Source organism: Chenopodium quinoa, unplaced genomic scaffold (genome assembly GCF_001683475.1).
Source record: "Chenopodium quinoa cultivar QQ74 unplaced genomic scaffold, ASM168347v1, whole genome shotgun sequence".
NCBI classification, from domain to species: Eukaryota; Viridiplantae; Streptophyta; class Magnoliopsida; order Caryophyllales; family Amaranthaceae; genus Chenopodium; species Chenopodium quinoa.
The window spans coordinates 932,734-993,681 of NW_018743074.1; the positions used below are offsets into that span (position 1 = coordinate 932,734).

The 60,948-nt window shown below is 35.9% G+C and overlaps 6 protein-coding genes and 1 long non-coding RNA gene across 7 annotated transcripts; 5 read left to right on the top strand and 2 right to left on the bottom strand.

The window, feature by feature from the left end:
- Positions 1–13,190: 13,190 nt before the first annotated feature.
- Positions 13,191–15,171, top strand: LOC110731597 (delta(8)-fatty-acid desaturase-like). Its single transcript, XM_021911467.1, has one exon. It carries the CDS (start codon positions 13,531–13,533, stop codon positions 14,875–14,877), a length of 1,347 nt encoding a protein of 448 aa, XP_021767159.1. The 5' UTR covers positions 13,191–13,530; the 3' UTR covers positions 14,878–15,171.
- Positions 15,172–19,665: 4,494 nt separating this feature from the next.
- On the top strand, positions 19,666–20,520 carry LOC110731598 (nuclear transcription factor Y subunit B-10-like). The gene has a single exon (XM_021911468.1). It carries the CDS (start codon positions 19,666–19,668, stop codon positions 20,413–20,415), a length of 750 nt encoding a protein of 249 aa, XP_021767160.1. The 3' UTR covers positions 20,416–20,520.
- Positions 20,521–20,619: 99 nt separating this feature from the next.
- On the bottom strand, positions 20,620–24,310 carry LOC110731599 (nicotinamide/nicotinic acid mononucleotide adenylyltransferase). Its single transcript, XM_021911469.1, has 9 exons — positions 23,973–24,310; positions 23,726–23,799; positions 23,549–23,634; positions 22,871–22,954; positions 21,830–21,914; positions 21,621–21,700; positions 21,320–21,421; positions 21,098–21,156; positions 20,620–21,011 (listed from the first exon to the last, which is right to left on the bottom strand). The coding sequence occupies exons 1-9, from the start codon at positions 24,020–24,022 to the stop codon at positions 20,921–20,923; spliced, it is 711 nt and encodes a 236-aa protein (XP_021767161.1). The 5' UTR covers positions 24,023–24,310; the 3' UTR covers positions 20,620–20,920.
- Positions 24,311–27,500: 3,190 nt separating this feature from the next.
- Positions 27,501–29,890, top strand: LOC110731600. The gene is made up of 2 exons (XM_021911470.1): positions 27,501–28,069; positions 29,110–29,890. Exons 1-2 carry the CDS (start codon positions 27,729–27,731, stop codon positions 29,603–29,605), a joined length of 837 nt encoding a protein of 278 aa, XP_021767162.1. The 5' UTR covers positions 27,501–27,728; the 3' UTR covers positions 29,606–29,890.
- A 2,868-nt stretch (positions 29,891–32,758) lies between these two features.
- LOC110731602 (protein ABIL1-like) lies at positions 32,759–37,622 on the top strand. Its single transcript, XM_021911471.1, has 9 exons — positions 32,759–33,148; positions 35,086–35,168; positions 35,522–35,672; positions 35,824–35,923; positions 36,036–36,128; positions 36,223–36,304; positions 36,444–36,499; positions 36,591–36,694; positions 37,020–37,622. Exons 1-9 carry the CDS (start codon positions 33,056–33,058, stop codon positions 37,179–37,181), a joined length of 924 nt encoding a protein of 307 aa, XP_021767163.1. The 5' UTR covers positions 32,759–33,055; the 3' UTR covers positions 37,182–37,622.
- A 12,621-nt stretch (positions 37,623–50,243) lies between these two features.
- LOC110731603 (UDP-D-xylose:L-fucose alpha-1,3-D-xylosyltransferase MGP4-like) lies at positions 50,244–54,514 on the top strand. Its single transcript, XM_021911472.1, has 4 exons — positions 50,244–50,900; positions 52,612–52,773; positions 53,158–53,373; positions 53,883–54,514. The coding sequence occupies exons 1-4, from the start codon at positions 50,466–50,468 to the stop codon at positions 54,090–54,092; spliced, it is 1,023 nt and encodes a 340-aa protein (XP_021767164.1). The 5' UTR covers positions 50,244–50,465; the 3' UTR covers positions 54,093–54,514.
- Positions 54,515–59,268: 4,754 nt separating this feature from the next.
- LOC110731457 lies at positions 59,269–60,444 on the bottom strand. The gene is made up of 3 exons (XR_002513311.1): positions 60,410–60,444; positions 60,024–60,191; positions 59,269–59,925 (listed from the first exon to the last, which is right to left on the bottom strand). It is a non-coding gene; the product is annotated as an uncharacterized LOC110731457 (long non-coding RNA).
- Between the last annotated feature and the right edge of the window lie 504 nt (positions 60,445–60,948).

Sequence of the window (60,948 nt, forward strand, 5' to 3'; positions counted from 1 at the left end):
TTTTCCAAACTGTAACCATTTAATAATTTAATAATGGTGATGCACCCCGCTCCATATATATGGAAAGAGTTGCGAAGAAGTACAAGTACCAATGATATTGCATACTATTTGCTAGCCTATAATCTTCATCTTAACCATCTCAAATTTAATAAATAGATTATGACAGATTAGAATACATCAAATAAACAGCAATGAAGTAAGATTACGACCTGATCGAAGAACTTTATAACAGCCAACCACTTTGTACGACCATAAACACACTCAACCCAATTATTCAATGCTTTAGTGCATGTATAATTTATTTATTGGCAATTAAATGATACGAGTATTACCGTAAGAATATTCTATAGTAGTTGTGCATATAATACTTAACTTAAGTCTTAAGGTACAATATTTGAATTTTTTGTACTTGCCGCCCAAGTGGTACTCAAAATAATTAACGTAAGACTAATAGACTATTGATAAGTTTAAGCCTTAGGTTACTTAGCTCTTTAGGTTTTGTTTTCTTTCACCAAATCAATCAATACGGAGTAGATCTTATCATGTGATCAACTATTATTAAGTTAAGCACAGTTAAGCAAAAATTAAGCTTACTAAAGAAAAATAAGAGTCCAACAAATTCTATTTAACAAAATTGCAGGAATATATTACCCATAATTACGTACTGTAGTATTATAAGTTAACTCATGCATGACAGCATGAGCTAGGCTTCTTCCCCACAATAGTATTACATTTTTTTTTTGTGTTTTTGAAGAAACAATAGTATTTACGTATTTACATATTACAAGAATTTGATACTTGCAAATATATATACAAACAAGTAAAAAAACAATAATTTTATACTTGTATTATATACGGATCAGAGTAATACAAAAGGAATGCATGGCTTGTGCAACCACATCCATCCAAAGCCATGCATGACCTGGTACGGTTCTCAACTTCGAATTTGAGTGTTGACTTACATTTTGAATATGACAATTTTCAAGTTTTTTTTTTTTAAAAGGGAATAGCCAACTACATGCCAAGTTTAATTAGCAATAGCAAATAAAATTCCAGCAGTTTACCAATAAAGTTTTACCCCTGTTCTTTCCCCCACATATAATATTACACTTCAAGCAAAATCAGCAAGTCTTTTAAAGTAAGCTAAATCATCGTGAAGCTATAGTGAAAAGTTGAAAACGATCAATCACTTGAATTAAATCAATAGCGAACAAATAAATAAAAACATCTTGAATTTCTCATACAATGTTAAAATGATATTCTGAAATCAACAATTAAAATATTAGCTACAAAATTTAAAACAATCTAGAATATACCCAAGTGTATATAAAAATAATTGATGTGCTAACCAAAATTTTTTAAAAATCTATGCAAGTAATTTCAAATGAATAAGCTAAGGCAAGAAAATAAAACCTTAAAATCATTGTTTTAAACCATCAATTGATATGACCTTAACGTTTAAATGACAACAATGAGTTAATTGGAAAAAAAACATGTAAACCATTGGTGTTTTAAAAAATATTGATCAGTTGATATGATCTTAACCTTCAAATGATAACAACGAGTTAATGAAGAAAAAACATTTAATTCATTGGTGTTTTAAACTATCAATTAATATATTGTGATTATCTGATATTATGATATTAACCTTCAAATGATAACAATGAGTTGATGGAAAAAAAAAAAAAAAACAAACATTTAATTCATTGGTATTTTAAAACTATAGATTGATACAGTATGATATTAACCTTTGAAGTATTGGTCGTATCAAACAAATAAACTACTGTATTAAATTGATACCAGTATGAATTTACAATTAATTAAAGGTCAGGTGATTACTATTGAACAACGCGCTAATGAAGGAGCGTCCGCAATTGATAGAGTCAAGCCTTTAACATTTTCACGAAAATATCTAAATTAGTCGACAGGTGAGAGGCAGTGACGTTGTAGAATGTGGGAATATATTACTCTCTTTGCACGACACGCACGTTCTCGCTTTTTGTCCTTGTTTACTTTTTTTTTTAATATGCTTCTTTTTCTTGCTGTCATTTCATTATTTCATTTCTCCGATCTTTTCTTTTCTTCTTTTTTTTTTTTTTTTTTTATTTTTTTAACCTTAATTAATTATGTTAAATTGAGTATCATTGTCAAACTATCGGATCATATTATTCAGTCATTTAGCAAGAAAAATAACTTTTGAAACCATATTAGAATTCAACAACGAATCTTGATCTTAATTATAGTCTAATTATAATTGTTTGGGTCCAATTTAGTCCAATTGGGCTTAGACATTAAATGATCCAATTAAAAGCCCAAGGTCAAGGTTCATCTCTCCAATTGTGCTAAAGTCAAAGATCAGCCCTCAAGTCAAGCCAATTGGGCTAAGGCCCAACTTCTCCATGTATGAAGAGGTATAAAAGCCATCAATATTACATTTGTACATTCATTCAAGTAAAGCCTCAAGCAACTAATTCTCTTGCATAGTGTTCTCTTTCTACACACTGTACTGACTTTAGTATCGGAGGGGCCTTCCTCGGCAACACCCCCGAGGCTAGTTTACGTGTGTTTACTGTGCAGGAAACCTTCGGCCCAACATTTCTTGGATCGAATCTAGTCTTCACCACTTCATCGGACCTTCGGCAAGGTCCCATTGTTTTCACCCGAAACAATTTGGCGCCGTCTGTGGGGAAGACTTTCAAAAATCTTTAAGCCAAATTTCTAACCAAGATCATCTTGCAATTATCTTAGTAGCAATGGCTAAGAACCGCAAGAGCAAAGGCCTCCGTCAAGGAGCGGGCGAAAAGCCTAAAACCCCTACACCATCACCCTCGCCGGACCGGAACTCTCCCAAGGGTGCCAGCTCGGGGGGAGGATCATACAGGGAGGATTCCCTTCTCCCGTAATTTATGACTCTCATCATAGGCCGAGTCACTCTCGGTCTAGCAGGGGTGAGTCCGATCATAGGACACATGCAGTGCCCCAAAGCCAACCATCGAATGTGCCCCCTCATTCCCATACTCGGACGAGGACCCCTTTGACGGGGCCCAGCTCGGAGGAGGTGGCAAGAGCGCTGGCAGTGCTCATGGAGGCAATGAGGGCACAAAATATGCCACCACCTCGTGATCGAACTCCTCCGTATACCCGGCATCAACGGAGGAAGCTAGACCATGATGGTGGGAAGCTTCCTTCCTTCCGGGAACTGGAAGAGTGGGAAGAGGATACCTGGAAAAATGAAAAAGAGAGGAAAAGGAGCCCTCAATTTTTCAAAGGATCCTCATCCTCCCGACCAGAAACGCATAAGAGCAGCAGCTCAGCTTCTCGGCCAGAATATACTCACCGAGAACAACCTGAGACTGTTCGCCGAAGCGTCCTCGACCGACTCGGCGGCAAGGAACCGAGCGTGCGCAGTCACCTCTCGTTCCCTGCGGCCGAGGCCCAGACTTCCCAGCCAGATTCTGAAGAGTCCAGTCCATCGGCAATGGACATGGACCAACAGACTGAAACAGTTGAGTTGGCCGAAGGAGACGTTGAGAAATGTGTAACAATCGGGATGGACCTTGATCCGAACACCCGTTGTGAACTTATTCAGCTCCTTCGGGACAACAGAGATGTGTTTGCTTTCTCGGCAGCTGATATGCCCGGGATAAGTTCAGACCTCATCTCCCATAAGCTTAATGTTGACCCAACGTGTCGACCAGTTAAGCAAAAGAAGCGGAATTACTCCGCTAATAAGAACCGAGACATCGCAGCCGAGGTCAAAAAATTGCTGGAGGCAGGCTTCATCGAACCTTGCCAATATCCAGAATGGCTGGCAAATGTGGTGATGGTTCAGAAGGCCAATGGTACCTGAAGGATGTGCGTTGACTTCACGGACCTAAATAAGGCTTGTCCGAAGGATTTCTATCCCTTGCCGAGGATCGATCAGCTAGTCGATTCGACAAGTGGCCATGCCTTGCTTAGTTTCATGGACGCATTCTCGGGGTATCATCAGATCTTCATGCACCCCGACGATCGAGCAAAGACAACATTCGTCACGAACGCTGGGGTGTACAATTACAAAATGATGCCCTTCGGATTGAAAAATGCGGGGGCACCTATCAAAGGCTGGTGGATCAAGTTTTTGCCGATCAAAAGGGTCGAAACATGGAAGTCTACGTCGACGATTCGATCGTCAAAAGCAAAAAACCTGAGGACCATGTTAAGGACCTGGCTGAAACTTTCGCCACCTTAAGAAAGCATCAAATGAAGCTGAATCCGAAGAAGTGTGTCTTCGGCGTGAAATCAGGGAAATTCCTTGGGTTCATAGTCAGAAAAGGGGGGATTGATGCCAATCCCTCCAAAGTCAAAGCGGCGCTCGACCTTCCTGAGCCGAAAACAAAGCGGGATGTTCAGCGGCTCACCGGAAGAATGGCAGCCCTCTCGAGGTTCATTTCCAAAGCTTCGGATAAGGGGTTACCTTTCTTCAAAGCCCTGAAACTCCCGAAAACAAAAGAGCTCGTTTGGGAGAGAGAGCAAAAAGACGCCTTTAAACAGCTTCAGGAGCATCTGGCTCAACTCCCAACGCTGGCTAGCCCAGCTGAAGGAGAAACTTTGTACCTGTATGTGGCCGTTAGCCCAGCCACCATCAGCGCAGTACTGCTGAAGGAAGAAAGTAAAAGTCAGCAACCGATCTACTTTGTCAGTCATACACTGACGGATGCCGAGACTCGCTACCCTCTACTCGAGAAAGTCGCTTTCGCGGTAGTAGTAGCTGCTCGGAAGCTGAGGCCCTATTTTGATTGCCATCAGATAGTGGTCTTAACTGATCAGCCGTTGGAAAAAGTTCTCGGCAAGGTTGAAAAATCTGGTAGGCTAGCCAAGTGGGCTTTTGAGCTCACCGAATTCAGCATCAGCTACCGTCCGAGGGCTGCCATTAAGGCTCAAGCTCTAGAGGATTTCTTGGCCGAATGCTCATACCAAGAAGCGCTAGACAATGAAAAGAAAGTCTGAACCGTGTTTACGGATGGATCTTCCACCGAAAACGGTTCGGGGGCAGGAGTAGTGATAACTTATCCCGAAGGCAAATCCTTTGAGTATGCACTAAAATTTTCTTTTAAGGCCTCGAACAACGAAGCCGAATATGAGGCAGCAATCGCCGGCCTAGAATTGTGCATCTCCCTGGAAGCCGATCATGTCTGCCTGAAAACAGACTCTCAGCTAGTTGCATATCAGATTAGCGGCAGCTACGAGGCCAAAGAGCCCTCCATGATAGCTTATCTTGCCAAGACCAAGTCAGTCATTGCAGAGCTGAAAACTTTTGAGGTTCAGCTGATCCCAAGGGGTCAGAATACTCAAGCCGATGCACTCTCCAAACTTGCTAGTTCATCTCTTACCGAGCTGAACAGATCTGTATATGTAGAAGTGCGTCGAGAGAGAAGTGTCGACGAAGCACCTGAAGATAAAGCTTTGGCCTCCAAGATGAAGAGAACCAGCTCAAGGTTCATTGTCTTCAGGGGGGAACTTCTGAAAAAGTCCTTCTCAGCCCCATTGCTGAAATGCGTGGGACCAACAGATGCAGATTATATCCTACGGGAGATTCACCTCGGCATCTGTGGGAACCACATTGGGGGAAGGACCTTAGCCCACAAGGCATTGAGGGCTGGATATTACTGGCCCACCATGATCGCAGATGCTAAGGAGCCGGTCCGGAAATGCGAAAAATGCCAAAAATACGCTCCAGTAATCCACCAGCCAGCAAAGGATCTTCAGCCGATCCTTAATCCACTCCCATTTGCCCAATGGGGACTGGATATACTAGGACCATTTCCAGAGGCTGTGTATTAGAAAAAATGGCTAATAGTTGGTGTTGACTACTTCAGTAAATGGATCGAGGCCGAAGCAGCTTCGAACATTACAGAGCAAACTGTCAGAAAATTTATCTGGCAGAATATCATCACTCATTTCGGCATCCCGAGAGTATTTGTCTTCGATCATGGGAGGCAATTTGATAACTTACCGTTGAAGCGGTATACAGATCAGTTCGACATCAAACTGGCATATTCAGCGGTATGCCACCCGCAAAGTAACGGACAAGCCGAAGCTGCAAATAAACAGATCCTAAATGCCCTCAAGAAGAGGGTGGAAGATCAAAAGTCCAAGTGGCTGGAGGAGCTCCCTGGAAACCTTTGGTCCCTTCGGACAACTGAAAAAGAGGCAACGGGCTATTCACCTTTTGAACTGGTGTATGGTGCCGAAGCCGTTCTTCCAGTGGAAATTGGCTCTGAGAGCCTACGAGTGCACCACTTCTTGGCTGAGAACTGATGAGGGAATCTCTCGATTTCCTCAACGAAGTAAGAGACTCAGCCCGAGACAGAATGGCCGCTTATAAGCAGAGAATCAGCAAATTTTATAACCGAAGGGTCCATGCAAGGCCTCTTAAAATTGGAGACCTTGTCCTTCGAAATGCTGTTGCAGTTCAGAAAGGCCGAATCCATGGGAAACTCTCAGCTGCATGGGAAGGGCCTTATGAAATCTGTGATGAGCTTCAGCCAGGGACATACCGACTTCGGCAGTTGGATGGAACTGAGTTGAAAAATCACTGGAACGCTGATGTACTGAAAAATATCATGTGTAAACCCTTCGGGGCAGAACAATCTTTGTAAGTACATTTTGAACTAATGAAAGGCCTTGGAGCCGCCATTTATATAAGTGTTTACAACTTTTTATCCTTTCAAAGTTTTCTCGGTTCTATATACTCTTTAAGGGTTTTTTATTCAGCCTCGTCTGAAACCTTCGCCTTCGGGTAACTGGGTTTCAGATTGCTGACAAAACTCGTCTTTTTAAAGAACACTGGTCTTTCAGCTGAAATCAAACTTTAGTAAGACTTGTTCTCCAAAGACATGAGTCCATGGACAATTCTGGGATATTGCCTTAACTGAGCCTTGTATCCCAGAAAGCTATTATCCGAAACATTGCCTTCAGTTGGCCCTGTGTTTCGGATATCCATTTTTCAATGATAGACAGAAAATAAAGGATAACAGCAACAGTTGGAAATTGTTTATTCAGCCTCGTCTGAAACCTTCGCCTTCGGGTAACTGGGTTTCAGATTGCTGACAAAACTCGTCTTTTTAAAGAACACTGGTCTTTCAGCTGAAGTCAAACTTCAGTAAGACTTGTTCTCCAAAGACATGAGTCCATGGACAATTCTGGGATATTGCCTTAACTGAGCCTTGTATCCTAGAAAGCCATTATCCGAAACATTGCCTTCAGTCGACCCTGTGTTTTGGATATCCATTTTTTAAAGAACTCTAGTCTTTCAGCTGAAGTCAAGCTTCAGTAAGATTTGTTCTCCAAAGGCGTGAGTCCATGGACAATTCTGGGATATTGCCTATCCCAGAAAGCCATTATCCGAAGCATTGCCTTCAGTTGGCCCTGTGTTTCGAATACCCATTTTTAAGAAATAAAGAAATTGTTTATTCAGCTGAAGCCATACTTCAATTTCTGGGGGGGCAAGAAGCACTACCAGTGCAAGTTTATGTTCAGCAGAATTGAAGAAACAGTAAAGCGCTAAAAAACAAAGCAGCTGAAGAAAAGAACATCAAATTAATAATTTATGCTCAGAAATTGAGCTACAAGTTCAAATAAACTGTATCGGCAGCCGCCCACAAGCGGAAAATAAAAGCTGCCGAAATACGTACAGAAGCAAAAAACTAAACTGTTTTGTACGACAAGGCAAGCTGAAGCAAAAAACAAACAAGGCAAAAAATTCAGAAAGCGGCAAGTCTAAAGTTGAGCGCATGATGAACCGCAAGATTCTGAAGACGATTGCCCGAGTTCCTATGCTTCAGCCCGAGGATCAGACTGGTCAGCATTGTTGAGCCCCATGGTGGTCTCAGCCCCAGCAGCAGAAGAAGCAGGCTTTGCACTCTGCCGAGCCTCCCTTTCCCTTTGTTCAGCCTCCAACTCCATTCTCTCAGCTTCTTCTTCGGCTTCCTCAGCCTTAAGGATTTCAGCTTCGACTGGAGTTGCATACTTCATATGAGGGTCTTCGGGATTCTGGACCCATTCAGCACATTTGGACCAGTCCAGCTTCGGCTCAGCATGAAGGCAGACTCTTCGGCACACTCTGAACCCGTTTCTGAAACCCATTTCATATTCTTCCTGGGTATAGACACGGACTTTGAGTAGAGCCTCAGCATCAGCCAACTTCTTCTGGGTCTCCTCCAAGTCTTCCTTGGATTTCTTCAGCTCATCGGCGAGCTTGGAGGAGGAACCTTTCAGCTCATTCAGCTCCTGCTGAACTTGGGAAGCCTCTGTCTGAGCCTGGGCCACTTCTTCCTTTTTGGCCATCAGCTGATCCTCAACTTCTTGGAGCTTAGCTCTCTGAGCTTCAGCAGCAGCAGCAGCCTCTGAGAGTTGGACATCCCTGGCTTGGAGCATATCTTCAGCAGTCATTCTGCTGGCTTCAAGAGCTTCTAGCCGTTGCTGCACTTCAGCTTGTGCAGCAGCTCCCTCCTAGATTCGGCTCTCAATGGTAGCCTTGAATTTGGAGATGTCCACTCCCATGTGCTCTTGGAGGAATTTTTCCCCTTCCATCAGTGGGGGAAAAACTTCCTTCTCCATAGCGTCGCAGAAGGTTTTGAAGGCTTTAGCAGCTTTTTTCTCGTATTCCTCACCCTTCTGCTGCTTCTCTTCAGCTGCTGCTTGCTTCAGCTTAGCAAGCTTTAACTCCTCTTCGGCTACCTTTTTGTCGTGCTCGGCAGCGTCTACCCTATCTTGTAGGGTATCTATCAGCTCTACAGTGAGAGTCTGATTGTGCACGAATTGAAAACAGGAGCACAAGTTAAAATAAAAAAAATAAAAAATGGAGCTGAATTTTAGAGGAGATAAAGGAAAGGAAAATCACCTACATCATCAGCAGTTGGTTAGACCTGGCTGGGTCAAGAACTGATCTGCTGGATTGGCCCATCCCAGCAGTGGCCTTCAGCGACCAGATTCTTGCCCTATCTACTTCGGACGTGCCAGCAAAATTGCCGAAGTAGGCTGCAACACCTTCTCGGTTCTGACCCCATATGAGGTCCCAGATGTGATCTGGGATTGGAATTCGGGGGGCCGAGAAACCCATTTCTCCAGATTGAAGAGTCTGGAAGGAAGGAAAGGATGACGACGGAGCTTCTTTAACTTTGGATGGCTCAGCATCCTCCTTCTCAGAAGAGTCAATTATTATGACCTCTTCTTCTTCAGGGGTGAGGACGAAAGCCTCAACCTCTCTTGCAATGTCTGCCGTGAAACCCTCAGCACTGGGCATCACGGCATCCTCATTCTTGTGCTCAGCAGCACTCTCCTGAACTTCTTCTTGGACCCCTCCCTTAGATTCGGGAGTTTTCTGATCCACCTCCATCTCAGGAGGTGGCGGAGGGGTCTTTGGAGGTGATTGAGGTGGTGGCCGGGGAACCCTCGGCGATCCATTGCCTTCCTCGGGTTCCCTTATTTCAACGCCGATGGTCATCGCCCGCTGAAAGTCATGCGGGCCGATGATGGCCATTCTTCGGCGCCTTTTCTGAAGCGGCTGCTCGTCCATGTCTGAGTCTGAAGACTCTTCTTGTATCTGGTCTTCGGGACGAACATGGGCTTTCCCTTCTCTGTGTCTGTTACTCTCTTCAGACTGTAAAAGACAGGGGGGAGGAAGAATGTGAGTACAAAAAAAAAAAAAAAAAAAAAACAGAAACAGACAAAGTTAAGTCTGAAAGCTCACCGAGGTCTTCAGCAAAGCCTCGTCTTCTTCAGCTGCCCTAGCTGCAGCTTTTTCTTCAGCAGCCCTGGAGGACCCTTCTCCTCCTTCACAAGCTTCAATAACCCGTGCAACCTCTTCGGCCGTACGGGCAGCTTCAGCTTCTTCGTCCAGCAGCTGAAACCAGGGATCTCTCTTCTTCCACCAAGGCTTCTGCCTCTGATACAGAGCAACAACCTCAATTTGGAAGTGGAAAGAGTCTAGATGAACTTCCCTATGCCTCGGTTCAGTGATAGAGGGGGCCCGATCAGTTACAACTCGTTCTCGGTTGACGCCAAGACGAGCGTAGTTAATGCCGACGTTGGTCTCGTCCCGCTCTGAAAAAGAAAAGGGGAAAAGTCAGTTCAGTTAGGTTGGCACAACATAAAAAAGCGAAGTGAGAGGAGAAAAAGAGATAATTAAAAAGCCTCGGCCCCAGCCGAAGAAGCTTACCATCCTTAAACTTTCGGCTGAGGCCGACAGCTGCTAGCATGTTCTCTTGGAAAACATAATGCGTATCGGGGAGCCAAGTCTCCGGGATATGCTGCATTCGGCCGCTGCCCCCCCCCCCCGGTTTGGCAGCTTGCCGAAGATATTTTGTTGATTAAGGTTTGGATCTGAGCCGTTATCTGCGGGGGGACCTAAACTTCCCATGTCGAGATCAGGCTCAGCAAGGTATCGGGGAGCGCTGAAGACGCAAGGGTGGCCCGGGTCCGTGGGTGCCCTAACCCAAATCCATTGACCTCTCCAGTCCTTGTCTGAAGAGTCGTTCGGCCACATGGTTAGGTACTGGGGCCGAGACTCAATCCGGTACCACCCAGAACCATGACTTCCGTGCCCACTTTGAATATTTGGCACTAGCCGATGGAGCTTTTTGAAGCAGTGCAGGTTCGGCACATACCTAAAGAACTTGCAGACCCATAAGTATGTCATCACCCTTCGGATGCTAGTGGGAGTTAGCTGACATAGGGAAATATTGTAATGGATCAGCAATTCTCGGACGAATACGTCCAAAGGGAACCTCAGCCCATACTGAAGTTGTCTTGTGTACACCCCCACATACCCCGGGGGTGGACGGTGGATTCTATCGGATGCCACGGGCATTCGGCACCAATACCCATCAGCTTCAAGGATGCCGTAATGCAACTCAATTTGTTCGGCAAACCGATACTGTTCGACATTTTCCACCCACCATGAGTAGGGGCGGTTCTTTATCATGGCCGAAGCTACTTCGGCATCCTCCCACTCTGAAAACCCGGGGAGGATATCCCAAAGGACAGCGGGAACTTCATCGTCCCGCCCAGAAGCGCTCGGCCCCTCCGTTCTCTGAGGAGGATCCGAGGAAATCGGAGTCGCCCTAATCCCTTCAGCAGGGTCGGACTCTCCTCTTTGTCCGTTCCAGGTCCCAATCCTGTTCCGAGGATCGGGAATTGGCCTTGCTCTTCTTGGAGCACGGGCTCTACCCCTAACTCCTCTCGCCATTGATAATTTCGAAGAAAAAAGTCGAAAAAAAGGGAAGGAGTTCGAATTCGAAGAAAAATAAACTAAAATCAAAGGAATTTACCTTAATCTGAAGCGAAAGTTGCCGATTTACGAATTCGTAGTGGCAAGTCTCAGTTTCTAAGCTTAATGCTCGGGGAATTTGCGAAGTTTTGATGCGGGTTCTTGGGTTCTCTCGAGAATTCTGGGTTTGTGTTGGTGAATAAGTGAGGAGAGATGACGCGCCTCTTATTATATCTCCAGAAATGGGAATACGGGGAGTCCGCGTTTCAATTTCTCTTAAATACCCCACTAAGTAACCGTTAAACACACGACCTTGCGATTAAACTGCCCATTATCCGTCCAACTTCCATAATCATCCGCCTTAACCGTTGTTATCTCATTAATTACGGTTTAAATTCAAATTTTTGGGTTAATTAAATCATTCACTTCCCTCCTTTTCTGATTAAATCAAACCCGACCCGTCATCCTTCCAAATCGGGTCTGGGGGGCAAGTTGTTTGGGTCCAATTTAGTCCAATTGGGCTTAGGCATTAAATGATCCAATTAAAAGCCCAAGGTCAAGGTTCATCTCTCCAATTGTGCTAAAGTCAAAAATCAGCCCTCAAGGCAAGCCAATTGGGCTAAGGCCCAACTTCTCCATGTATGAAGAGGTATAAAAGCCATCAATATTACATTTGTACATTCATTCAAGTAAAGCCTCAAGCAACTAATTCTCTTGCATAGTGTTCTCTTTCTACACACTGTACTGACTTTAGCATCAGAGGGGCCTTCCTCGGCAACACCCCCGAGGCTAGTTTACGTGTGTTTACTGTGCAGGAAACCTTCGGCCCAACATTTCTTGGATCGAATCTAGTCTTCACCACTTCATCGGACCTTCGGCAAGGTCCCATTATTTTCACCCGAAACAATAATCACATTGACTATACTTGGCTATTGATTTAATTACACATCATACATGCAATTAAGAGCGAAATTTCACCAGATGACTTTTAGTATAGATTGAAATACATATTATATTAGATGAATTGAGATAAGATAAGTTTAAATTAACAATTAAATTAAATCCTATTAGTCGTAATAAGATATGAAAAAAAAAAGTTTAGATATGATATGATATAGTGAAAAATAATTATAATTAGATATAATAAGTTCATATTAGATCACAGGAATGAAAATCAAATAAATAAAACACACTTTAGACATGAAACGAATTATATTAATACACCTTCAACAATTCAATGTACTCCGTAAGATGATGGGATGAACACGAACTTTATATTTTTTTTTCCATTCCAAAAAAGGACGAACTTCTTATATTTACTGCCTTTACAGAATTGCTCTTTAAATTTTACCACACAAATTACTCCATTGGTTGTAATTTCGTAAGGCTGGCTTCTTTCATACAAAGTACTTTAAAGATATTTGTTTTCTCCGTGATAAGGCAAGGCAGTTAAGACTCGTTAAGCTTAGTTAGGTATGTAGGTTCCTCGAATGTTAGAAGAAGACAACCCGAAATCAATCTTAGTAGGCCAAGAATATATCAACAAAAACGTTATACTGAGTCCGCACCTTTTCAAAATCCTTAGAAACCAACCATCCAATTTTTGCATTATTCTTGTCCTTTTTCTGAGGTCATTACTTCGTGACTCATAAGTCATAATCTCTTCTTTTGGCTTTTGCCAACTCCTTTCACATTCATACCAATTTTATTTTATTTTATTTTTTATATATTATTTTTACTAATTGACTGTTGGTATAGTGGTAATTGGAACTGCACTCGGTAAGGAGAACAACTGATTTCCGAATATAGATTAGCTCAAAGGGTGAGCAGGGTGGAATACCAAAAAAAAAAAATAAAATAATTTTACAATTTTTTATTTACAGCTCATTACTGTTTTTTTTTTTTTTTTTTAATATTGTTGATATATTTGCACCACAAATAAATAGATATATCCCTTTTAAAAACGGTATATACTCCTACTCACAGGCTAACTCCAAGTCTCCAACCCTTTCCCTTCCTCCTGCCTCGCTGCTCTGCTCACATCCTCATCTTCTTCCTCTCTCATTGTAAACCCAGAAATTATATCTCTAATCCAAAAAAAATTGAAATAAATTCAAATTTAATTTAAAGAAAACCAACCCATTTAACGGGGTTGCTTTATTTTGGTTAATTTGATTAATTTGTGCAATACCCACATCCTCAAATTCGTGAAAACCTGTAATTTTTCTGGGTAGGGTGAAAAACTGGTAAAGATTTGATCTTGCATTGTTTGTTTAACAATGGCGGAAGCAAAGAAATACATCACATCTGATGAACTGAAGAATCACAACAAAGCAGGAGATCTATGGATTTCAATTCAAGGGAAAGTTTATGATGTTACAAATTGGGCAAAAGATCATCCAGGTGGAGATATACCATTGTTAGCACTTGCTGGTAATGATGTTACAGATGCATTCATAGCATATCACCCAGGTACTACATGGAATAAACTTGATCAATTTTTTAATGGGTATTATTTGAAGGATTTTGAGGTTACAGATATGTCAAAGGATTACAGAAAGCTTCATAATGAATTTACTAAAATGGGTTTATTTGAGAAGAAAGGGCATGCTGTAATTTATATCTTTATTTCAATTTTTATAATGTTAAGTGTTTGTGTTTATGGTGTGGTTTGGTCTGATAATGTGCTTGTGCATCTGGGTTGTGGTGCATTGATGGGTATGGCTTGGATTCAGAGTGCTTATTTAGGGCATGATTCTGGGCATTATCAGATTATGTCAAGTCCTAAGTATAATAAGGTTGCTCAGATTTTGACTGGGAATTGTTTGACTGGGATTAGTATGGCTTGGTGGAAATGGACTCATAATGCACACCACATTGCCTGTAATAGTTTAGATCATGACCCAGATCTGCAACACATACCGGTTTTCGCGGTGTCGACCAAGTTTTTCAATAATATGACCTCTGTTTTCTATGGAAGGAAGATGGATTTTGATCCGGTTGCAAGGTTTCTTGTGAGTTATCAGCATATGACATATTATCCTGTGATGGTTGTTGCTAGGATTAATTTGTATGTGCAGACCTTATTGCTGTTGTTTAACCCTAACAGGAAGGTGATCAATAGGGGTTTGAACATAATGGGAATTATGGTGTTTTGGACTTGGTATCCTCTTCTTGTTTCCTGCTTGCCTAGTTGGGAAGAGAGGTTCATGTTCGTGCTCGCCAGCTTCGTGGTTACTGCTTTTCAGCACATTCAGTTTACTTTGAACCATTTCTCTGCCAATGTGTATGTTGGTCAGCCTCATGGGAATGATTGGTTTGAGAAACAGACGTTTGGATCGATTGACATCGCTTGCGCGTCTTGGATGGATTGGTTGTTTGGTGGACTACAGTTCCAGCTCGAGCATCATTTGTTCCCTCGTTTGCCTCGTTGCAATCTCAGAAAGGTTGCCCCTGTGGTGAAGGATCTTTGCAAGAAGCACAATTTGCCTTATAGGAGTCTGTCTTTCTGGGAGGCTAATGTTTCGACCCTTAAGACCCTTAGGGATGCAGCTCTTCAAGCTCGAGATCTTTCTAATCCGATGCCTAAGAACTTGCTCTGGGAAGCTGTCAACACCCATGGTTAATTTCATTTACCACTTGCTGTTTAAACCTTATGGTTGATGGCTTCATGCCATTTCCAGTCAAGTTTTGCTTTCCTTTTCCTTCAAGGATAATGCGAGGTTTTTGTTGTCGACATTTCACATGGAGGTTTTGTTCATTTATCTGCTGTTGCAGCAGCACCTATATGATTCACTACTTTTAGGAATCTCACTTCGAATTCATGTATCTATTATCTATCCTGCTTTACATGAATCAAAACAGTACTCCGTATTAGTTACTACTGCATATTACATAAATCGAAATTTCATCTTGTTCAACTGATGCTAGTTTCGGGGACATGTCTTCGTTCGTTCATAATTCTTTCTTAGTATGTATGACTATGATTATGAGATATTATGGTATTTTTGAGTAGCAAATACGTTAAAGGTGCAGCCGTGCAGGTAATATGGTATTCAGGTGGAAGCTATACAACTCTTGTTCAGATATCAGATTCTGAGTCTGGTTTACGCTGCGTGTATCATAAGCAGATTTTCTTTTGTGAGTTTATATGCTAAATGACATGAAATTGGAATTTGTTAAGAAATAAGCAAATAAAGTAGGGAGGGAGTCATTTTCTGAAAAAATCAAGAATAAATTGCTACCATTATTAGTTTGGTTTATTAGGCTGTGTGAGATTAACATGCTTTTAGTTGTTCAAATAAAATCATTTTGTCAAGTGTGGTTTGATATTCATTTATGAAGTGGTGACTAGAGCTTTTGGCTTATACAATTAGAGCCACAAAAAAGATGTGTTAGCAAATTGACAGCAAATTCCAAGTGTTTACGATGATAAATTGAAAAGTATGGGATATGGACCCACCTTTGAAGGAGAATTTCTTTTGCATTAGACTATCAATTGTAACAGGAAAAATATCAACAGCAAAGTTATTGCTGGCTGAAATGCTAAGCTTTAAGCTTTTGTACCCACCTGTCACGGATGGTCTGCTACTTCCGTGAACTTGGATTTTGGTACTTGAAATATTGGTTTTGTTGTTTATCAAGATTTTGAAGATTTCAAGATGTTAGGCTAATTGCTGCTGCTTAATTGATGCTTTCGGCTAGTGCTTTCACTTTTTCAGTGAGATTAATTACTCTATAGTACAAGTATTCAATTACATGATTATAATGTCACTCCTGGCTCACCGTGTTAGTTTAATTTCCACCATTTGTGCTTCATTGAGGATTTATGCCGTCTTTTATACACTCGGTGTACCTACCTCTAACGGCTCTATACACACTTAACCCTCAAATAAGCAACTACACTAACTCAAGAAAAAAGAACATCCAGATGATATCTAACGAGGCAACAAGCAAAAATATCAATAATGTTAGAAAATAAGAAAACCATTAATCTGTTCAAAAAGCATTCAAAAGAGGAGAAACCATGACAATTCGGTTTTTTTTTTTTTTTTTTTTCTTTCTCAAATTAACGGTAGTTATAAATAACCGGAATTAAAGGATAATTGATCATGATATTCATGAACGCACAAAGCTACAAGCTAAAGTCATGCAAGGCCAAAAAAGTGAAGAGAGTGGGATTCAATTATATGTTAATATAATCAAGATATTTTGTACTCCATTAAAGTCTTGCAGTACTTTTCAAATTCACACCTTACATGATCACATGGAATCAGACGCGTAGAAATTTCGTTGCCTAAAGCCTAAGATCTTTAAACTGTCTTGTTTGTGGAAAATCTTATTTGACTTTCTCAAGGAGAGTGTATTTAAGGCTTTAAGCTATGTGGAAAACAAATTGAATAAGGAATATGTTAAATCTATAATTTACTCAAAAAACAGTGACAAGCAGTTTTAAAAAAAAACAATTGTCATTAACATGCTTTTATTTGGACTTTATAATATTGTATCAATTCTACCAAAGCTATTTTGAATAATTTTCTAATTTATTTGGACTTTATAATATTGTAAGTGTTACACAACATTATTTTTATATATATACATACAATATATAAAATGCACTCGTACTAAACATTCATTTTATAACTATATACTATAATGTCATATAAGTTTATAATACGTAGTATGTTTGTTACGTCATAGAAAATAATTCACGTAGTAAAAATTATTAATAACAAGAGTTCAATATAAAAATTTACGCGTATCTTATAAAACTATCATTGTTAATTGCTGTTTGACATTTGCATCGAAATTTTCAAATGATTGTTTATATAAGCATACTTTGACAAGTGAGGAGCCAATAAAGCATGAGATTTGCCAAGTGAGAAAAACAAATCATATGCAAGCTCAGCAAAAACAAACCAGTAATTGTGTTGGGCCCAAGAATTGGCCCATCATAGTTCAATGATTCACTAATTGGGCTGGCCTCAAAAATTGAACAGAGCACATTCGGCTATTTGCCGACTTGGATTTACAACGGCTAATTCAGTTTCATATTTGTATTATTGCACAATCACACTTCTAGCCTTTCCTCAGTGGGCCACAATAAACACATGATTGGTCAATCAATAGTTCATATATTTTGTACTGTATTAAATACTCGAGTAGTCATGTTTAACAACACCAATTAACAAATACTCCCAAATTCCCAATTATCAAAGTAGAATTTAATCACCAAAGTGAGCTTGCTTGTAAATAACTTGATGAATGTTATGTGGTTTACACCAATCAATTGCATTCACATGTAAATAAAGCTTATGCGACATCAAATATACATGTGACCTCAAATTTAATCTTAATACCTAAGATTTATAGTATTACAGAATTACGGAAGTAGTTAATTTTACGACTAAATCACAATATCATGGTGCACTCCGAATGTTTTTTATATACTTCGTAACATTATTGATTTCTTGTTAAAGATGTCAATTGTCTGTTATTTTAAGTTCATTTCTCACCATCTATAAATGTCTATATAAAATATCACATGATATTGTTGTACAAAGAGAGAGAGAAAAAAAAACTTTTGTAGAGAATATTGAGTGCAGAAAATTCAAAGAGAAAGAAGGAAATTTAGAGAGATGCAAGAGGATAATTCCAATAATCAACAAATGCCATCAAACGCTAAACCTCTATTATTTTCATCATTTCTTGAAAATCTAAATAATTCTCAACAAAATGTTGAAGAGAATTGGAGTCCTGACCAACACATGGACCCGACAAATGCTCCTCATTTTGTAGCACCACTGGGTAAATCAATCTTGCCTTGAATTAAATTTCTTTTTCCTGCTATGAGAGGACACATTTTTGTTTTTCTTACATCTCACGCATTCATCTTCATGAAAATTGATTTTTTTTCAACCTTTTATCTCTAACTGTTTTTTAACATTCATCAGGGTACACATCCTGACCATTGTGATTGTTACCACTATAGAATACTTAGCAAAATCCGGTAATATATGTGTTTCAATTACATTCACTCATACATAAACTCACACAATAGTATGCAAAAAATATCTTACTTAAGTTAATCTCTTCTAGCAATTTGAATATCGTTACATTAAAAAAAAAAAAAAAAAAAAAAAAAAAAAAAAAAAAAAAAAACATTTTATATCATACACAAAACTTTTTCAACTTTTTTAGTAGGGGTTACAGTCAAAATTAAGCTATCGTGCTTTTTATTATCCTCATCTTTAATTATTTAAAAAAAGTTATAATTGATCTTCTATTCTCGCTTATTTAAAAAAACAATCTTCTATTCTCGCTTTTTGTTATTTAAAAAAACACTATTATTATCATTTGTATCAACTTCTTCAGGTAATATTAATTGGTTACAAAAACTTTATAAGGAGAGAAAATATATGCGTCCAAAAAAAAAAAAAAAAAAAAAGATATCATGTTTGAAACTTGACTTCAGACCAATAAACATGTACTCGTATTTGGAATTTTCGAATGCCCTTGTTTTTATGCCCTTAAAGCTAAGTTTGGTCACTTACTTTCTTTTTTCCGACAAACACATACTCGTAACATACTTTTTAGCTATACTTTAATGTAATTTAATGTGTTTACATGTAAGATTATATCGAAACGTTTGTTTTATACTAAGTATAAAATTCTTCAATTTAAAAGTTGAGATGTGTTTTCAAGTCTATATTATTATAATCTTTGTGGCTCATTGGCTCTCTATACCAACAAAAGATAATGTATATCTTTCATCCTATTTACTCATATTTGTTATTCAGTTTGTACCTAAGTCTGTTTCCTCCTCCCAACCATACACTCCATTCTACAAGTAGTTGATTTTCGCAAGGGTTGTAATTTAAAATGATGATAGGTACATATTAACATGTTAAAACATTAATATACTATTGTTTGTCTATGTAAAATATTGATATTATTATTATTATTATTATTATTATTATTATTATTATTATTATTATTATTATCATTATTATTATTATTATTATTATTATTATTATTATTTTTGGGTGCTACTATAGTATTCTATTAATGGTATATTTGTTGTCAATATCTAACAACACAATACCAAGTTTATTTTGTTTACAACCTTAAAATGCTACTCCGTAGTTATTTTTCTTGAAGAGGCTAGTATTTCTTTATGAGTAAGAGCTTAACTAACAATTTTACTGTCCCATTTCTTATTAATTCATTTCGTTAAACAACATACCAATATACCATTCACCTCCTACCAAAAAGAGACATATATGTCCAAATTTTGTGAGCAACTGCCTCACAAAAAAGAATTTGAGCCTCACTGCTTCATTAAGGACTTGACATATGAATCTATGATGCTTGTTCATTTACTTCGATTTAACTTATCATAACTTTCAGGTACAATGCCATTGATAGGTGATATCGGTGGACTCGATATCAGGATGACCAACAGCATCCAAAGCTCAATGCTAAACCACACTGAACACAATCATCAAATCCAGGGTAACATTTGCAACAACATGAATCCTGACCTACACACCTATCATGTGACCAAAATTCCCAAATTTAAGGCCCCAGTACCTCCATTTCGTGAACAAGATCATTACATGTCAATTGCAAATTTGGTCCGGATCATAAGGCGAGTCCTTCCTAGCAATGCAAAGGTGGCTGACGGGGCCAAAGAGATGCTGCAGGAATGTGTTTCAGAGTTCATCAGCTTCATCACTAGTGAGGCTAATGAGAGATGTCAACAGGAACACCGCAAGACTATTACAGCTGAAGATGTTATTGTGGCAATGTCTAGGCTTGGGCTTGATCACTATGTTGAGCAGCTATCTATATACCTCCAAAAGTACCGAGAGAACGAGCTGTATCCATCTGTCCCTAGGCGCGGTTTTGAGAACATTGCTTTTCCCACTAATGTCTTGCCCTCTTTTGCTGGGGTTCATCCTCAATCTGCTATGTTTAGTACTTCATCTGGCACAGGCTGTGGACCAATAAGTACAAGTCAAGACTTGTACACATACCCTATTGGTGATAGTATTGGCCCAAGTTTGGCTCTTGGAATTGGTGGACCAAGTGAAAGTGAAGGAGTCGGTCCATCTGAGCCACCTCACACCGATCAGTATTTTTGTAGCCCATATGGTCATTAAAAGTAAGAAAACGGTAGAGTAAGGGAAGGTAACTAGGAGAGGATGGATGGATATCTTACTATATCTATGGGAGACAAATCTCAAATGCTTGGTTAAAATGTCGTAGTTTGTTTATGTACAATGCCATAATTTTCTAAGGTGCTCTCACATGTTTTTTTCTTTGCTGCATCACCGATAATGCAAGACTTTTGTTTAATGCTAGCATTAGAAAATAAACAGCCTTGTATAACAAGGCTAACATTCTATATTTAACTTGGTAGTAACAGAAAACCATCAATTCATGTTATACAATGTGACCTAAAATTAAGATGGTAGAATAATATATTGCTTTGTGGTTTATAATTGAAGTCCGGCTACATGTAGAACAAGTTCGCAATCATGAGAGGAAGGAAAAGTTGGTAGTTCCATTAGCCTATGCCCCCTACATTTCCTCCTCTTTGGTTCTTTGAAGAACCATTTCTCCATATAGCAGTTTTCAATTGCAGATCTGTAGTCATAGATCTGATTAATGCAAATAAAGATTATGTTTTCGTATATAATCTATCACTTCATCAGCTGTTAGGTACTTCACGGACAACCCTCTTGTGATGCAGTCCCTAAAAACATGACAAACATAAGATATTGAATCCTTATTGTTCTTATGAATGTCTACCATGAATCAAAGAGACAGTGACTATCTCACCTTATCCGAGTTGAGCTAATTTGGTTTGAGATGAGTTCATCCACAATCTTAATATTATTCTGCAGAAAAAATATTTAGAAAAGGAATAAAAAAATCAAGCTCATGAATACAAAAAACTTATCAAACAAGACAATTAGACGATAGAAATAGGGAGCTGTGATTCCTATCTAGGGCTTTTGCAAAATCTGATAGTTCAACCTACAAGTCCAAAGTTCTACATACCTTGTTCTCATTCAGTATGTCATTGCTTAGAATAATTTTTTCAACATCTTTCCCTTCTCTGCGAATACAAGCCACGCCAAAGTCTCTACATAGAGCTTGGACCTGGAAATCAAGAATCATGTCAGCATAGCCAAATCATTTATACATTGCATTAACTCTTTGTCACAAATTCACAATGGCTGAAGCCTAAAAGGTTACATACAAAAGGTGCTTGTCTGAAACACACTGATCCTAATACATCAAATTCAAGAATGTAGCCTTGCACTCTATTTCAGTTAACTGTAATTGCCTCAGAAGATACCTGCTCTGGTATCCAAACACCAGGAGTGGCAAATGACTCCAATAAATCAGAACCGCAGACAAGCATTACCTGAAGGGAATCTGGATAGAAAAGGCTAAGATGTTAATTTGCCTTTTATTCAACGCATAAGCAAAAAAAGTCATCCATATCAAAAGATGTGCCAATTGCTTGATGCAGAATGCATGAAAGCAAAAGAATTGAAATTATACCTGGTGAAACAAGACCATTCTCGCATAAAAAACTCTTCACTCTAGTTAAAACCGTCAGTGTTCGTTGATAGGAAGATTGTTTTGCCTGTAGCAGGGTTTATATCATCAGAAACAATTAATTGCCCATGGCAGTTGAGACTTGAGAGGTCATCCTTCTCCCTCACATACCCCATGGTAACATCTACAGCCACAGGAAAATTATTGGGGTCTTAGGCAATGACACTTTCAAGCTACTGCCAGTCAACAAAGTAAATATAAACCTCAAAATCATTTGCCTAAGTTAGTTCAGAGAAATACAGAAGTCCCATGGGGTTCCTAGTGCTGAATAACCACAACTTATTAATTTTCTTTGTCTGGCTGGGATGGGGGTCATAGGGGAGCCACAATGGATGATGTAAACAGAACTCGATCTCAAGATAAAAGCAAACGATTTCCTATTATTGCAAAGATGGGGATCATAGGGAGCAACAACGGAAATAATGCAAGCACGACTTGGTTAACAAAAGCAAAAAATTCCATTTCTTTTTAACTTGTTAAACATTCAGCACAAAATAAGGGAAAACAGGGTGGGGTAATATTGCTAAGAGAAAGAATCAGAAGAAGCATAAGGGAGAGGAATATGATTAAATTTAGTAATATTCATGGTAGAAGAGTAATTTACAAGGGAAATAATGTGGTTTGGGAGAAATATAATCACAGGAGTTGATTTGACCAACATAACCTTCTAGTAAATAACTTTGCATATGGACTTTGTCATTGTAAGTTAATTACAAATGGACAATGAAGTTTATCGAACTACCATCAACAAAGGTAGGAGTTCCATGGGGTTTTAACCGCCTCAAACAAGTTACTAATTGCAATGTTACAGAGAAGGCAATAATTATCATTAGCTCATATTTGTTCTATCTCTGCTGACTTATTGGATTTATTGTACTTTTAAGATCTAACTATTATCTCACACCTCCATCAAAGGATGCATGAAAAGAAAATGCTCAGAGGTCGGATATTTAATCATTACAAAAATAACTAGCAGCATATTACCTCCCACGCATCTACCATTATAAAGTCTGAACTTTTGCAGGCTAGTTGACACATTTGTATACGATGTTCAGCAGATAAAAGGCCCTACAGAAAAACAAGCAATATCTCACTTCATTTTGCACGTATATTAACTACAACAGTAGTAATAAAATAAATACAATTTCTTTAACAATCAATTCCCACAAAAACTTGTTTGCAATTTTGCATCCCTAGTCTTTATGTTGTTGAATAATACTTCACTTAAAACTAATGAGCAAGATTGAAATTACATCGATTTGATTTTGTCCATCACAATATCGCTACATCTTGAATACACTCAAGAAAAGATGCGCTTAATAGTTGATAGAGTACTTTTCTGAGGTAAAACCAGTATTCCATCACTTTTTAGTAATAGAAGCCAAATATAGTCTAGTATTAAAATTAGCAATGTAATACTCTTTATTAAAACCCCTAAATGCTTACTAACTAATCAAAATCCTAATCTTCATTTTCATTTGCCGAACATTTTCGAATCCCTATATCTATCAATAAAATTTGTGATACTTGTCTTTTTTTTACGTCCATGCTTGATACAACCTATAATGCACATACATATGATATAACACCAAATTGACCCATAATGCACATACAATACCAAATTGATACATAATCACCCAAAACAAAGAAAATGAAGCATACCCTCTTGTTATATGCATCGTTGACGGGTGATAAATAGCCTCCAATAACATGATAACCTTCTGAATTCAAAGCATCTCTTGCCAATTCTAAACCAATACATCACAACAATACATATTATTTAACATTATTAGTACAAAAATGTGATATTATAAGAAAGTAAGATGAAAATTACATTACCGAGCATTCGCAAGTGCATATAAGTGGGAGGATTATAACTTCCAGTTGCAACTAACACCACAGACGTCTTCTCTCTGGAGAAAGGGAATACAATAGACTTAATTACAATTGCAAAAATTGAGGCCTAACATTTGATTAATATCAATTATCAATGAAACCAAAGTATAATTTTCCGATCAAACACAAACCCAAGCAAGATGTTAACAATTTAACAATTACAAAGAATTGAAAATTAGTATATGCTTACCTGTTTGAGGAAACACTAAATTTATCTAATGGTAAAGGAATGTTATCCATTCTTCTACCGGGCGGCGATCGGTGACGGTGAGGCTCCGACGGCGGTTGAATAGTGGCGGAAGTGACGGAGGAGAGAATTGCTGTACGGAGAAACTAAAGTACGCTATTGGGATTCCCAATTCGGGAATGGTCTTTTTTCTTTCAATTGGTCAAGCTATAGTTGGGGTCTTGGGGAATGGGGATGATAAGGAACTGGACCAATTTAGTGAAAAGTTTGCCTTGGCCCTTGGCCCACTTAAATTTTTGTCAAGTGTTGAGCCTATAGCCCTATAACGGCCCACCTCACTTGCATATAGCCATATAGACAATCATACGGAGTAACGATATTTATTAATTAATAAATAATTGAGGTTTTATAGGATTATAAAAATTTCTTCAAAATTAATTGATTTGAGTTTTCCATTTTAACTAAGTTTTATACTTACCTCCATTTTTTATTTTTATTTTTTTAGTTGACATGTATTCCTTTTTTGAAAGTTTATTTTTAGTTGATACATTTTCTTTTTGGGTAAATTTTATACCTTGCTTTTTTAGTGTACCTCACATGCTTTATCATTCTCTCTCTCTCTCCTCTCCTTAATATGTGTGCCTAAATTGAACGTATCAACTAAATAGAAACGGAGGAAGTACCTTATGGTCAACCACCATAAAATTAGTCAATTAGTGTAATATGGATTACTTTGTTAGGGTTGTAGGGTTACTTATTTAGTGATGTAATCTGTCAATGTTATAGGAATTACTTTATTATTTAAGGGTTACCTAATAAGTATAATAAGGAGAAACTTTGACAATAAAGGGGTTACTTTGTCCGTGTTATAATAATTACTTCTTCATTTTTTTTTTTTAACAAGCGGTCACACGATGTGGCTTGTTGCACAAAAAACACATTTCCATTATTTATGATAATTTTTCTTATTGTGTCAAGTTGAAATCGCTTGGTTGGTTTATTTTTGGCTTGAGTAGTGATATGATTCATATGAATTTCTTATTTGATAGTATGATTTGGCAAATATTTATACTATTGTACTATAGAAGCCAAGACATAGAGTTGTGGTGTCCCTTTCAAAAACTAAAATGACTCTCTTTTTTAAAATTAATTTTGACACACTCATTTTGAGAGCACGGTTTTCAATATTTTTTCACATAAAGGTGTGTCAAATCAATTTTAGTGTTATAAAATTAATTTTTGGTTACATTTGAAAAAAATGAAATAACATTCGCATCAAGTAGAAGCTATGAAGAGCATGTTCAAATGTTATATTGATTTTTTCCATTTTTTTTATCTTTTATTTATTTATTTTGACGAGATCTTTTATTTTTAGTTAAAAGCATAATCTATGTATAAATTCGGACTTACTTTCTAATAATTGGATGGCAACAAAAGCATTTGGCGAAGGGGGGCTAGAGAAACTTAAATTTTGCCAAATTGATCAATGGAAAATTATGTGTTTGAAAACTACCCATGTCATACATATGACCAAAATGGAATTATGTCCTAAGTGGTTAGTGAGATCTTCAAAGTGGACCCTTTTATTATTTTATACATGTAGGATAGTTCCAGAAAGGCAGAAGTGTTGTGGCTAAACTTGTGACTAGCATACGATCATATAGACTAGCTGAATTTTTTTTCTTTGGCATTTTAATTTATTCGAATATTCGAAAGAACACATAATAAAAAAAAAAAAATACTATGAAATATATTTGATTTGATTCTTCACATTTCAATGTCTTAATTGTTACGGAGTATAATTTTTGAGTTTTACCTCGGTTTAAATATGTGTAATGTAAAAGTATGTAATATAAAGTGCTTAGAGACTATACACATTACACAACCTATTAACATTTTAGCAAACAAAAAACATTATGTTGTATTGTTGCAAATCATAAGGGTAGTAGATTGTTCTCTTGCTGGTCTTTAATTGTTGAGTTTGCCTTGTTTCCACTACCAATTAAGTGCTATTGAGCCAAGATTACTTTTGCTTATGAATGTCTCGTAGGAGATAGAATTGGAGTATTATCGTAGTTTAAGTAAATGGTTATATACAATCATATGCCCAAACCCTCACCGATAACAACTCAGATTACACATACTAATTATTTGACAAATTTATAAAATTTTAAGCAATTTTTTTTTGCAAATGCTGTTCAAATAATGATAAATATGGAGTATTATAGTTAGGGCTGTGCACCGGTTCAAAATCGGGCCGAACCAAAACCCGGAATCGCTTGTTCTTGAGGATCGTGGACCGTACCGTAATCAACCGGTCTAGGGTCCGGTCTAGACCTTTATATTCCGATACGGTCCTTTTTTATTTCATTAACTAAAGCCATACGATATATACAATTGACAATTAACGATAATGAAAACGTATTCAACAAAATCAAACAAGAATTAATCGGGGAAGGGCTAAGAATCCAAATACATAAATATAACAATTCGGCACATTCTCGATTCGTTGTCTCATACAAATTTTTGGGTGGATCCGTCGTCGCTTCGCAATTTTGTGAGAAAGTAAATTCTTGTGTTGATTCTGTAATCCGAAACCGAGCCATAATCAATCGTAGCCTCGCACAATTGGAGACCAAATTAAACACAAATAAAACCTTGTCTTTCGAAGGAGTCTGAAAAACCTTGTCTTTCGAAGGAGATCGAAAAAACCTTGTCTTTCGAAGGAGAACGAAAAAACCTTGTCTTTCGAAGGAGATCGAAAAAACCTTGTCTTTCGAAGGAGATAAACCCTGTCTTTCGAGGGAGACATTATTATAACATAAGAAACAAAAAGTTTAAGAGAAAATAAAGATTGAGGCTTTCTACCGGTGAAATCTGATGGAAGCCCCTTCAAAATTGACAATGGAGGCTATAATTTAGGAGAGAGAAGAGAGAGAGGAGGCTAGGGTTTTTGCATTTTAATATCTTAATATATACATTATTTTTTAACGTCTTGTTTTTGTTTGCGTACTTTCCTATTTTTTCTAGAATGTATAAATTACAAGTTTTATACCTAAATTTTTTAGAAATTTAAACATAAAATTTAAATTTTTCCACGAAATAATAAAAAAATACATTCGGTCCGGACCGGAAACACGGAATCAACAATTTGTGAGGATCGAAGACCAGCCCGGAATCCAACGGTTCGGTCCGATCCAATTTCGGTCCGGTCCCGGTCCAGTTTCCGATCTCAGTCCTTTTTTGCACACCCCTAATTATAGTGATAAGTGAGTAAATATTTATAGCTATCTTCTATCTTCACATCTAAAAGCAAATGTTTAATTTTTTACGGGGGTATGACGGTAAACTCACGAGGACAAATTATTCACCCGAAAAATATTCGTTACTAAAATTTAGTCAAATGACGGTAATATTTTACCGAGGGTTAAACCATTACCTCCCACTAATCATAGTAAAATTTGATCAAATAATTGTAAAATCACGAGTACAAAACCGTTACCTCCCTCCGATCCTATACAACTTAAAACAAACAACACGAAATTGAGTTTGTCATACTTTTCTTTCAAAGTATAATCAATCAAACTTTGTGCTCACAATAGTCACAACTCACAACCCCAATTATCCCCATAAACTTATCATCTTATCCACACAATCTTTCCCACGCTTACACACTGACACACCTCTTCTCTTTCTCTTCTTCCTCTTTCTTTCTTCCAATTCCCATTTTCCTTCACAAAATTCAACACCCATTTTCCAATGTCAATATCCGGATTAACGAATACCTTCTCAAACCCTAACCCTAAAATCTTCAATTCCCCCAATATCTCTATTTTCAATGGAAATTGCAGATTCAAGCTTAGGGTTTGTGCTAAAGTTACTACCCCTGAACCAAATGCTAGGGTTCATGGTCAATTTTCTGCTCCTGTGAAGCCTAGTAGTAGTATTAGCAGCTCTACGACGTCGTCTTCTTCCCCGAAGAAGAAGAAAGAAGATGAGCAGAAACGAGATTATTATATCAATATGGGTCATGCAATTCGTTGTTTAAGAGAGGAGTTTCCTGAATTGTTTTGCAGGGAGCCCAATTTTGATATTTACAGGTAATTCTACATAATTCTCTCTAATTTTTATTACCCCTTGAATGTTCTTGCTAATTTTCTGGATATTTGGTTTGATTGCTGGAAATTTAGTGGTATTTGTTGTTGTTTTGAATTGGTTATCTTTTATTGAAATGATTTTTGTTTAAAGACGTGAAGTTGATTGTTATGATGACTGGCTTATAATTATGTGGATTGAAATGGATGTAAAATATGATGATCAATTTTGCTAGGTATTTTGATTTGATCCCTTTGTACATGCCTTGCAAAACACCCAAAAAGCGAAACCGTAATAATAGCTTCATTGATGTAATCTGTGGTAAAGGAGGGGAAGGGAGAGGAATAGAGGAAGAAAAGAGAAGGGAAAAGGATGGAGCTATGTTTGCATGTGTTTGGTTAAATGGAAGGAATTGAGATGATTCCGATGTTTTTTGATATAATTATAAAGGAAAAATAGGGTAAATAATCGATAAGTTATGCAACTTACTAAATTTTAGAGGTCTGAGCTTGAATTTATTTATATATATGAAGCTGTGAGCTCGTTGTAACTAGTATGAGATGGTACAATATGTAGAAGTGTGAGGCATCTTCAACTTGGCATCTTGTCAAAGTTTTCACTCCCTGTAGTAGATTTTGTACTGTTCTGGCTGATAAGACATGGAAACTAAGAAATGCTAAAACTGAGCAATAGTAGCACATACTTTAACGGAGTAGTATATTAATCGCACGAAGTAATATTAGTAGTTACTAGTAGCATGGCTAGCTACTAATGTTGTCAATTTGAAACATGGTTAAGTAAAAGATAGGAAAGTCCTGATGAAAAACAGGGCCAGAGGGGTGTAGTTATGTTTAAGAATTATGGTGTCTTATGCAGTTATGGCTTTTTATAATTATTATTATCTCCATTAATGAATGCCAAGAATGATTTGGAAAGAAAGTGATGTATTTAGGCTTTCAAAGCTCATACCAGTGCTGTTTACCATTGTGTGTGTCATCATTGATCACGTTTTGACTTTTTTTATTCTTGTTTGGATTCTTATTAGGGATGATATTGTGTTCAAAGATCCTCTGAATACCTTTGCTGGCATTGAGAACTACAAATCAATTTTTTGGGCATTGCGATTCCATGGAAGAATATTTTTTAAAGCTTTGTGGGTTGAAATTCTGAGTGTGTGGCAACCTATGGAGAATGTAATCTTGGTTCGTTGGACTGTCCATGGAATCCCACGGGTCCCGTGGGAGAGCCGTGGTCGTTTTGATGGCCTTTCAGAGTACAAGCTTGATAGGAATGGGAAGATCTATCAGCACAAAGTTGACAACATTGCCCTCAATACCTCTCGCAAGTTCCAGGTACTCTCTGTCCAGGAGTTAATCTTGTCACTTGGCTACCCTACAACTCCAAAGCCAACCTGTTTTGAGCTCACTTCACCCACAGAACTCATCCCATTTGCGGGAGAAATGGTTTCTGCAAGTCATTACTTGAATTCTGCCCTGGATCTTTCACATAGACATGAGGCAGAAACTTCTCAGAGATCGTAGCCTTCTGGTAAAAAGTAAATTTTGCTAGTTTTGAATGCCTAGAGCTTGGTCATCCTTAGCATCGGAGGGCCATATAGTTGCCTTTATGCTTCTTGAACGATAAAGTATACGCCTGTATGTTATATACTAATAATCATTTCAGAATGCTGGAGCTTGATTAATTGTAGTATGTTCAAGACCTCACCACCTGCTCATATGTAATTAAGCATGATATAGTCTTGTAAACATTGTAGATTTTGTATATATTTAAATATAAAGTTGAGATTTCAATTTCTTCTCGCTGCATTTTGTTGTCAATTTATGCTATGGGCAGATTTCTGCTTGTCAGTTAACATAATGGGATATGCAAGTATGGAAGTCTGATTTGAACTGGTGAGTTCTGTTTCTTGTATCCCTTTATTAAAAGTTTCCACTCTTTCATTACATCAACCTGTCCACTTGATCTAGTTCGTAGGCATTTAGCCACTAAGCCACATAGAGGTTATCATTGGTTCAGTCCTACTAGGTCTGCCCGCTCATATCAAAGACCTTGTTTTGACTTCATGAGTTCACAAATGTGGCCTCTGAGGCTCTTAGTTGAAGAGAGATCTTATTGATGGATTAGTGGAGCTATGAAGGTACCAGACAATTCTCACATCATATAGACGTGTTTACTTCAAATAAAAGGAACAGGTAAGAGGTATCTAGTGTCATCTGGTTGGAGGTAGGAACTAAGAAGCTATACACCCGTGGCCGTAGCAGCGTAGAGCCATAGACGTATCTGAAATGTATCTGACCTTTTTCTTTTCTCTTCTTTTCTTTTTTCTTTTTTTTTTTATTTAATTTTATGGCCACATCACCTTATATTAAAAGTCAGAAGATTTGGTCTTAGCTGTTAGTAGTAGATGTCAAGAAATTTAGTACATTCGTAGGTAAAGTATTTTGGGGTAGTATTCAATACCTGGATTAAACCTTATTCACATCACTACTTTGTAGCTACTCGGGATTGAGCGAAGCCATATTGGTTTATTGCTTACGTTAATGTTCAGTACGAGGATTGAGAGAGGCGATGGTGGTTCAGTACGAGGAATGAGAGAGGCGATGGTTGAAAAAGGTTAGCGCTCTAAACTCTAAAGTAGAGCTTGAGACTGAGAGTAGAAATAATGCCAGTAGAAGAAGTTACATTGCCCAGCAACTTGCTTAAGTACCAATAGCAAGTTTGCTATATGATCATATCTTAATTCTAGTTGAGTTGTGAAACATCATACGATTTATGCGACCTAATCAATTTGATGAAGATCCTTAAATGAAGGATTCATTTGTGGAGCTTCACATGGCAGAGGGTCCCACAAAGATCTTTAAAAAGTGATTGTGTTTCATCATTTTAGTATTGATTAATTAAGGATTTAAGGATGGTGGTTGATGAGAGATCAATCTGCGCCTCATAATTACTTTTACTGATCGTAATCTTTACCTCATCAACAAAATCAGAAAGGAGTGATTATAGGCCTAAAACACTAATTAATTAGTACTGTATAGATTAGGTGATTGATTCTAGCATTAACATGACACACAATTGAAAAAATGATGATTAAAACGTACAAATATACAAGTATCATTATTTCGTCCTTTTGAAATAAAAATTGCATCAGTGACTTGTGTAAGCGCCAAAGTGTCCTTCCAACACCCTTCTGAGCCAAGACACTCCATTCCTTCAATCTTCCCTAGAGCGTCATCGGATTGCTTCTTTCATCATTGGATCGTCTTTCCGAGTAGAACTCTTCAACACAGAAAAGATTGAATTTAGTGAGTTGAACAATGTTTCTCATGAGTGGTTTTTGGTAGACCAAAGAGATAAAGTCAAGGATTAGCAACTACTAGTACACTTGTTGTGAATTGTGATAGTATGGCTCTGATATTTATGTTATGGGCAAATATGTATTCAGGAGTATGCACTCTGAGGATTTCTAGGATTGTAGTAATTAGAGTCATGACTCTAATAACCAACGTTGGTATTTCACATGATACCAACAATAAATTATATCGATACCAACAAAACATTTTTGCATTCATTGGTATAACTGAATAAAGTTGTTGGTATCACGATAATACCATCTAAAGTATAATGAAACAACGCGTGTTATGACATTTTTTCCCCCAAGTATAGTATAAGTGAATGGACGAATATGCCCTTATTAGAGTCATATATATGACTCTAATTACTAAAATCCTAGAAATCCTCCTCTGAGTACTATATTACAATTGTTAAAATGGAATCTTGGATGAATGTATAGTACAGTATATGCTTGGATTTTTGCTCGTAAAAGCATGCCTACGGGAATATCTCTCAACTGACATTTGGAAGCAGAAGCAGGTGATGGGCACCAAGCCACCACCAACTGAAGCAATGTTTCAAACTTTGATAAAAAAAATATGATTGTTAATGAATTCTATGTTCTCTTTTAATCAATTACGGAGTATAAAACAAACAACACACTATGTCTATATAAAAAAAAAGTTTACTTAATTGTATGTTTTATATTTTTTACATATCATACTTGTATGTGTAAGTGGGTGAAAATTGTTAATTTTGTATTGTTAATGACTTAATTTAGATGTACTTCGTACTTTTGTAGGCATTGTAGCACTATGAAAATCATACTCATACTGATATTTTTAAAGTGTGATTAATCTAGTGGTATAAAAATAAAAATTGAATAGACATTTGGTATTCTTTATTGTTCACTACGTATTATGGCGTATCTTATATTTTAAGTGTTAAGCTCTATATTTCGTTGTTTTTTTTTAATGTTAAAAAATGAACTAGATAAAAATCGTTTAGTTGAGTCAAGTGTTTTAACCTAGTGAAAAATGTAGTGTCTTGCATTTCTCGAAGAGGAAAGAATGACATCAATGTTGTACTATACATATGAAAACCTTAAAATTCAAGTGGACATTTGGGTTATAAATAAACGTTAGATCTAAAATTTAAAAGTTACCCATTGTAATCAAATAAATAACATGTTGTTGCATAACCGGCACTTTCAAATAAATTTTGATTTAACCAATCCAATGGATAAAGCAAATTCCAAATAATTGAAATAAAATGGATAACAGTGTAATAAAAGTGTTGGTTAAAAATAGAGGATAGTCAAGTACAGTAGTATCCACCACCGTCTTCATAAACACACATCTCTATCTGTATCACCCCATTAATATTAAATACGCTCACCTTCCCTTCATTTTCCCGGGGATTGCTTCTCTTTCACTCTCCTCCTAACTCCACCATCCAAACCTAAATTTTATTGCAAAAACATTCTTTCCTCTTTTAATCAATCTTCTCAATTTAATGTTCTTATCATCTTCAATTTCATGCTTTCTGTGATTTCTTCTTTCCCAGGGTTTCTTCCATTGTTTAATTCTACCTGATTTCATCATTTTTTTTTTTTTTTTTACTTAATCTGAGAAAATATGGAAGTAGAGCAACCTAAAGCTCTCCCTAATCCTATGACCTTTGATGAAGCTTCCATGGAGCGTAGTAAAAGCTTCGTCAAAGCTTTGCAGGTTCTCCTCTCTCTCCTCCTCATTTTCATCTTGCTAGATCTGGATTTCCATGTTTTTGAGCTTCATCTCATTTCCATTTTATTTTATTGCTACGTATTTTGTAAGACTTATTATTTGTTTTTCTTGATGATGCAATTATTATAAAGTGATTTTCGCATGATGAATCATTAAGTGGTTATCATTGGATTTTTTTTTTTAAATCTTTATATTTTTACCAATAATTTCTTTTCTACTTGATTTCTTGCTAAATACAGACTAATTCCTCTAATTTGTAATTTACCCATTGTTTATTTCATACAATTACCCTTTTTTTTTTTTTTTTTTTTTTTTTAATGAATGGACAGTAACATTATTCATCTTAAAGACTAAACTGGTAATCTGGTACATATTATGGACAGATGCTTGCAATTGTTAACAATTAAACAATTGAATGGGAAATTAGTGGAATTATAATGATTGTGTTGTGGTTTGAATCAAGATGATGTGAATGGAAGGTGAATTTCTGTATTTGGCGCTCACTTGGCTTTTTCTCGAGCTATGTTGCAACTTGCAAGATAAACGAGTGTTTTGTTAGAAAAGGCGAAATGTATATAGCTACTGTGTTTGGGGAAGGACATGATGAGATAAATACTGTTGCATTCATGAAAAAGCTTGATGAATTGACGAATGTTGCATTCAGGGAACTACATTGAGTGTGATCAATTCTGTTAGAATGATTGCTGTAAGGATTATATGTATATATATGATAAAGGAGTTCATTTGGTTGTAGAGGTAAATTGTCAGCTTAATGTTGTTGGGATATGAAAATGTGTAAGGGGATAGTTTTAAAAGCAAAAACGGACGATTTTGGTAGTGTTAATGCCTAGAGCTTAATTGTCCGTTTCTTGTTTAGAAGTGTTAAGGATTTACAATACTTTGCTTGGGTAATATAGCTATCCAAACATGGTGCTATACTTGTAATAAAGTGAGTTGATGGTTAATAGTGCTTCGTAGCTTCGTAGGATGTCAAGAGCTCATTGTAGGATGAAGTTTGAAGCTTAATAATAAGCTATGGATTAGATGCACTTCTACTCTAATAAAGATATAATGGTGACTATATTATTAAAACTTGGTATATTTATGTTGTAGCCACACCTGTCGTCTCCATCTTCCTCCAGGTTAGAAATCTTGTGGGGTGGTGGATGGTTGCTCGATTGAGAATCTTGAGTTAAAACGTTGTATGGAGCTCTTCATGCCTCACAGGCATCTCACTGAGAAGAGTGATATCATTATATTTTTACTAAGGTCTATATACTTCGTTTTGCATATAAAAGGTTGAATAATTACGCGTACTGTAAAACATAGAAGGAGATATGCACTGAAAATTCTCTTAGCTCTTTATTGTAAATATAACTAAAGTGTGTAATATTGAATGAATTAGCCGTGTCCTGCACTCTTGTTGGAGGGACATCTGCACCTTTTTCTCAGCTTGATCCATGTGGATTCCTTTCTACTCTGTTTTTGTTAAGCAGCAATTAAACTTAGGAGAAGTGGGTAACAATATTATAAAGATGGTTTTGTGTGGTGAAAAGTAACTGCAGTGCTGAAGGAAAGATATTGCATTTGCTGTTATAGCTCCTATAACTAGAAGTTTGGTTTTGTCTGCTGTGTTGACATGCTATGGTTCAGTTTATTCCTACTGTTATGTATTACGTAGTATTTTTTTCTTCTGGAAAACTCCTAATATGTAACTTCCCCTAATAAAGCTGCTAATGCAGCTAACTCATTGGTTTCTGTGGAGAAAAAAAGAATGTTAGTGACTATAAGTTCTGCATATAGTAATCCCTAAATCTCCATTATTTCTAAGAAGTCAATTATTGTGTCTGTTCGTCATTGTATTTTTACTCTTTCTTTGTTGTCTATTTAATTATGATAATTTTTGTTCAATTGCTTTACAGGAACTCAAGAATCTGAGACCCCAGCTTTACTCTGCCGCTGAATACTGCGAGAAGTCTTATCTTCATAGTGAGCAGAAACAAATGTAATGTTACAGTATAATTATTGCAAGTTTACCTGTTTAATTTATCAGTCGTGTAGTCTTTTAGTTGGATTAGCATCTGTTGCCTACCCCTATCCCAAGAGAGTAGGAAACTTATTGATCCTAATCATCCTATATTTCCATATAGAGTTTTAAACAGTAATATTGATAACATAATTTTGTATATTTATACAAAAAGTTTTAAATCCATTTTTAACTGTGGAAAAGAAACGAACTGAACTCACACTTACACACACGCACAGCACACACACAACTCTCTGAGTTATTTGTGAATTTTTTTTTTTAATTTTTTTTTTTGGTCTTCCCTTATGATTTTTGTGTGAATTATACCACAGGGTATTGGACAACCTAAAAGATTATGCTGTACGAGCTCTAGTTAATGCTGTAGACCACCTAGGCACTGTTGCGTACAAATTGACTGACCTGCTTGAGCAACAAACTTCAGATGTGTCAAACACAGAGCTGAAAGTAACATGTCTAAATCAGGTATAGTTTCTTTCTTATCACCATGTGGATTATTCTGCTTTGTGCTGCCATTTCCCATTTCTCTGTTTTCCCTAGGCAGGACATTTACTTATCTCTTTCTTTTTTCTTTTCTTCATTCCTTATACTTTGGAGCTGATCATTTTGTCTTCAGAAACTTCTCACTTGCCACACGTATATGGAGATGGAAGGCCTTAGGCAGCAGCAACTTTTGGCAATTATTCCAAGACATCATAAACGCTATATATTGCCTAGTAAGGAACATTGTCCAACAATTTTTTGGCCCTTCAAAATTGTCTCCTCTGTTGTACTGTAACTGACAGAGCCTATATTTTGACACCTCCATCTTGTTGTATGCTGCTTTAGACTCTGTCAACAAAAAGGTGCACTTTAGTCCTGCTGCGCAGTCTGATCCTAGACAAATGCATGTCCAGGCGAGGCCTCGTGTTCATCCTTCAGGTGCTTAATATTCCATTCAAGATATCTGAGGATTTAAATGCTGTCATCTTACCTCTTTAATGTGCTTAGTTGGTTTCATTGTTAAACTATTCAGGTTCACCTGGAAAGACTCTTTCTTGGCACCTTGGCTCTGAATCAAAGTCTCCCTTAAAAGGGAATCATAAGACTGTTTTCAGGTTTGTCCAATATACCATGGAATTTTAGCCTGATTTAGAAGTACTATCATGTGATGCTGATCAACTATCTTGGTGTGCTCTTGTAAAACTCCTAAATGCTTAAATATTGCAGATCTTAACCCCACTTGTTTCCTTGCAGCGGCTCTGAAGTCCAAAAAGCTTCTCCTAGATCTCCTGCAGTATTCCAGCTCCTAGGTATGTTACTCAGCCCATTCAACTTTCTCGCAACAACATTATGTTTTAGTAGGCTTAGCTAGTCAATATTCATCTCCTGTCATATGTACAGATAATGAGGCTGGCATTCGGGCTAAGTCATCAGGGCTCCATACACAGCTACCTAGTGGAGATCCAGCTGGGGCTTCTATGCAACCATATGGTGCTATGCCTAAGGTAATGACAAATAATATTCTATGTGCTATCTGCTTTTTCCATAACCATACTGATTTATGTATATACAAGATTTTGAGTTTGTCTATAGCTTTCCCGAGTATTTTTATCTGTAGATGCTTTAATGATCTACATTTTGTTTCATAAAATATACCAAGTTTTTAATAATAAGATTTGCAACAATGCCAAAAATTAGCTACATTTGGCATCCCTGCTAGAGACACCCAGTTATAAAACACTGAGATATCTTCTCAAGTTTATTAACATACAAATTATTGTAGTGCCTTGAGTCATCAAATAGTTAAAACAATATACTATCTAATTGCAGGATTCTGTATCGGACTCTAAGGCCATGACACCATTCAAGTCTTTTAACAACTCCAACTCCCGGCAAGCGATTGTTAAGGCCCCAATTCGCCACAAAAGCATGCTGTCGGCTTTCTTTGTCAAACAGAAAACACCAAAGCTCAGGACTGGTAAAGTGGCTTAACTTTCATTCACGAACATGCCCCAGTAGCCAAGTTTGTCAAAGTTAGAGAGGAGTTTTTCTAAGTTGCTGTATCTGATATCAGAAGTACAAAGCCCTCGATACCATTGACCGGAACCTGATTGAGGCTTTCATATTTACTTGACTTTCTCACTTTACTTACCTACCAATCAGGTGATTTATATCCTATGATGAAAGATATTGTCAACAGCGAATTTCTCTGTACAAAAAAAAAAAAAAAAAAAAAGGAAAAAACACTCCTACTGCATTCTAGTGACTTATTATAAAGCTTTATAGCTTGATATGTGGCGTCCATTTGCTTGTAAATCTAATAATGTGATAGTTTTATGCTGAAATAATCATGTATATCTTGGAGCTTTATGTTAGGCTCATTAATTTTCGATCTTATCCAACAATAAACAATGTGCAGATTTGAGATGTTCAGAAGTTCTGAAATTATGAGTTTGGTTCGTAAATGGCAATGAAAGAAATTACTAGATTTGATCAGTGCTCAATGGCTGATCTTTGGAGTGTCATGCATGTAGTTGGCCAAGTTGGGTGCAACCCCCCTCTTCCTTTTGCACTTCATCATACCCACGCAGTTTGTTCAGAACTCATCGTGTTGGTAGGAGCTGAGAGGTGGAGGTGCAATGAGCTTACTATCTCCCAGGGGAGAATACCCGTCACGCCTTCCCACGTCAAGATATTTAGTAGATCCATCTTCCAGGGAAATTATTGTGCAACTGTATCCTGCTGCACTTTGGAGAAACTTGTGATAGTAGATGCAATTCTGCTGCACTTTGGAGAAACTTGTTGCTGAAACACAAAAAGGACCTCCCCAAAATCCCATGAAAAATGCTTCATCTCCAATAGAATGTACTCGACTCAAACACAATTTATCCTTATTGTCTAACTTGTACAACTCCACCGTGTTATCAACGCAAATCACTACAATAATATGTCCACGAAATTCCACCAGATTTGTCGTCTTAAATTGATTAGCACTTGCCCCACTAAACGATGCGACCTGCACAAAAGAGTAATTGGTTACAAACATCTTTAACCAAATTCAAGCTTCTCTCTTACTTTTAACTTGCATATATAATTCCCCATTTTAGTTCACCAGGACAAATACTCCTTAAAGCTCTATAATTATGCAAAATGCAACAATTTGTTCTATTCAAAAATAGATGTCCCAAGTAATTTACAAAAAGAAAAGATCAATTTATACCTGCACAAAATATAGAGGTCTGAGATGAAACTCTTGATTACCATTTTTATTGTGACACTCTATTGTGAAAATATCTAGTCCTGCTTCGTCGTCCAAAGCATACAAGCATTGTTCCTCCATTCGAAACAATACACTTTGATACCGAAAATGGCGCCTATTATGGAAATGAAACCAGTTGCCTTCCCCATCAACTCTGCACAATGAAAGATTACCGAAACTAGACAGCACCACAAAGTAATAACCAGGATAAAGATTATGGGTAAAGACGGAACACTCACTGATATCTGTAATTCCTCTTAACCTACAACAAGTCTCTACTGGTTTTTTGTAGTTGGGTAAATCAAAGCAGATTTTGGTAAATGGGTTGTAAAGGCTAATAGGGTGCACATTAGAATCTGATAGAGAAGTTTGATCCGAACTACGGTAGAATGAATGATAACAACGACAACCACGAAGAAGCCAACCACCCTGTGAAGATGCTAATAGGTCACTCCTCAACTTCAAAAAGGATGGAGGATTTGATCTCATAAGCTTGCAAATGGTGGTAGGGGCACCAGAGAGTCTATAAATAGACTGATCAAGTGAACCTTCCTTGCCCCATAAACTAAAGCAATCAGTATATTGATCATTACTAGATAACATATCAACCACTGTTATCCAAGGTGGCTCTACGGGTGCTTCCAAGCGTGCAATATTGATCCAACGTTTGCAAACCATACTACATCTGATCGCGTCCCTCATACAAAAGTGCTTTACCAAGGTTGCCATGATCATATCAGTGACATCTCTAGGGAGCTCTATAGATTGTTCATCGTTACTATCTTCTGAATGCTCGCCTCTTTTGCTACCTTTCATCCATTCCACCCTACAATCATATATATACATACATACAAGTATAATTGATAGATATTAGATACATTTATATACAAATATGATTATCTATCTTAAAATTAAAGGCTAAAGAGTAAAGAGTAATACAATGAAACGGACTACATACTCACCAGTTTATGTTATGCATTAGAGGTCGTCTGACCATAACCTAAAATACATATTGATGCATGTTAGTCACAGAATAGATTAACTGTTTTTAAAAAATCAAAAGAACTGATGATATTGTGCAATCAAACTATAATCGGTACAAGACTGAAGAATAATCTGATCCTATAATAATGGTAGACAGTAAAATTGACCAAAAATATAATAATATGAATGCATAAACAATAAGGTAGTGCACGAGGATCGTAAATCCAATAACGTTCCCATTGATTGGATTCATCATAAATAAAAACTACTCTTATAATTACAAAGTTCAAATCTCAAAAAAACAAGTAGCAAGTACGAGTACCCGTTTAGCTTGATTGTTGGACTCCATCTCATTGATGTAATCCAGAGGTGCAGTGGAGGTGGCTAGAGAGCTGAGGGTGGAGAATATGGCTGTGGGTAGAGGAATTTGGTACGGTGCTAGGGTTTTACTTCCTAGTTTATTCTTTTTCTTTTTGAATAATAAATTTCCTCGCAAATTTTTACATGTGCCACACCGTGTGGCCGGGAGGTTACTTATATTGTTGTTATATATTCTAGGCTACTTATTTAGGGGTTACTCAGTCAGTCAGCATTACCTATTTTGGATAACCCTTGACCGAATGAATTAAATAACTTTTGAATAAATAACCCCGGACGGTGTGCTTTGCCACACAGAAAAACATCGTAATTTCCTACATCCTAGCTTGAGTAAAAAAAAAATTCAAAAGAAAATAAATTAAATGCAACATAGTGTCCATAAAAAAAAAATGCAAGGCATTATACAAGTGAATGTTATTGTTGTTTGTTATGTAGTGTACGAGTTAATGCCCGAGTTATGCTCGGATTTTTTAATTAATACATAGTTGGATTATTTTTATACATAATATAGAAAATAACATTTGTATGGCGATTAATCTAGTCAATTAATAACTAAAAGTATCAATATGTAACAAACCTTTTTTTTACACGGTCAAATTGAACATAGAATTGTGTATTTTAAAACTGAAATTTTCTATCTTATCTTTACTCTGATAAAATTAACTTTCAATTATCATTGCTTTTAAATATCAAGCTAAAAAACTAACTTGAAATTATTTATTTTTTAATGAAAAAAAAATGACAACAAAAAAACAATGCTTTTGGTGGGAAATTTATTAATGTAGTGTTGACACGTGTAGTATAATCTACAAATTATTCTAGGGATTACTTTAATATATTAATATTGATGGTCTAGATTAGGGTTTGCAAGCGAGTATAAGTTCACAGATTCCACATTGTGAGTTTGTGACACCGCACGAACAAGGATTGAATATAAAGGGAGATACCGAGATAGCTATTCTCTATTGTTAATTAAAAAGAATCTAAATAATGTAAAACGACTGTTTGATGTATACTGAGACGAATTATTAAACTAGAGAGAAAATCGATATTAAAAGGTATAAAGCGTAGATTCACCAATAAATAATATTTCGAGATAATACACAATAGTTAATAGGAAAATTAGTAATATTAATCCTAACTTTGGGTCATTTACCTTTATTGATCCCAACTATCGATTATTACCTAATAATTCCCAACTTTGAACGAATAGCGTTTTGTTTTATTAGACCAAATGACCGATGACCTGATTACAAGGTTAATTTTTTTAATTTTTGTTCTTAAATACCACGTGTCGCAATTTTTATTAATCAATTTTTTTTTTTTTTAAAAAACACTAAAATCCTACCCAGCCCCCACCCAACTGAGAACCATCCCAGCTCGCCGAAAGACACCCCATCCCTCCCCATCCCTTGCCGGGAACCAAGCCCCCACCCTTCCCCTGGCCCCAAAAAATGCCGACCAACCCTTCCCTATCCTCGAAAACTCCCCCCTCCCTTCCCCCACCCCCAACCCCGAAATCGACCCAAGATGAACAGATTGATGATGAATCGAAGCAAGGGCGAGATGAAGAAAAATGGCCATATTAATTGGAATTTTAACGGCTTCCTAGGAAAACCCCTAGAGGAAACTTTAACGGCTTTTGAATTCAACGATGTATTATACAATAACAATTGTTTATTACTAAATATATATTAGTAAATTAATCAAGTCAAAACCATTATATGAATAGTGTAAAAAATCTAACGGACATTTATAAATGGTGAGAAATTATCTTAAACAATAGACATCTTTAACAAGAGATCAATGATGTTATGAAGTATATAAAATAATACGGAGTGCACCAAGATATTGCAATTTAATTGTAAAATTGACTACTTCCGTGGTTCCGTATGCATTATTATAAATCTTAAGTAGTAAGATTATATTTGAGGTCACATTAATAATTTGATGTTGCATAAACTTTTTTTACATCTGGATGCAATTGATTGGTGTAAACCACATAACGCTCATAAACTTATTGGGCTAATGTGCTTTGTTCAATTTTTGGGCTAACCCAATCAGTGAATCATTGAACTATGATGGGCCAATCATAGGGCCCAACCCAATTACTGGTTTGATTTTGCTTAGCTTGCTTGTGATTTGTTTTTGTTACTAGTTACTAGAATACTAGGCATATCTCATACTTTATTGGTTTTGTTCACTACTTGGGTTCGAACTCAGTTGAAACTAGTTCATGTTCGTTTATTTAACAAATGAGTCGAGTTTGAACAAATTTTGAAGTTCGTTTACTAAATGAGCTTGCACACGAACATAGATATGCTTGTTCACATAAGTTCACGAACTACTCGTTTATTTATGTTCACGAACTACTCGTTTATTTATGTTTATGAATTATTGATTTATTCACAATGTTAATTAAGTTCTTAAGTTTATAGTTAAGATTTAATTATTATTTTACTTTTGAAATTTTCAAATGTCAAAAGTACAAAGCTCGTTTATTATAAAAGCTCGTTTATTATAAATGCTCGTTTATTATTAAGCTCATTCATAAACCGTTTGCGAACATATATTGTACTAAATGAGCCGAGCTTGAACAGATTTTTGAAAGCTCGGGATCGTGCTCGGATCGGACTCGCCTAAGTTAAATGAACTTGAACATGAACAGGGTAGTACTCGGCTCGTTTACACGGTTACACCGTACCCCTAATCATAAAGTAGCTAGTTTTCTTTTATTAAAAAATCAAAAAAAAAAAAAGGAAAAAAAGCATCTCTACAATAGATAGCACAAAACCTAACCCAAAACAATCTCTTCTGTAAATAAGAGAAACCCTAAACTCTACCCCAACTCATCACTCCCTTTCTTACCTACACACTACGTAAAATGGCTAATATCACTGCTCTAACACTGAGTGATATGCAGAGCTTGAAAAACAGTATGAATGAAAATATTTATGAGATTATGACTGCTTGGGTAAATGGAGGAGATGAAGGAAGAATTTTTTATTTTTTTTAATGTACTCTTTAAGCTAAAAATTGAGTCTTGGTATTATTGGGTGTTAAATATGTTTTTGTTTTGTATTAAAGTGAAGGTTGTTACGGCTGAGGAAGATTCTGCAGTGGAAAAATATACTTTTGGCGTTGAGAATTAGCTGTTATTGAGGATGACAAGTCTGCAATGGAGAAAAATATTGTTGGTGCTGAGAATGTTGATGTTATTGACGGTGACAAGGATATTGAGGAAGCTGACCTCAAGGCTGAATATAGCATGGGAGCGTGAGCAGGGAAGAGGAACAAGATGATGGAGAGCTAAACTTTGAATTTTTTTTTTGTTTTGTTTAATAATCAATTAATCATGGTTTTATGTAAAAAAAAAAAAAACTTTGCATGTAATTATGAGCAGTAATGAATGAAGAATGAAGTAGATCTGGACTTTGCATTTATTTTTGCCACGCTATTACTCTTGTTATTTACTTACGCGGTATTGTTGGGTTTTTCTTTTCAAATCTGACTCTATAATTTTTAATTATAAAGATTACATCTTTCTTCTTTTAAATTCTCACCTCTCGCTAAAAACTAGAAAGCCCAAAAATGAGGATGCATAGCTGTTTCTAATATTTTGGTGGCTCAGGGCAAAATGATAATACTTTTGTTGAAAAAATTATTTGTTTTTATAATTATAAATATTTTTATGTAATTTGTTAATTCATAAATAATTTTATGTAATTTGTTAATTACTTCATCCATTTTTTTAATTGCATTATTTACACTTTTTCACTATTCACTCACCTCTTTTGAAACATAAACTCCGCATCTTCTATCAAGCGCCAACTAATATGAAGAAAAAAATACGCAGTAGATTTTGAATGTTTTTTTTTTTTATTATTATTATTTTTTGAATACAAGAATTTCAATGCTTTTGTAATCAATAATTTATGTAACTTTGTCTATATTTAGCATATGACATTGTATTATAATTAGTGTTGCTCTACATTACATAAATTGTAGCAAAAATAACAATGCCAACAAAAAATAAAAGAAAAACTATTTGTTTTCAAGTTATCTATGCCAAACAAGAGGAAATGAATTGCTTGTAATCATTTACGTTTTTGATACCAAACAACTAGTAAATGTAACACTATGGTCGTTTGGTATAGATATTGGAAATGAAGTTGAAAAAAAAAACAAATAAGCAGAAGGAAATGAATCTTTTAATCGTTTTCTTTTCATTTGTTTGGTTTAAACCTAGAATTGAATCACTTAAACTTAACTCTCTTTATTTTTGTTTGAAGAGAGGATAATTGTTATCTTAGTATCTTAACAAAAAAATTGATACATTGTATAAAATTTTATAGTATCAACTAATTATAATAAATATACGATCAAATTATTAAAGGTAAAATAATTTAATGTATCAACAAAAATGTATATTAGATTGTTTCAATTACTTTAGAATGATTTTTTTTTTACAAAAACTTTAGGATGATTAATTTTGTAGGGTACCCCCCATTTCTTTTTATTGGTTATTATCAAATTTTAAATATTATTCATAATACTTCCTCCGTTTCTTTTTATTGGTTATATTTAGATTTTAAACATTATTCATAATACTTCCTCCCTCCCAAAATATATGAGATGTTGGACTTTTTTCACTATTCATGTATTAGTTTTGATCATAATTTTTTACTAACATAATAAAAACATATTTTATCATAAAATATGTTGTTAAATAGGTATATATATAAAATTTCAAAATATAATTTAAAAATAATTTTCATTAATATTTAATTATATACAAATAAAGTCAAAGTAGTACATTGACATATGTGCAATGTTGACTGGGTCATGTATTCTGAGATAGAGAGAGTATTAGATAATCTTCAAATTTACTCACAAAAGTAAAAGAGTCAGATCATGTTTGATTCATTTCAACGAATGCTCTATTAATATTCAATCGTTATAATTTTAAAAAGTATGTAATGAATAATAATCAAATAGGTGTATTGACAAGTGTGTAAAAGTCAAAACATATCTAATAAAAGGGACAAAGGGAGTATTATACTTAAGAAATTTTTTTACCAACAACTACCATTATAACGACTACTTTAAAAGCAATAACTACCATTTATTTATTTTATTTTTTTGTAAAAAAAAAATCTAAAAAAAATCTACCACAAAAACCTTGAGTAACACAACTACATTTAATTTCTTGGCAATAATCTCCAATTGAGGGGGCTAAAAAATCGGCCGTTTCGACGACGAGGGAAGGGAGGAGGGGCGGTTTCATCGACTTGAGAAGGGAGGGGCTATTTTGGGGATGGGGGAAGAGGGTGGTTTCGCTGGTGTAGGTGGGTCGCCTGAGGGGCCGACCGGCTGTTATTGGTTGTTAGGGAGGCAGGCGGTCGGATTTCGGTCGAGCTGGGGATTAGGGCTAAGGGGAGGAAGGAGGGTGGCTGGGAAAGGTTTTAAATTATTATTTTTCTTGTTTTACAAAAAAATTGGACCAATTATGTTGCGACACATCACACATGGCTTTTACAAAATAATATTCACCCTTTCTTTAAGTTACTGGTATCGACCTAGTGGAAGAAAATCAACCCAAAAGTTCATAGTGCTCCCTAATAAATGTAAGTTGGGATTATTGAGAGTTAATCGCTGGAAGTTCGGATTAATAAATTAAAGTGAATTTTTCTAATAAATAAAACTTAGATTTTGGAAGCATCCAATATAATAGATCAAAAAGCGAAAACAAGTCGAATTCAGGGTTAATTGGAGAATGAAATGGAGTCGTTTGACGTACTCTTGGAGGGCCCTTTTTAATCTCTTTAGTTTTAATAAAAATGTGTTCTTTTAATGGAAGTGGTGTTACTTATGTTTGTCGGGAGATGTAGCAAATTTTTTTTTTGCAGATTTACATAAACCCTTGTTGAAGGAGGATGGTAGTAGGTGTTGTTAAACCCATTTGTATGTGATAACGGAAAGAGTCATTACAACATTATGACCTTGTATGAGAATATATACTCCCCTACGTCCCTATAGTTTCCGTTTTCCTATTTTAGAGACTTAAAATTTTGTTTCTGTTTCTATTTTTAAATAGTATGTAAAGACCATTATATCCTTATTTTTTGACTTTATTCATTAAAGTTCCTAATTTACCTTTAACTTATCCACTTGCATTGCACTTTTTTCACTTTCTCTCTCTGACTTTTGTCTATAATTGTACTTTTCACTTTTTTCCCTTTAAATTATCCACTTGCCTTGTACTTTTGTCTAGCTTTTTTCCACTTCTCTTCCCATTTCTTAAATACGGTGAAAAAAACACAATAGGAACTATATTATGGGACGGAGAGAGTATAAGATATGGTTTTGTCAGATCGCAAGAAATGTGATTGACATGTATGAAGCATAGATCTCAAGAAAATTTTATCAATTTGAATTATTGGGGTCCCTTAGGGTAATGCATACTAATTTTAAGTTGTCTTCATCATTTCAGCAACATTCATAGACTTTTAGTTGTATGTTAGAAAATACCTTGCACAACACGAAACATCATTACCAACATCCCTTATTCTATCATAGTCACATCGCATGTTTAAATGTATATTGGTAAGCCTTATATGCGTTGTCATCACTCGTTATAATAGCTTAAAGGTAAATATCGTTAATGACCTTAATTGATATTGTGTAAAGGCTTCTTATGCCAATAGTAGCTTATGTTACTTTATTGTCCTTTCGTTTGTTGTAAACTCAGTTTAATTAATGTAATTTCAGCTGTTTTTTTTTTTTTTTTTTTTTTTTTTTTTTTTTTTTTTAAAAGTCTAAAAAACTTACAAAGAATTGATACAAGTTTTGGTGTATGGAAATATTAAAAACTAGGTTAGGTCTTGTGTCATGCACGACAATTTAAAAAAATTAATTTCAACTTTTCCATACAATTGGTTATTTTACAACAATGAAACAAAAAATCTAAAAACACTATGGACAATCTTTGATTAAAATATGAAAGATAAATGGATATATCTAATAAGTATAAAGCGAATAATTTGATATTCTTAAATACAAAGTAATAAAATCTTCTATTAAGTAATTGAAATATTGATGTGTAGATATTGTATTTAAATATATAATTATATATATTATCAACATGTTTTAGATGAGGGCAATAAATAATACTGTAATATTGATCTTCACGAGATGAATAAATTACTTAATACTCGATTAGTTTATTTTCCATTTATTAGTGTGAGGTCCATATATAAGATCTTGGCACTATAACACCTTACATTGTAAAAATCTTGGCACTATAACACCTTACATTTTACATTATAGATATCATGCAACTCCTTCTATGAGTTTATATTATACTTGAGAGATATCAAGGCAGTTATTAGTGAAGTGAAATGTCAAGAATTCCACTACCAGGTTGATCATTCCAGATTATAATTGTAGGCAACCTGGATGATGAGTGAATTAGGCTTCTCAAAACCAAGTTTTGTTTGTTTTCCCATGCCCAGAACCTGTTTGCTTAAATTCCTATATGAAAAATACAATTGAAGTGTTTCTGATTTGTGATTAGTTTGATACTTGGGATTTCATTTGTTTTGCTAACTTTATATCTTGGTGGTTGATTTGGGTGTTGAATTGTCTGCAGGGAAGACTCAACTTATCAAGCATTTTCTGATGAAAAAAGAGTTGGTATGTTGTTGATTTGCCTGGATATGGGTGAGTATCTGGAATTTTGGTTTTTATGTCATGGGAATCTATTTCATGCTGGGAATAATACAATTTATCTATGATGACAGGTTACATCAGTGGCATATTGTATACGGAACATCAATTGCTATTCGTGCTTATACTTGATCATATGCTTGAATCATATTGAAGTACCAAATACGAATTCGCCTTAAAGTGTTGCTTTAAAATTTCTGATCATCCTGTAAATCATATTGCAGACTGAGTGGATGATACGTATGTAGGCTATGTTGAAGCAGTTTGTAATATCTATTAAGTCAGCAGTTGGGACTTGGGAGGAAGGATAGCTCCACTTTACTTAAATTGATCTCTAGTGGTGTGGATGTGCTTAATTCCCTATTTGTACCCTGGGAAATTGATGCAATCACTCGTATTCCGATTTCCCGTACTCAGGACTGCTGGAATTGGAATCACACAAAGGATGAGGTTTTTTCTATTTGTATGTGTGCTTTCCCCTCTGTCCAGAAAATTGATGCAGTTTGGTCTAACTTGTGTAAGGCTGAGTTGCCACCCAAAATCAAACATTTCGGATGGAGTTTTCTTCATAATAGTATTCCTGCCCGAAATATTCTGAAGATAAAGAGGTATTTGTGCTGATGACATCTGCCCGGTTTGTGGGGAAGACTGAAACTATTTCTCATGCACTTTCCCTTTGCCTTGATGCCTGCAAGATCTGGTATTTCTCCCCTTTGCGCTTGAATGTGATCGAACTACGTTAAGGATGATTCTTTGTTGCATTGATGTAGTAAAATGGGTATGCACAATGATAATGCATAGTGGGATATTTTTTGGAGCCTTTTGTGGGGGATTTGGTTGAAAAGAAATGCCTTTTACTTTGACAGGAAGAGTATTCAAAAGGAGATATTATCACAAAGGTTATGAGTGTTGTTTGGGAGTACGAAAAAGCTAATGGAATGCTCACTTTTGGGATCAGTAATGCTGCTGCTATACAGCAATCTTGGTGCCCTCCGAGTTCTGGGTTCTGCAAGACCAATTCAGAAGCTGCTTGCTTTGTAAATGGTTTGGTCAATCTAGGAGTGATGAGGGATGGCGTTGGTCGTTGGAGATGTGTTGGCTGCTACATGCTCTAGTGTCTAGGGAAGCTTTGATGTGGATGTGGCAGAAGCCCTTGCTGCTCGTCATGCTCTCACAATTACAATGGAAGCTGGGTTTTGTAGTATTGTGCTCAAAACGGATAACTTGAAGCTGCATTCTCATTTAAAGAAAAAGAAGAGTGTAGCCTCAAGTTTTGGTGCTATTGTTGGTGATATTATGATGTGGTCTCTGCTGTAATTTTGGATGCTCCAAAGTTTGATTAATAAAGTTTAGTGTGCTTTCTGTCCAAAAAAAAAAGGAAAAAAATAAAAATAAAAAATCTGCATTTATTTACGGTGTAACTCGAAAGTGTAAATCCCTCATTGTTAAGCATGAATTAGAGGATTGGACATTGTTAATTACACAGTTGTTTGGCTAGCTAACTATGACTTCTTGGCGCAAATAATATGTACGGAGTAGTTATCTTAGACGCAATCCCAAAGGATCATCAAATTGTTTATTGGATGACTTGAGCGTAGTGGTGCAACCTCAAAATAAATGTCGCTTTATATATATATATATATATATATATATATATATATATATATTTTGACAGGCGCTTTATATTTCTTTGTAATATCGTATTGTTCTTGTTACTCCCTTTATTTTAAGACCATCTTCATTAGTAAGACTTAATTTTGAGTATTGAAATACAAAATGAGTTGTTTTTTTACCTCCAATGGTAATACCCAACCTACTTCTCAATTTAGCAACCCATGTGAAGTCTAATTTTCCAACGGTGAGACTCTTTAAATTATACTAATGTCACTTTCAATTTATGACCCACCAAATCCATATTGTAAAAAAAAACTAAAACTTAAATAAATTACATAATATACACTTTTTGTCAAATGAGACTCAAAGTTGAGTATTTAAACTTAGCAACTTTCTTTTGGGGTTGCTAGGTTTAGATATCAACTTATTGGTATCTTTTGCAAAAAATACTCCCTCTATCCTAAAAAAAACTCTCTCAAGCCTCACCATTGGAGATGGTCTAATTTTTTGCCCTATTGTAAAAAATTGGATCAAATTTTAAATTTTTTTACCCCAAATACCGTTGATCTATAAGAAATAATATAGTCATGTGAGATCTTGTTGGGTTCGTGATATTGTATTATATATCTAGTTTTTATAATTTTTATATATATGAAATGATAAAACCATTTTAAAATTCGTTAAAAAGTCAAATGGGGGCAAATGGAGAAATCGCAAAAAGTCAAATGAAGGCAAATTAGAGATAGTGAGAGTAAAATGTTTTGGTTTCTTTTTGTCATTTTTTGGGGTTTATTCCGCACTTTTACCAAATAAACAAACAAAAAATGCTCCCAACAGGCCAACACACGTTAACCAATAATATCTTTAATTGTTTATATTTTATAAACGAAATGTAAAATTAAGCTACAGAAATGTCATAATTAAAAAGGAATGAAAAAGTATAATTTTAATCATGTGTTATTTCTTTTATTTGTATCTTCTTAGAGTTGCCAAAATCCTACGTGACCAACTCAATTTGAAATCAACCGATCAAAACTCGATTTAAATATTAATTCATATAAATACAATAATTTAACGTAATTTAAATTTAAAATAGACTCGACACACCTTAACCTCACCAAACCGACTCATAACTTGAATCCACACCTCTTCTCATAATGTGCTACTGTGCTAGTCAAGTAATTCGTATTTGCTAGTAGCAATTTTTAGAGAACGGAGTTATTCCGTACTTTACTTGGTAATTCTGAGTTGTTTTATAATTTTGCGCTCCAGTTTAGATCCACTGTGTGAGCGAGCTTTGATCTCCATCAACAATGGCGGTCTCCCATCTTCATCAGAGACCGACACACAAACGCCCTTCTTCCTTTCTAAATCGCACAAATCTCACCCTCCTTTTCTCTCTCCTCATAATCCTTGGCTTCTTCTACCCTTATCTGGGAATCTCCCAATCCTTTTTCTCAAATACCAACTTCGCTTTTCAGTCTAAATGGCGAAATTACTCCCTCCAAGAAGCTGTTTCATTTGTTGGGCGAAATGGGACTGTCATTGTTTGTATAGTTAGTGAACCTTACTTGGATTTTTTGAACAATTGGTTGATTAGTGTTACCAGACATAAACATCAAGATAAAGTTTTGGTGATTGCTGAAGATTATAACACTTTGTATCGGGTTAATCAAAGATGGCCTGGTCATGCTGTGCTTATTCCTCCAGTTCTTGAATCTAATTCTGCCCATAAATTTGGTTCCTTGGTATGAAATTTGTTGCCGTATTTTTTTCAATTTAATTTATCATATTGCTGATTGATTACTATTGCTATTGGGGATTTGTGGTTTTGGTTTTTTAGGGTTTTGATCTGATTTAGGTGTTTGAGCTTTTCAAAGTGAACTTGTTATTTATAAGGGTTAGTTTGTTAGTAATTAATTTGTGAAATTGTGATGTTACTTGTTGATATATTTAGTTTGTGGAGTAGTTCATGTATATGGCACTCGCATGAGTTACTGGCTTCAAGCTTTCGGAAACACTAGAATGCACAAAGATCATATTCCAATGTCTTGTCTTTAATTTTGATTATTGATAATTATGGGGGGTGGGTTCTGGGTCTGTTTTAGATAATTGAGCTTGTTTATGTGAACTATTCTATTGATTTATTGAATGGATTGCTACATAAGAAAATGAATTGTGATGTTAACATACTTACATCTGATATAAGCATGGCTGCATGGGAGTTCTCATATAAGAAATATCAACTGTCTTTTCTAGTTGAAATTGTCATTAATGCTTCAATAATGAATGAGAAATTCGAAACTAGCTAAGCTATAAGTGGCCCTCATCTCTCAGAAGATATGAAATGGGAGTTTGGTTAATTATCAAGAAGGGGGGGGGGGGGGGCGTTGGGGCTATGCATGAAGTTTTTCTATCATTGTGTATAAGATGATCATAGGCGAGTTGTTTCGTACTTTAAGCTATCGAAGGAACACCATAATGCACAAGGGGTTGAGGTTTATGTTTCATTTTCTTGTCTTACATATTTGCCACTTAAAGCTTCTGTATAATAGGATGTCTGGTTATGTATGCTCATATGAGGTGAAACAAAGATTGTCATTAGTCAGTTTTCTCTTAATATATAATTGGCGTTATGGCCATGCTTGGAATTTAGAGAGATCAGGGGTAACATAAGGGAATGGTGGATGGGTGACAAGAAAATACAAGTTAATCGCCAGGATAAAATTGCAGTGTTTATCCTGGGCTAACCAGGTAATTTCACTAGGTAACAGTAGGTGCCCTTGATGGTGATTTTAGAACTTGGTGTATGAATATATTACTTAACCAATTGGTTTGTAGAGTTGATACACAAATCTTAGCAGTCTGACCCATCCATTTGTTAACATCTCTGAAAAAAATTGTAAATTAATCTTTTTAATCTCTATATCTTTGTTTCCAGCTCAACTGTTGCTAAGCCATTTATATTTCTGCCTGAATTTTGTTGTCCCTTGTTGGACTAAAACCAAAAAGAAAATGGATCCAATATCCCCATGAAACTAGACTTATGTATCAGATTTACCTTGCAAATTTTTAGCCAAAGAAGCAATGTAAATACACTTATCAGATGGTTGCTTGAGAAGTGTAATTATAAAGGCTCAAACTTTAACATTGCAGGGAATAGGATTCCTTGGGTATTACTAGTTGCTAGAATAGGCGTGGGTTCTGATTCCAAGTGCAATGCTAAGAAGCTTATCTCCAAATTCTTTTTGCAATCCATGATGGATCCTGTAGGGTCCAATGAGTGCACTTTAGCATGAACTGAAAGGGAAATTATCTGTCACCTTTGATCAACACTGCTAGTATGTAATATACGTGCCTTAGGAAACTCAGGAGGTTACTTGGGGGCAGGGTCCAGCTTTTCTTTATACTTTGTATCCATTAATGACCTGCCTAACTGTCATCTGATCGTTTGTGCAGGGGTTCTTCAAATTTACGGCTAGGAGGCCTCGCCATCTTCTGAATATACTGGAGCTTGGATATAATGTCATGTACAATGACGTTGATATGGTTTGGTTGAAAGACCCATTTCCTTATTTGGAGGGAAATCACGATGTCTACTTTATGGATGATGTAGCTGCGGTATGTTGGCTGATATTCCTTGCTATTTTACTCTTATAGTCTTATCTATACAGGAATGCATCTGCGTGAGTCGGTCTGTGTGCTAAAAACTGAGAATATTGTTACACATCAAATTATCCATGCAAGTACAGTGCAGCATTCAGCAATTATGTCACTTGTTTCTGCTTTGATGTAAATAACATTGCATGAACGCCCTCTTTGGATGTTTGCATTTTTCTGTATAATGATCATGATGCTTCTAATCAGCATGTTCTTATATCAACTACTGAGTAAAAGAGACCTGTGTATAAGTTCAAAAGTAAAAAATGCATCCTTTGCTAACAGTTATGGATGATAATTTTTTCCTTCATAATTTTCATTCTTGTCTCTGCTTCTTATATCTAGGTGAAGCCTTTGAACCATTCCCATGCCTTACCACCTCCAGGGAAAAAGGGACGACCTTATGTTTGTAGCTGCATGATATTCCTGCGGCCCACGACTGGTGCCAAGTTGGCTATGAGAAAGTGGCTTGAGGAGCTTCAGGAACAGCCATGGACCAGAGCAAAGAAAGCTAATGACCAGCCTGCATTTAACTGGGCTTTGATGAAGATAGAAAAACAGGTCGGTTGTTTACTCTTTACTTATACTTATACTTCCATTCTCCTCCCTTATGCTTTACAGTTGTCACTCCAATGGATTAAGAGTAGAGGAAACTTGCTATTCATTGCCAAAGTGTAGATTTGTTTTGCAATTGATATGTGTTAGTCTCAGTGAAGTTTAGGGTAGTTAAAGATGTGACTATTGTATCCCAACCAAAGGGGGTGGGGTTAAAAAAGGAAATACGGAGTATGACCTACACTATACTGAACTTTTTTTATTCTTTTCTTTTTTCTTTTCTTTTTTTTTTTTTTTCTCTTTTTTTGCTTTTGATTTCTGATATTCATTTTGATAAGCTTTTCGGAGAGCCATATGGTCAATTCTCTGAACAAGGAAATACTGTATAACTACCACAATATGTAAAAAGAAATTCATATCAAGATTCTTTTGTTTGTATAAAACTGACTTGGAGATACAATAAGCCTAACCAAGGGATACTCATTGGGTTGTATTCTGTAATGACTGGACAACAGGTGGATATGTATCTGCTTCCCCAGTCTGCATTCCCAACTGGAGGTTTGTACTTCAAGAACAAGACATGGGTACGTGAAACTGAAGGCTCACATGTTATCATTCATAACAATTACATCATAGGATTTGAGAAGAAAATAAAGCGTTTCCGTGACTATGGCCTCTGGCTAGTCGATGATTATGCTTCAGAATCTCCCCTTGGCAAGCTATAGAAGTATCAAAGGGTATGGTGATGATTTCGAGTACTAAACCTAGCGTTGAAGGTTGAACTGCATTTGTAATCTGATTTGGCTGAGCTGCAGCATGTTTCAGCCACTAGCTATGGCATATGCTCAAATTTTGAGCTGCTGTAGAATTCCTTCTTTGGTTGTAATCTCAAGCGAGCTCATTTTAACGAGATTTTGGCATTTTCTGGCTCTTGAAGTCCCTTTGCTGGAGTATTATTGAGCCACCAAAGTTTGTGCTGATGTAAAATGGTACTCCAGTATACACAATTGCACATAGCCGTAGGAGAGAAGCTTTAAATTTAGCGGATAGTAATTAAAGTTGATTAATTCTAAAAAGTCAATTGTATTTTACTGTATTTATTTATACTATTACTACGTATCAAATAGATTAAACAAAGTCAATTGCTGATTCTCTCTAAAAAAAAAAAAACCCTAGCTTTTTGAAGGGTTTTCATACTTTTTTGGTTGTTATTTTAGCTTTATAATAACGATTTCTCCCTCGAAAAAGGGTTTTTGATCTCTTACGAAAGATAAGGTTTTTTCGTTCTCTTTCGAAAGACAATGTTTTTTCAATCTTATTCGAAAGACAAGGTTTTTCGACATTCTTTGAAAGATAAGGTTTTTCAACCTACTTTGAAAGGTAGTGTTTTTCGACCTTTTTAAAAGATAGGGGTTTTCTCCTCTTTTTGAGGGGAAATTTCTTTAACTTTAAATCCGGAATAATAGATCTGATGGATTGCTGTGAAATTGTTTTGTTGGTGAAAAACTATATGAGGTCGCAAAGGTAATCAATTTTTCAAATACGATTCGATGAATCCGATGAAAATCATCCTCATAACTATAAGGGATCATTAGATTGTCTCTTCAACAAGACTATATATTATGAAGGAAATTTTTATTTGATACGAATTATGTATTTGTTAGGTTCAATTATCTTTGTAGATATCGTATAACTTTTTATTAATGAATTAATTTTACTATTAAAAAATAAAAAACCAAAGCCAATTGCTGATCATTCAATTCTTAAATAGATTAAGATTAAACAACGTCAATAATTGCTGATCATTCATAAATATATTAAGATTAATCAAAGTCAATTACTCCCTCCGACCCATTATTAAGTGTCTGTTTTTCTAGGATTTTCAAAAATTAAGTGTATTTTTTATTTTTGTTTTATGTATAATCACCTACATACCCCTACTTTCACTGATGGATTTACATTAGAGCCTACAGCCTAGGGGGCACGTGCTATCCCTCAAAAAAAAAAAAAAAAAAAAAAAAAAAGGGAAAACTTTGGTTAAAAAGCCTGATCAACTTATATGTTGAAGGTATAAATAATAATTTGTATTAGTGGACTTTTAATTTTAAGTGTTGTAGCGGTATTTTTGTTTATTTTTAAAGCTTGGGCTTTTGGTGGTTTTAGGTTCAAGTACTACTACAAGCAACTATTGGTATACTTTTATTTTATTTTCAAATCAATTTCTTTTTCTAATCCAAAACTCATTCAAAATTTCTTCTTCACAATAGCACAATAATAATAATAGACATATTAAAACAATTTATTTATCTTATTGTATACAATTTTTCTTAAATAATCTTGACCCCTTAATTTTAGTATTAATCACTATGCATTTGTGCACAATAATATGTAGTACTAGACATATCAAATCAACTCCTGTGATTACATTCCCTCCAAACCAATTGAATGTAATAAATTGCTAAATACTTGATCACCATATGACAATAGTTTGTAATAAACTGATAACTGCTTCAACACATACGTAGTAGAAGAAAACTATTTTTTTATTATTTATTTATTTTTTTAAAATGTAGATTTTTTTATAGCAATGAAATCTACAATTTTTTTTTTACCAAAACGAGACTGGTTATTTTTGCGGTGTTCTCTTCTTCCCACCTTTCTCGTCCCAAATGCAAATTTGGAGTCTTAAATCTGAAATATTTTCAAACCTCCATCATCAAAGAGCATGTTACATCCGACGGACAACAATCAAATAGCCCTTTTCAAGAATGTTGTGATAATTGTTTGTGGTATACATTCGACGGATTACAATCAAGTAGTCATTTTCAAGAATGGTGTGATAATTGTCTGTTGTGATGAAGAATGAACGGAAATATTTTTAGTTATTGAAAGGTTAGTGGCTAAGTTTATCTCATACGGGAGCGGGACTAAGCCGGTATCAATATAATGTATATATGTAGTATATAGTGATAATAACTCATTTTTTTTAAAAAAATCATTACATGTATCAATATAATGTATATATGTAGTATGTAGTTTTACGTAATTTGTTAATAAATAAATAAATAATTATATATATTTCATGTTTTTTTAACACAAAAGGGAAAAGCATATATTACATAAATATGGCAGCAGCCATATTAGCAAAATACAAGATCTTAATGTTTAAGATGATCCAACACCATAGATACTTCAAGTAGCAAACCGAAATAAAGACTAAAGCAAAATTAAAAGCTAAGCGCCAGTACACAAAAGCTTGCAAATACAAGACCGAGAGATCAAAATAAAAAGGAAGCGCAATAGCAGGAGCAAGAACAACGTTAGGTAGCCACCCTCTCAGGGATATCAGAGGCATACTCTTGAAAGAGTTCAGCAGAAGTACATTACTGGTTGTTCTGGGTTGACAATTTTCCTTCCCATTGAAGCTAATTTGTCAGAAACACGATTAACATTTCTGCTTGCATGAAAGATAGAAACCTTCCAGGTCTCTACTTATGAGAGAGGCAACATCTCGAATAATATTCCCTAAGTCATGATCCTTGAAGGAATCTGGGTCTTCCAGCATCTTTTTTAGCTCTGCCGCATCAGTTTCCAGTTCTAGAAGCTTGATGTCTCTTGCCCAAGCAGCCAGTAAGCCATCCTTTATTGCCAGTAATTCAGCAGCAGCAGGCGAAATAGCATTGTACCTGGCAGCAAAACCCAACTGCCACAAACCTTTGTCACATCTTATCACACCACCTCCTCCAGCATCATTAATACCCTTCCAGGAGCCATCAATATTGGGCTTGAAGTAGCCAGTGTGAGGAGGAGCCCAAACTCTGGAAATAGAAACTGAAGAGGACTGCATGCTAGCCTGTTGTAAATTAAGAGTGTAATGGTAATCTATCCAGAATCTATTAAAGGTACACTTTATAAACATCATTTTTTTCTCAAAAATAGCCATGTTTCTGGTTTTCCATAAATGTCAAATACTCACAGCAAATATAATTTTCCAAGAGTGACCATAGTTAAGGTTAAAGGAAAACCAATCTGATAGAGTTGAGTGAAAAAAGAGTAGTAATCAAAATTAGTTGGGGCTAAAGTTTCGAAAACCAAAGACTAAAAAGCAAAAGAATTAGGGCAATCCCTAAAAAGATGGATAAAATTTTCATGTGAGGCTTCACATCTCATACACATTGGATCAAACGAATTTTTTTTTTTTTTTTTGAAGGGTGGTACCAACCGGGAGAATGTTTCTAACAAGGTTCCAAAGAAGCATTTTGTATTTAAAAGGGACTCTAATCTTCCACAAGTTCTTCCATGAAAAATTAGACAGGAAAGTGGTGTTGAGGTTGTAAGTAGTATTATAAGAGTTGTAAGCAGATTTGATAGTAAAATTCCCAGATTTATCGAGACTCCATTTAGGTCTATCAGAAACATTAACAAGGGAAGGAATAAGATAGGCTAAAATTAAAGAACAAAGGGAAGGAGGAATAATATGAGAAACATCATCTAAAACCATTTCTTATTTCTTATAATGTTAGAAACACGCCAATGACCTTTGGAGTCAGGAATTCTAATATATATTTCATGTTGATTGAACCCATTAATAAGAAAATATTGCTCTTTTGTTTTAAGTTTCATGAGCCTGTTCAACCTTTTTGCTTTGTTTCAATGTAGTGCATTACAACTTTAGTCTATTTGATTGTAGAAATGATAACTCGATCCACATTTCTTATAATGTCATAGTAGCTCAGGTACATCTTTGAAAATTCCCGGCTATGATCCACCCTTGTCTTGAGAACATAATCAGGCAAGAAACGATGATCGTACCAGCAACGACCAACCAACTTCAACATCATAACAGAAAAGATGTAGCCTAAAAGACTTTAGATTTTGTGCTGAGGAGAGATTATAACTTGGTTCAAATGTCTTATGATGTCGTAGTAGCTGACATACATCTCTGAAAATTCCCTGCTTTTATCAGTCCTTGTCTCGAGAATAAATTTGTAGACTTCCGAGACTGCCGGGTGGTTAACCTCGGCAACCTGGAGTCTGACATGATTGAGAAAAGATCCTATATCTAAAAGCCGATAACATCATAAAAAATAATCCAAATTTCTGATCTAGGTGACACTCTCATCATCCTTACTCAATCTCCAATACACACCAATTACTTCATCATCTTTATTCCCCTCCGGACCACCAATGTTCCCCTCTTCTCCCCCTTGCGATTCTCCTTGCCCTTCCTCTCCATTATCATCACCACCACCACCACCACCACTACCACCATCATCATCACCATTTCCCTTACCCCTATCTCCTCTATAGTTTGTACTCTCTACCAGAGGGATCTTTCATGGGGGCCAACTAGGGCCTGGCCCCTGGTAGAGCCCAAATAATTTTGCATATATACGATAAAATTAGCCCAAAGTACAAGTTATGTTAAAAAGAATATGTTAGTGTAGATGAGTTGTCAAGGGCCAATCACTTTCTTTATTTTTTTCTTTCATCTGATCAATTTGGCATTCCAAGGTTCAAAATAGGGCCAACATCATAACCACAATATTTTCTTTACAAAAATTTTACACTTCAATGACATCATGCTACAGAAATACTCCTACTTCGTGACCTCTATAGCTTTGTTGACCTGTTATGTACTCTTTTAGTATGTAATTTTTTTTTCTTTTTCTAAAAATTATGTTCAATTTTATTTGGTTAAGTTTCATAGACTCTCTCAGCATATCAATTTAATTAATTTTTTTTTTCACAAACTGTATTACAGACTACGTAGTTAGAAATAATAAATTGTAACAACTCTAACAAAGGAGGGCGTTTGTTTCGCAGTTTCATAAATAAAATGTACCACTTTAGTCACGGTGGTACATTTTATTTACGAAATTGCCACTGTGAGAACAAAAACGTTTCTCATAGTGATTAACAGAGATTTACTGCTAACAAAGTGCTAAAAAAAATTGCTTATTAAATTTTCATGTATTGTTCACCCATTAGAATCTATTTAAAAAAGTAATTGTTAGATAATATCAGACTCCTTGGATTGGTGTGTATTCCATTGATTCATATATACAGGGCAAAGGAAAAAAAAATTAGTAAAGTAAAAAAATTGCGGAAGCTAGGATTAGATCTAAAACCTAAGCTGTAATACCATGTTAGATAATATCAAACTCCTTGGGTTGGAGTGTATTCCATTGATTCATATATAGGGCTATAATGATGAATCCTAATACGTTAGGAAAGCTCAAAAGATATTTACCGAATATTCACAAAATTATATCCTTCTATACAAAATAATATCTAGAATATTTATCTATCAGTAATATATATGTTAGTGACCATAAATTTTACTTATTCGCCCCCCCAAGTAAAATTCTCCAAGATCCGCCACTGCTCTCTAAAGTCTCTAGTGAACTCATGACATGAAATTCGATATTGGTGAGCACACATAAGCCACGGGATTGTACCATCTGTTCAAGAGTCTTGGTTCAATGGGAGCATTTTCAGATTGCTCACCATCACATGTATTAAGGTCACAGACTGGGCAACGTACGAGCTGCAGATCTGGGAGGTTGGGTAAAGCTAGGGATTAGCAGACTACGAAAAATTGATTGGCACTAATTAGGAAACAATATTCATGACATGGAAAGATTTGAATGTACCAGCAATCCAGATTCCAGTTTTGATATTGGTTAGCACACATAAGCCACGGGATTGCAGTATCTGTTCAAGAGTCTCCTTCTGAGGGATCTTTTGGGGAGGACTAGTCAGCTTCTCTGTCACAATTACTGCTGATGATTCCAGGAAAAAAGCACCAATCCGAATCCAATCTGTAATTTTCCAATAACATGAGATATATAAGCATAATCGAACCTTGAATCAATCTAAGAGGTAGCTATTCAATAACATTGATGACTATAATTAGACTAAAACCAAATCAGTAAGAGAATATTTATTCCATAATCGAGAGGATCCACCTTATAGACTTTCAATATGTTATGTTTAGTACTTTGATGTCATACATACTAATAATAATCAGAGGGATTACCTATGTGTTTCTCTTGCTGGCAAAACAAGTAAGAGTGACTCCCATCTGCAAGAAAGTTGCAAGGTGAGGCGAGGCTTTCAACACCACACACAGTTACTTTGACAATAATGCCACATTCTACTGTAAGGCAGGTAGATGTTCAAGTGATTTGTCTCTCACCAAAAGCTGATGCATACAGTTTCTTCCGGTTAAAAGAGACGTCTCCTGGATCAGGAACTGCTAGATCACATAAGCCGGCATATTTCCACACGCATTCTTCTGATAGTCTTGTAGAACCATTTGCAGGTAGTGGCAAGCATCACCAGAGACTTTCCATCTAGGTACTTGGCTATCTCAATCCATACATCATCCTCAAACCTTGGAGCACAAAATCAAAATTCAGTTAGAAATTTCAATTTGTAACCATTATTCAAAACTACAGAAACTTCAAATAAAATAGTCCTTGTCTATTCACACAAAACCATGCTAATCAAAAGTTAAAAATCAATTGTTGAACCGTTCAATTCCACAAACATAATCAAGATTTAACAAAAGATAAT

Coding starts and splice junctions, on each gene's coding strand:
- LOC110731597 (XM_021911467.1), top strand. CDS start 13,531: ATGGCGGAAGCAAAGAAATACATCACATCTGATGAACTGAAGAATCAC.
- LOC110731598 (XM_021911468.1), top strand. CDS start 19,666: ATGCCATTGATAGGTGATATCGGTGGACTCGATATCAGGATGACCAAC.
- LOC110731599 (XM_021911469.1), bottom strand. CDS start 24,022: ATGGATAACATTCCTTTACCATTAGATAAATTTAGTGTTTCCTCAAAC. Junction 22,955..23,548: donor ACGATGCATATAACAAGAGG/GTATGCTTCATT, acceptor GTTTTTCTGTAG/GGCCTTTTATCTGCTGAACA. Junction 21,012..21,097: donor ATTAGCTCAACTCGGATAAG/GTGAGATAGTCA, acceptor TCATGTTTTTAG/GGACTGCATCACAAGAGGGT.
- LOC110731600 (XM_021911470.1), top strand. CDS start 27,729: ATGTCAATATCCGGATTAACGAATACCTTCTCAAACCCTAACCCTAAA. Junction 28,070..29,109: donor CCCAATTTTGATATTTACAG/GTAATTCTACAT, acceptor GATTCTTATTAG/GGATGATATTGTGTTCAAAG.
- LOC110731602 (XM_021911471.1), top strand. CDS start 33,056: ATGGAAGTAGAGCAACCTAAAGCTCTCCCTAATCCTATGACCTTTGAT. Junction 33,149..35,085: donor GCTTCGTCAAAGCTTTGCAG/GTTCTCCTCTCT, acceptor ATTGCTTTACAG/GAACTCAAGAATCTGAGACC. Junction 36,695..37,019: donor CATATGGTGCTATGCCTAAG/GTAATGACAAAT, acceptor ATCTAATTGCAG/GATTCTGTATCGGACTCTAA.
- LOC110731603 (XM_021911472.1), top strand. CDS start 50,466: ATGGCGGTCTCCCATCTTCATCAGAGACCGACACACAAACGCCCTTCT. Junction 50,901..52,611: donor CCCATAAATTTGGTTCCTTG/GTATGAAATTTG, acceptor TCGTTTGTGCAG/GGGTTCTTCAAATTTACGGC. Junction 52,774..53,157: donor TTATGGATGATGTAGCTGCG/GTATGTTGGCTG, acceptor TCTTATATCTAG/GTGAAGCCTTTGAACCATTC.